Consider the following 72089-nt stretch of genomic DNA (forward strand, 5'->3'; position numbering starts at 1 on the left):
AAAAACTAAGTTTGTGAGGTTTTCACAATAAAATTTTAAAATATTCCATTTGTGCAATGTAGATTTATTATTTTAACCAAGTTGAATTTCTGAGTAGCGTAAAGGTATTTGACTCCTATTTGCAAAACTAAAATAACATGCTAAAAAACACTTTTAAAATTATTTAAATGTAAGCTGTATTTTAAGTACACTGTAAAAAGAAAACAGTTGATCCAACTTAATTGAATTGCTTCAATTGGTAACAAGTAATTCAATTAAGTTTATCCAACTTAATTGTTTAAGTTTAACCTTAAAAAAATAAATTGAAAAAACTTAATTGAATTACTTGTTACCAATTGAAGCAATTTTCTTTTTACACTGTATAGTGTGAGTGATAATGTAATGCTCAGTGTCACTTCGTCAGCAGTCATGGGGGTCCAGGTGTATGGAATGGCGTTGGTCTCTTATAGAACAGCGTTGGGCTCTAAACGTGTGAACACATGCTCGTTAACACGTTATTAAAAATTTGCGTGTTGACACGTAAAATTTTGTCGTGATAACGTGACCAAAATTGACACGTTTACACGCTTCTTAAGGTTTTCGCCAATGGGAGGCCTCAAATCCGGGCGTACTTACATATTCATGATAGGATTTACATCACACCCTGTAGCTGACACGAAACATAAATCCTTTGTGAACGTAGTCCCTACGTTTCATCTGAATTATTCATAACATAGTGAGCTAAGCACTGACCTGTGGCTACGTTGAGCCCTACATGAGCAGTGTGAAGACAGCAATACTAGTAAGCTGTTTATGTTTCACAATAAAAAAAACTGTTGTTTAGTACCTTAAAATTTGTAAACATGCATATTATTATATAACTTCATTCATAACATGCTCTAAAGCTTTTCATAATTTTATAAGAAACAAACATCACTATTCACTCACACTGTGTGTGACACATACTGAGGCGTAATTCATTCACATTGATAAATTATGTGCATTCTTTTAATAGCATACTGCTAAACAATACAGTGTCAATACAAACCCATAGTGAAATTAACTTTCCAGATCCTCCTCTTTCTGTAAACATGTATACTATGTGTAAAGATACATTAATTTACTCATGTGTTATTTAATTATGTGTATGTACTTATATATGTTAAGAGAGGATAAATCTCCTTCAAAATTAAATTGAACAAAAAAATCTGAATTAAAAAAGGGCTTTTTTCAGCAGTAAATTCAGTGGTGGTTGAAGTGAGGGGTATATATATATATATGTGTGTGTGCGCTTTTAAACGTATTTATGTTTATATAAATATTATGTTTGTATAATGTTTATACAAAATCTCATAAACATTGTTCAGAACATTAAACACTGGAATTGTTTCCGTTATTTGGTAAGTTAAGGCTTTATGTTGTTTCAGCAATAACGCCATACACCAGTAGGTGGCAGTAAAGCATCATGATTCACGAAATACACAAACTTAACGTGTTAACACGAAATTATACGCTGCGTGTTAACACGGAGAATCCAACACATTTAGAGCATAATTTAAAACAGATGAAAGAAAAAAAAACAGGAATTCAAGTTTATAAAATGTATTGGACTAAAAACAATAAGCTCGTAGCCTACTTAGTGTATACTCAAATACCTACATGCAACATTGAGCCATGCTTTGGTACTGCGTTCTTATAATGTTTTTTGTGAATTGACTACACTCGGCTCAGAGTCACAGTCAGAAAACAGCGTTGGCCCACAGCAGGCTCAGTGTCACTTTTCTGAGTGTTCTTCGTCAGTAGTCATGGGGGTCCAGGTGTATGGAATGTCGTTGGTCTCTAAACGTGTTGGATTTGACCATGTTTTTTTTTTTATGAGATTTTGTATAAACATTATACATATATAAATACGTTTTAAAGCACGCACACACACACACACACACGCACACACACACATATATATATATATATATATATATATATATATAAACCCCTCACTTCAACCACCACTGAACTGCTGAAAAAACCCTTTTTTAATTTAGAATTTTTTGTTCAATTTCATTTTGAAGGAGATTTATCCTCTCTTAATTTATATATAGAAGTAGATACACATAATTAAATAAAACATAAGTAATTTAATGTATCTTTTAACATATACATGTTTACAGAAAGAGGAGGATCTGGAAAGTTAATTTCACCATGGGTTTGTATTGACACTGTATTGTTTAGCAGTATGCTATTAAAAGAATGCACATAATTTATCAATGTCAAATCTCAGTATGTGTCACACACAGTGTGAGAGAATAGTGATGTTTGTTTGATATAAAATTATGAAAAGCTTTAGAGCATGTTATGAATGAAGTTATATAATAATATGCATGTTTACAAATTTTAAGGTACTAAACACCAGAGGTTTTTTATTGTGAAAAATTAACTTCCAGTTGCTATGGGGATCAGCTTACTAATATTGCTGTCTTCACACTGCTCACGTAGGGCTCAACGTAGCCATAGGTCAGTGCTTCGCTCACTATGTTATGAATAATTCAGATGAAACGTAGGGACTATGTTCACAAAGGATTTATGTTTCGTGTCAGCTACAGTGTGTGATGTAAATCCTATCATGAATATGTAAGGATTAGTTAAATGCTGTTTTAACTACAGTAACTGAAAAATATCACTGGTGAACAAGACAAAATACATATTCAATTATAACTGATATCACAACAAAAATATAGAATTAGAAACCGTACATAAAAACCCAACCAAAGTGTAGTGTAGCGAAACTGGTGGACTCTCTCTTTGTCTGTGTGTGGATGGATATAATCTCGGTGTGGGGACTAAAACTTGTTTACAGACTCACATTTTTAGTTATACAAATACACGCATTTTTGTGTGTGTACGATTGTTTACATGTGTAAGGAAGAGACGTTATAAAAAAATAACTAAATACTCTATAAAGGACTTAAATCCAGGATAATAAGTCTGAATTAATGAAGACATGGCCCCTGTGCATAACTCGTGCGGGAGCTGGCAACGCCAGCCATGGAGCTTTCCCATTGAAGCCAGTTTGCTACGGTCTCTTTTAAATATCATTTGATTAGAATACAACATTTTACATGTGCTTAATGAATATATTTTTTGTTAAATATTGGTTTTAATCATAACATAAATGTGTCGCTTTGTCAGTTACCAAAGTTACATGAGCCAGTAATGTTAAGCTACAACCCGGTCTCACACCTACTCGTGATATAGTAGTCTGCAATTCGTGACATATCGCATATTTTCAGCATGAATTGCAGTCTCCTATATATGTGACTATACCACGAGTAGGTGTGAGACCGGGTTGTAAGCTATCACTACCTCAGGATGTAAAGGTCTTCCATGTGTCTTAGCAAATTGCAAATAATTTAAATAAATGTTTTACAGTTACTGAAAGACATCTACGAAGAAATGTACTGCTTAAATTTTAATTGTTATTTTATTTTATTTTATTTTTTTTACAGAATATTTGTATGTTAGCATCTGCTAATGTTAGCTAGCATCCAGTTAAAAGTTCTCCTGTTCCACCTTAAACAGAGTGACAGTTATTTTCTGATGAAACAAGAACAAAAAGTAACTGCTTCAGCATTTAAAAAAGAACAGAAAACTCCAGTATTGTGCTTGTAAATAGGGATTAACATTTAGTGCTAGTTTTGCTATGCTGTGTGTGTTTTGAAAATAACATTGTGTTTGGTATTTAATATGCAGACTTTTAACTTTGGGAATTGTGTCAGTATAACAATTAATTTATGTTTTGTATTCTTTATTCCAGATTGCAAACATATGTTCCTGCACTTTTTTAGACTTCTGTTTTTTTTTTAAACTTCCTGCTATATATATTGTGTTGAAAAAAAAGCGTATTTGACAATACAAGAAATTGTATAAAACTTTATCTAGACAGTATAATAATTACATTAAGCAAGACCATACATATTTTTGCACAAATCACTAATATAAGCCTTTTAAAATTCTAGTCAACTGAATGGAGAAAAAACACATAGGGAAGAAATATGAGCATCTGCAATATCTTCAGACCATTCAGCTATTTATTATAATGTTTGTAACAGCTATTTAATACTAAAATTTAATTCAAATCAAATCAAATTGTATTTATATAGCGCTTTTCACAACAAAAAGTCGTCACAAAGCAGCTTTACAGAGATCCGGGTCCAAGCCTCCTATGAGCAAGCCAGGGGCAACAGTGGCAAGGGAAAACTCCCTCAGCACATGAGGAAGAAACCTTGGAAAGAACCAAGACTCATACGGGGAACCCATCCTCCTCGGGTCCACACCGGAGACACAACAGAGAACAGAACAGAAGTAAAAGTGAAATGATGACAGATGAAGGGGTTATAGTAATGTAAATGTAGTATATTAGTGATGTATGAGTCTGAGGAAGGAGAAGGTGATCAGGGATTCTGTGTGAATTAAAAGTAGGTGCAGAGTTAATCTGAGGTAAAACAGCATGGCCAAGCATGATAGTGTAGATGAGACAAGGCCAGGATCTTGTACAGGATACACAGGGGCTGGATCAGGGCAACACCTGGAGAGCAGCAGGACATCTCAAAGCATGAGAGAGAGACAGGAGAAAGAAAACCAGACAAAGGGAACAAAAAAATACAGAGATTAGTAGGGTCATGGTAAAGAACAGGCAAATTTGTCCTGCGAAAAAAGCTTCCACGGGTCAGGCAAGAGAACCCAGTGACAGACAGCGTGTTGGCGGTTACTAGAAAGCTAACTAAAAAAGCTGTAGCTATGGTAGTATGACAGGGTTAATACAGAACAGTGATAATTAACCTGATGCTGTGTATGGGGAAAAAAGCTTGTTCCATTTAGGGGTGGGGTGGGCGTGGCTAGGTCCCAGAGGAGGTTTCAGAGCACCTGTAAGTCCAAAATCGATGACGAAAGGAGATTCACGGTGAACGTAGTCTTCTAAGACCCACCCACCCTTGAAACTTCTGTCAAAACTCAAGCAAACCACGAAGCAGACTCTGGAGAGATTCCAGAAGCAAAAGACCTTATCAGCAAAATCCAAAAAACAATAATGAAAGCAAAGACTGGCAAAATTCAAATGAAATAATGTCAAATAACTGCAAAGAGTATCTTATAAAAATAAACTTAGCACAAAAAGTAAGGAAATTTGTGTTTGGTAGATTATTTTTTTTTGTTGTAACAATGCTTCTTGGCAGTTTATCTCATACCGTTGGAAAGCCTGTTAATTTCCCCTTTAAACGGTGCCACATTTGTAAGGAACATGCATTTGTGGGATGAGCAGTAGAGCTGAGAATGTGGGTTGCGCCTCTTTAAAAGGTAAATGTGGCATCATTTAACAGGCTTTCCAACTGTATAAGATTTATTGCCCAGAAGCATTGTTACAACCAGGAAATAATCTACCAAACACAAATAACACAATTTTAAGAAATTTGTTTATTGTTTTTTGTAGAAATTTTTAAACAGAATTATATTTCTTAAAAAGTTTAGCTTTTTCAAAGTTTCTGTAAATACAAGGGTGTGTTTAGTGTTGAGTGATATTTTTTTTAGAACTGGTCTAAACTACCTCCATGATAAAGTTTTTATAGCAAAGTTGTATAATTAGTGTTCATTGTAAGTTGAACCAGAAAATTTGCACTGAAATATTTTTAATATGTTTACTGTATCATCTTTCAATAAGAATATAATTAATTAATATAATGTGTGTGTGTGTGTATTTATTTATTTTTTTTCCACATAAGATATCAACACAGAGGTGTCTTACACGAGGGGAAAAAAATTGTTGAACTGATGGAAGATGAATGCTGATGCAGCACCACAGACACTTGTGATAATGGGCATTGCAGCAGTGGTAATGGGCAGTCTTTGAATTTACCACAGCCTTCATGAAGCATTTTAGACAGCTGAAATTCGGTGTGGCTTTTTTGAATTTGTTCTGAAAAACGTGAGTTGGTGTTGTGGGCTGTGTGACAAGAAGTTTGTGCAGTCAACTAATACGTTGTGATTAGCAGCTATCGGATTCTGGAGTTTTCAAGCCCCAAAGAGCAGAGGAGCGCGCGCCATGTCAGGTTGGTAACAGTCATTTTGTTTGAAGTTTGTGTTTTTTTCTTTAGCCATCTCAAGTGAACAAAGTCATCAAAACTTTTTATTGCATTAGGCTTACTTTTCTAATGTTTGCTGCAGCTAGCCAACGTGTCATTATGATGAATAGCAAGTGTTCTACTTAGCTTTTAACCCACATTATGTAATGTCTGAGCTAATAGCCAGGTTGTTAAATTTTGAAATTTGAATAATTACTTACAGTCTACTTGAGGTTGAGAAGTAAAATGTTTCTATCATTGTTTCTCAATATGACAACTTTAGAATGTGATCATATACTTTGATATATGAATCACGCTATATTATAGGGTAAGTGTACTTTTAAGGCCACCAAAATCAGGTTTTCAGGTATGTTTAATAGATATTCTTCTGATTTCTATTTGATATCTGTGGGGAAAAGGCAAGGTCATTTGAAAATGTATGCATTTGTTTATGTACATGTTTAGAATATTAAATGGTGATATTTTATGAAATATGTCAGAAGTGTGGTATGGACCTTATTGACAAAATAAAAATGTTGTTGATTAAGGAGGCCTTGACTTACATAGGGGTGTGATTATTTTCGTAACTGGGATTTTCTCTCAATAGAGTTAATGGTGTTGAATATAGATTCTTATAAACTAGGTGCACTGGGATAGACACTTGACTCCCACAATACACACTCCAGCCACTGGGGGGGGGTCTTACTTTTCTTGAGATCTTGAAGTGGAGCCTTTAAAGGGGAGGACCTCTGGTTTTGGAGGCCAGATACCGGAGCGTCGTTTTGGATATATATAAGATGGTGGAAGTTTTGGCGCTGATTTTTCTCTAGCACTCTGGAAACTGTTGCACCTCCAGATTACTACCTACCCTTTTGAATAATCTCTACATGCTTGGGCTGGTCGACCATGGAGTCAGCGCTTGGGTTCTTCGAGGATCTTTAGGTAAGAAGAGTGAACCCTCCCAAGTTCTCATTTCATCACAATAGATTTCAACACCTTATTTTCGTGATCTAATTGTTGGCTGTGTGATTGTAACTTGATAGTTTTGTGCTCTGTTGAGGTTAGCTGTTTGCTAAGGTGGGTATTGGATTGCAGAGTTGCTTGATTGTATACAGTCTAGACCTTTGGTAATTGGGTATGTTTGGTTGAGTTCTCAGGAAATCTGATTTGGTGGTGTTGATTTGACTCAAAAATACCTGTTGGAAATTGTGGCCTACTTGGGGCTTCTTGAGTTGTATGTGTTCTTTCAGAAGTCCTATGAGAGGACTTGAGGTAAGGTGGCCAAAATTGTCAAGTACTTTTAGTTTTGTAGTCATACTTTGGTGGTACTTAGGGATTTTAGGCCAATAGGGGAATATAGGTTACCTCTTGGTGTTTGAATTTTAGTAGCCTTAGAGTTAGGGGTCTCTGGTCTGTCCTCATTTCGGCTGGGGGGCTTTTGGTATTTTTTTAATTTTTTCCCAAAAATGTCTCAGTTTGATCCGGAAAGTTTTATCCAAGCCCATCTGCAGACAACGGACTGGATAAAATTAAAGAAGCCTCAGTTGCTCCAGCTTGCTGAATATTATGAGATTGAGGTAGATTCAGAGTTGAATAAAATTAAGATAGTAGATCCTTGCTCAGTCCCTAGGTTTGAGTGACTCCATCATTGAGGCAAGATTGGCTAGGGAACAAGCAGAGAAGGGTAGGCGAGAGAAGGAGAAGGATAGTTTGCGGGAGCTGGAGTTAGCTAAGATTGAGTTGGAGAAGGTTAAACTCTCGCAGATGGAGAGTCAACAACAGCGCAGACATGAGACTCGGTTTGATGTATCCAAATGTCTACATCTAATGCCAAAATTTCAGGAAGACGAGGTAGATGTGTTTTTTGATGCCTTTGAGAATATAGCCACGGAATTAGCTTGGCTGGAGAATTGTTGGACCGTTTTGGTTCAGAGTGTCCTGTAGGGGAAAGCTCGGGAGGCTTATGCAGCTTTGAATTCTGCACACTCCATGGAGTATGACACGGTGAAAACGGCAGTGAAGAATGCCTATGAAGTTGTGCCAGAAACTTACAGGCACAAATTCCGTTCTCTTAGACGTAAGCTAGCGGAAACCTATTTGGATGTAGCTAGGCAGCAGGAGGCAGTGTTTGAACGAAAGCATGTGAAGTTTATACTTTTGCAGATTTAAAACAGCTTGTTCTTATGGAACAGTTTAAAAATAGTCTACCTGTTCTTTAGGAAGTGTACATTCAGGAGCATGGGGCGACTGAAGTTAAAAAGGCTGCTATGATGGCAGATACTTACGAATTTACCCATAAGGAGTCGAGAGTGAAAGAGAGATCAGTGGTTGGAGAAAGGCTAATACAGAGGTTAAATCAGCAGAGACTAAAAGTCATAGGGAAGGGCCATCTGGCTCTAAACCTCATAGTCAACTTCAAAAACCTGTAAATTCTACTCCCTCGGGAGAAATAATCTGCCATTATTGTAGAAAACCTGGCCATATAAAATCAGGTTGTCCAGTTCTGCAGAAGTGCAGACGTGGGTCTTATACTGACTCTTCAAAATCTGTGGCATTGGTAGTTGGTTCAGAGAGGACTATTAGTTGTGTGGATCCTGAGTCTGAAATAACCCCCTCTCTGTATGATGGGTTTGTCTCCTGCTGTACAGTGTCCATTGGTTCTGGGGAGCCAGAAACCAAAATTAAAATTTTCAGGGACACTGGTGCAGTTCAGTCCTTGTTGTTACAAGGGGTTCGTGATTAGCCAGTTTCAATGACTCTTCAGTGTTGCTTCAGGGTGTGGGAAGTTTGTTTGGTGCCATGCCATTGCATAAAGTGTACCTAACCTCTAACTTGGTAAATGGCTATGTTAATGTAGCAGTAGTGCCATCATTACCAGTCCCTGGAGTTTCTATGCTATTGGGGAATGATCTTGCTGGGGTTCAAGTTTCGGTAACCCCTTTAATTAGTCACATGCCATGTGAGGTACCAGAAACAGAGGCTTTGGCCAGGGAGTATCCTGAGGTGTTTTCAACCTGTGTCGTTACCCGTGCCCAGTCTCGCCCCAAGGGGGTGGTTCCACAGAGAGGGCTGGAGGAGGCAGCATTTGAGCTTGGAGATACCTTCTTTGGAAAACTAGGTTAATCAGATGCAGCTCAGTTTTATAGGGAAACCTTAATCAAGGAGCTCAAGGAGGACCCTGAGTTGGCCTCATTGTGTAAGGGGGCTGGTACACGGGAGGAGACAGAGGAGTCGGCAGAGGTCTTCTATATGCATCAGGGAGTGCTTATGCGGAAGTGGAGGCCTCCTTATCATCCTGCTGTTGAAGATTGGAGTGTTGTGGAGCAGATTGTGTTGCTGAAGAGTTTTAGGTTGAAAGTGTTGCGCTTGGCACATGAAGCACCCATGGCAGGGCATGTGGGTATTCGTAAAGCCCAAGAGAGAGTCTTGCGTTATTTTTATTGGCCGAAGATGCATCGAGATGTAATCTCCTACTGTCGGACATGTCATGCTTGTCAGCTAGCCGGTAAGCCAAATCAGAAAGTGCCTTGTGCACCATTGTGTACTCTCCATTTTTGCGAGTGACGATAGATTGTGTTGGACCTTTGCACAAGACAAAAAAGGGTTATAAGTATCTGTTCACAATATTGGATGTGTGTAATAGATTTCCGGAGGCTGTACCCTCGAGAAACATTAAGGCAAGAACTATAATTGAGTGTTTGTTTCAGTTCTTTTCTCGGTGTGGGCTGCCTCGTGAGATTCAATCAGATTGTGGTTCAAACTTTACATCTGGTGTTTTCCAGGAAGTAATGTGTGAGCTAGATATTAAGCAAATTTGTATTCATTAAAGGAGCAGGAACACTCTTGTCTGTGATGTTTCTCTTTTCTCTGAGACCTCCTGTAACAAAATGCACATATGCCATTTGTTCAAAACTGTGATCTTCAAAATAAAATTTGGGCATTTAAACCATCTAACAGTGATTATGGAAAAGCGAAGAACCACTATGTTAGTACACAATAGGTTTCTGAACAGGGGCTCAAGCACTCATGAATAATAATTTACAAATAAACAAATAAGTGCTCATTTATTCTGGTTCATCCTGAGTAAACAGACCTCGGTGTGCATTTACCTCAGATCAGTATCTGGTAATGAGGGACAAACAGGTTTGTACTCACAGTAAAATCTTTAATGCTTTGTTTTAGACAGAACATTACCTCAATATCTGCATTGATTGTCGAAGTTTGCAGGTATTTCATCGTTTTAAAACAGTAAAGTACAAAGAGAATTTGTGTGTGTAAAGTTGTTCACTCTTTAATGTTAAAATCTTTCCTGTCTCTCCGCTGCTGAGCTGCAAGTAGGTGTACGCATGTGTAGTCCAAAATGCCTTGGGCACTGAGTTGTCACTCAAAAACTCATTAGCCAATGGGAAGGTACCCCTGAGAAAACCCGCCCACACGAGAGCTTTTTGCCAAAACTGCTTGCAAAACTCAAGGATCCAGTGTACAAAACTCAGAGAGCTCGTGCACAGAACTCGTGCTGCTTGTGCACAAAACTCAGAGAGCACACGCAGAACTCAGAACTCACACACTAAAGCCATGGAGCGTTTCATATTTGGCACAAATCTGATTCCATAATCCTTGGAATCCTGAAGGTTCCAAAAAGCTGTGCAAGCCTATTCTATACTTCACTCAGCACATGGAGCATTTACAAAAGAGGCGTGAGCCTAATCTTTATTTTTTTTAGCACATCTGTAACATTCCAAAATGCTGCGAGAGCCAATTCTTAATTCTCGTAGCAACCGGAGCGTTAAAAAGGGTGGCGTGAGCCTACTGTTTATTTTTAGCGCATCCTGAAGATTCCAAAAAGCTGCAAAACCTGTTCTTAATTCTTGTAGAAACCGGAGCGTTCCAAATGATGACGTGAGCATGCTGTTTATTTTTAGCATGTGCTGAAGGTTCCAAAAAGCTGCACGAGACTATTCTCAATTCTCGTAGCAACCGGAGCGATCCAAGTGGTGACGCAAGCTTGTTTATTTTTAGCGAATCCTGTATGGAACCTGATTGGTGCCAAAAAGAATCGCACAAAAAAAAATTAACATCAAACGTAAAACTTAAAGGTTACCCTCTACTCATGTGTTTACCTAGCTTGACTGGAAATAGGAATCCCATCTTGATATATACAGTTATACATTTTATGGACTAGAAGAGGTCTCCATATCTCAGCTTTGGGATATGGTAGAGCGAAAATAACCACACCACTGTCTTTGTCAGGACTTCCCTGACACACGGTGTGGGTTTGGAGAAGATCTGAGGAGGTCACAGTTTTCACCCCAAAAAAAAAATAATAAAGGGTACCCCTTTGTGTTTTTTTTTTTATACTAAATTTTTGACCGTCTCAGACTTCTACCTCTACCTCTACCTTGCTAGATGTTTTTTTTTTTTTTTAGCGCATCCGGAATCTTTCAAAATGTTGCGCAAGCCTATTCTTAATTCTCAAAGCATCCGCAGCATTCCAAATGGTGACGCAAACTTGTTGATTATTTTTAGTGAATCCTGTATGGAATCTGATTTGTGCCAAAAAGAATGCACAAAAAAAATTCATCTCAAATGTAAAACTTATAACTTGCAAACAAAAAATCCAGCTCTGACATTTGTGCTCCATGACTTTGTGCGTGAGCGCTGAGTTCAGCGCATGCTCTCTGAGTTTTGTGCGCCAGCTGCACGAGTTCTGTGCGTGCTCTTTGAGTTTTGTACGCCTTGTTCCTGAGTAACTGTAAACTGCTTATGCATGCAAATTCATTAACTACAGAACTTCAAATGTAAAAGATTATGAGGTTATAGTACAAACGATTATGCTACAACTGATGCTAAAGATCTCATCTAAATAACTTAAATTAACCTCCTATTTGCTTTTCTCCCTGCCCACCATTTTTCACTGCCCTACTCATTTTTTTTTACTACAGTCCATCTTTACATAATTACATAAAGAAAATGAATTAGTTCATGTTCATAGTTAATTTTGAAAAAAATGTACTAACTTCACAGCTCCAAAAATAAACTACTTCACGTGCTTTTGTTTATTTTTTTCTCTCAGTAAATAAGCTTCTATAGCTTTCATATAACCTTCTGCAACCCATTAATCACCAGCCAAAACTCACTGCTACTCACTAACAAAAAATGAGTGTATGTGAAATTATATATTCAAAATATTACTTTACACCAAAAAACCAGCACTGAGATTGAGAATGTATTTTAACCCACGTAGCTACTACTTTATGTCTTCTTAATGTGTTTAAGCAGTTTTATTTCTTATTTTATTTCTTATACTGAGGGAAGCGGTTCTGTGACATAAAAAATGCTCACATCGTCTTGTAAAATTCGCCATCAAACCACATAATTACTCAAATTAAAATACTCATGTATGAGCGATTGTCATGTCATTTAAATGTTTTCTATGTCAGAGGGGAAAAAAGAGCTAGCTAGAGTTAAACAGGTTAGCTAAAGTTTGTCATTTGGAAAAAAAACAAACAAACAAAAAAAAAAAACGGTTCAATATTACGTATGTACCATATAGCAGTTGATAGAATAACGTACATAACATTAACGATGTTGACTACATTTGGGCGATACCAAAATACATATGTATCCAAAAATAGAAGGTTAAATTGACATATTTATGGGATGAAGCTGTTCCCTGAGGCTGGTGAGAGCTGCTCGCGTGCCGCGGTCACTGAAAAGAGTGCGTAGCTTCATCGTCTTCTTCTTCTGTGTTTTTACATCAGTTCTCTTCTGCCACCTTCCGGTTTCTCACTCAGAGTTCATTCATTTTAGAGCTGTCGTTCCAGTCCAGTCGTCTTCACTTAAACTTAAATAACAATCTCCTCCCTTCAGCATGACACTGAATGTTTCCATATGTGTTTAATAAAATGCTCTGATCAGTGTAGTGTGCTAACTGCAATCCCAGTAAACATTTAGCCGTTGATTCAATGTTGAAATAATGTACTTGACTGTGGTCTAATCAACGTTTTTTTAAGGTTGAAAATGAAAATGAAACACTGACGTTGAAAAGACGACTAACTAAGTCACATTAAAGACGTCCTTTTAAAGCCGTTATTTCAATGTGGAAATCACGTACATAAATGTCATCCAATAAACTCTGGATTAAAGTTGAAAAGACATCCAAACATCAACTTTATTTGTATAGCGCCTTTTACAACTGACGTTGTCACAAAGCAGCTTCACAGTTTCAGAACAGAACATTTAAAACAAAGCCCAATGCGAGCAAGCGGAAGGCGACACTGCCAAGGAAAAACTCCCTCAAGGCTGGAGGAAGAAACCTTGGGAGGAACCAAGACTCACAAAGGAGACCCATCCTCCTCTGATCAAACTATAGATTGAATTTTAAATGATCACCAATGAATTGTCATTATGCTACATAATAATAATAATAATGATAATAATCATAATAGTGACATCAATCTTGGGGCATAATAATAGTGCATCAGATTTGGAAGAATCAGTCAATGTTGCTAATCTGAGTCCATTTCTACTTCAGTGTAGTTGATCATGGTGAGTGGTCAGAGGCTGGCAGCAGTAGATGGAGGTGAGCAGCTGGTCTGGTCTGGTCTGGGCCGCAGGAGAATCCAGCAAACAATCTTCCATCAGTGGGCCACCATTTTCTCAGAAAACAGTAAAGGGAAGCGGTTAGTTTAGTTGAGTGCAGCAGAGAAAAAGAGCATGTGACGGATCTGACTGTAACAGACTGGGAGGAGGGAAACCAGAAGGAGCTCAGGCAAGGACGTCTTTCAGCTCCAAAAAAGAGAAATTGTGAGAACATCATCCGCGTTTACCCTGATTCCCCATGTCCATGAGTTCCTGAAATGACAACCTTAAACTAGACAGAGGTTAGTTGCCAAAGGCTAAACTGAACAAGTGTGTTTTGAGCCTAGACTTAAACATAGTGACTGTGTCTGCGTCCCGGACACTAGCTGGAAGATTGTTCCAGAGCCGAGGGGCTTTGTAGGAGAAAGAGTTTACTCAAGTTTCTGCTGGAGCATTCTGATAAAAGTGCATTGCAATAATCTAATCTTGATGTAATAAAAGCGTGAACAAATTTTTCTGCATCTGGGTGGGATAAGGAATTTCTTAACTTAGCGAGGTTCCGAAGATGTAGGAAAGCTGTTTTTGTAATTTTACCTATATGCTGATCATGATGATAGATCTGAATCAATTATGGCACCCAGATTTTTAGCTGATGAGCTAGGGAGAACAGGGAAGTCAAAATTATGTATTAAGTCTGATACCTTATTTATAACAGGTTTTGGACCTAGAAGGAGAACCTCGGTTTTGTCGCTGTTTAGCAGAAGGAAATTGTATGACATCCAATGCTTCACTTCTTTAACACAGTCCTCCATTTTCTTTAGTGTAGGTTTGTCATCTGGTTTGGCTGATATGTATAACTGTGTGTCATCTGTGTAACTGTGGAAGGTAATGCCATGCCTGCTAATAACTCTGCCCAGTGGCAGCATTTATAATATGAATAGTAAAGGTCCTAGAATGGAGCCTTGGGAAATTCCAGATCTCATTTTTTTCTTACAAAGAAGAAACATTATTTACTTTTACAAACTGGTAGCGATCCTTGAGATAAGACTTAAACCATGATAGGGCCGTTCCTGTTATTCCAACCATGTTTTTTAATCTTTCTAGCAGAATAGTATGATCACTTGTATCAAAAGCTGCACTGAGGTCGAGTAGAACTAGCATGGATACGCAGCCTCGATCAGAGGTGAGAAGAAGGTTGTTTGCTATCTTAACTAAAGCCGTTTCGGTGCTATGGTGTGGCCTAAAACCAGATTGAAATTTTTTATATATGTTATTCTTATGCAAGTATGAGGGAAGTTGTTGGACCACAACTTTTTCTAAGATCTTAAATATGAAGAGAAGGTCTGTAATTGGATAGTACACTAGGATCAAGATTCGGTTTCTTGATCAGGGGTTTAATAACTGCTAGTTTAAATGCTTTGTGTACGTGATCACATACAGTATAAGGGACGAATTTATGATTGTTAAAAGGGGATTGATTATGACTGGTAATACTTCTTTAAATAGTTTTGTTGGTATTGCATCAAGTGTGCAGGTCATACAAACAGGTCAATCCAATTCTAGCTGTGGTAGTGGGTCAAAGTCCTCTAGTCGTCCTTCTCTGTTTTGTTCTATATCATCCACACCAGATGACAGACAGGCTGGATTTAGTATATTGTTTGTCTAATATGTTCAATCTTATTGTTAAAAAAGTCCATAAAAGCATTGCTGGTGTGAACAGCTGGGATCTGTGTATCAGTAGCTGCCCGATTGTTTGTAAGTTTAGAGATTACATTAAAGAGTGCTCTAGGATTGTCTTTATTATTTTCAATCAGTGAGGCCAGATGTGCTGAACGTGCATTGACGAGCGCCCTTCTAAATTCGATAAGGCTGTTTTTCCAGGCACAGTGAAATACTTCCAGTTTAGTCGACCGCCATTTCCGCTCTAATTTCCTTACGGTTTGTTTTAAGGTGAGTGTTTCTTCATTATACCAGGGAGCGAGTTTTTTCTGTCGTAGCTTTTTACGCTTAAGTGGTGCTACACTATCTAAAGTTGATCAAAGTGTGTTATCTAAGTAGTCCATTAGTCTGTCCAGCTCCAGTGGGTCCGCTGGACTACTGACTGAGGTCAATAAATCAGTGATGTTTTCAGTAAATTTAGGGGAAGTAGATGGGGTTAGTGAGCGCTTTATATAGTAATGTGGGCATGTACATTTTTTTTTATATCTAAACTATTCATACGAAATTATGTAGTGGTCTGAGACTGTGGAAGACTGCGGGAGAATATTTAAGTTTTTTATGTTCGTGCCCAGGGTCAAAACCAAGTCTAGTGTGTGATTACAATAATGAGTAGGACCTGATACATTTTGTGTGAAACCAACAGTATCTATGATTTATGTGAATGTTCTTTTTTAGGGGATCATCACTTTTCTCAAAATGAATGTTAAGGTCTCCTACAATTATTAACGTATCACAGGACACTGCTAAATTAGCAGCTAGTTCACCAAATTCTTTTATAAATTCTGAATATGGCCCTGGTGGTCTATAAATGTTTAATAAGGAGATTGTGTTCTTATTTGTGGCGGGGTTAATTATGTTAATGTACATAATTTCAAAGGAAGTAAAGTTGTAACCATGTTTTTGGTTAATAATTAAATTATTTTTGTAAATTATACATAATCCACCCCCTTTGCCCGTCAGTCTGGGGCTGTGTACATATTTATAGCCTGTAGGAGTGGCTTGATTTAGTGCTAAATATTCATCATTTCAGACTGACAGACAGTCTTGATACTGTAACAAATGTTTATATTCCTTAGAGCAAGCTTTGTACATACACCCTTACTATGGGCAAACAAATGGCCATTATCTGTAAGTGTATCCTTAAAATCACTTACCTGTTCGCTGTGTAATCTACTTGCCTGGTTTGTGCTGGTGGGTGGGGTTAGTCAAGTCTGGCGCAGACGTCGGACATCCCATTCCCAATGTATTTTAATTGAATGCAATAGATTGGAAGTGGGACGTCGGACACGGAACTGACTGATCCCATTCCCAATGTATTTGAATTGAATGCAATAGATTGGAAGTGGGACGTCGGACCCGGAAGTGACCGATCCCACTCCCAATGTATTTGAATTGAATGCAATAGATTGGAAGTGGGACGGCAGACTCGGAAGTGACCGATCCCACTCCCAATGTATTTGAATTGAATGCAATAGATTGGAAGTGGGACGTCGGACTCGGAACTGACCGATCCGACTCCCAATGTATTTTAATTGAATGCAATAGATTGGAAGTGGGACGTCAGACTCGGAACTGACCGATCCCACTCCCAATATATTTGACTTGAAGTTAGGCTTACACAACTTCACAGGCTGTCTCGTGGGGTGTGCACAATAAACATATTAACATTTGGGGTCATTCGGACCCTTTTAAGGGGTGTCCAAAACCCATGAATGAAATTTGAATGGGAATAAATTGGGAGTGGGATGTCCAGAAACTGAGCTTGGGGGGGTCTACCGACTTCACGGCGTCGAGTACTGAATCATCTGAGTCCCCCAAACAACATATCAGAAGATGGGGTCACTGGGATCTTGCGTAGTATGTTATGTTCAGCAAATTTATTCATGAAAAATGTTTTCCTTTGTTTGCCCACTTCCAATCTATTCTAACCAAGTCAAATAAATTGCAAGTGGGATCTTACTTCCAATCTATTCCAGTCAAATCAAATAAACTGGAAGTGGGATCCCACTTCCAATTTATTTTACTATTTGGAATTTGGAAATCTTTGATTTTGGGGCCAGAACTGAGGCCTATATTGACAAATTGGGACCCTATCTCACTTCCAATTTATTCCAGTCAAATCAAATAGAATGGAAGTGGGATCCCACTTCCAATCTATTCTAACCAAGTCAAATTGGGGTCAATTTTGACAAATTGGGACCAATTTTGGACCCAATCTCACTATCCCATTTCCAATTGATTTCATTCAAGTCAAATAAATTGGAAGTGGGATCCCATGGAACATGTACATGACTTGGCTGAAATAAATTGGAAGTGGGATCCCATGAAACACGTACATGACTTGGCTGAAATGAATTGGAAGTGGGATCCCAATTCCAGTCTATTTCAGCCAAGTCAAATAAACTGGAAATGGGATACCACTTCCAATATATTCCAATATAGTAAAATAAATTGGAAGTGGGATCCAATTTCGAAAACTTTGACTTTGAGTATTTTGTGCCTGCTGCGAGATCTCTGAGGCTTTTCTTGCGAGCTTTGCGATCTCTTTGAGTGTTTTGTGTGCGCTGCGCGATCTCTCTGAGGTTTTTCTTGCGAGCTTTGCGATCTCTCTGAGGTTTTTTTGTGAGCTTTGCGATCTCTCTGAGGCTTTTCTTGCGAGCTTTGCGATCTCTCTGAGTGTTTTGTGCATGCTGCGCGCTCTCTCTGAGGTTTTTTTGTGAGCTTTGCCATCTCTCTGAGGCTTTTCTTGCGAGCTTTGCGATCTCTGTGTGTTTTGTGCGTGCTACGCGATCTGTCTGAGGTTTTTTTTGTGAGCTTTGCGATCTCTCTGAGTATCTTGTGCATGCTGCGCGCTCTCTCTGAGTGTTTTGTGCATGCTGCGCGCTCTCTCTGAGGTTTTTTTGTGAGCTTTGCCATCTCTCTGAGGCTTTTCTTGCTAGCTTTGCGATCTCTCTGTGTTTTGTGCGTGCTGCGCGATCTCTCTGAGGCTTTTCTTGCGAGCTTTGCGATCTCTCTGTGTGTTTTGTGCGTGCTGCGCGATCTGTCTGAGGTTTTTTTTGTGAGCTTTGCGATCTCTCTGTGTGTTTTGTGCGTGCTGCGCGATCTGTCTGAGTTTTTTTTTGTGAGCTTTGCGATCTCTCTGAATGTATTGTGCATGCTGCGTGATCTGTCTGAGGTTTTTTTTTGTGAGCTTTGCGATCTCTGTGTGTTTTGTGCATGCTGCGCCATCTCTCTGATGTTTTTTTTGTGAGCTTTGCGATCTCTCTGTGTGTTTTGTGCATGCTGCGCGATCTGTCTGAGGTTTTTTTTGTGAGCTTTGCGATCTCTCTGAGGGTTTTGTGCATGCTGCGCGATCTGTCTGAGGTTTTTTTGCGAGCTTTGCGATCTCTCTGAATGTTTTGTGCGTGCTGCGCGATCTGTCTGAGGTTTTTTTTGCGAGCTTTGCGATCTCTCTGAGTGTTTTGTGCGTGCTGCGCGATCTGTCTGAGGTTTTTTTTGTGAGCTTTGCGATCTCTGAGTATCTTGTGCGTGCTGCGCTCTCTCTCTCAGTTTTTTTTGTGAGCTTTGCGATCTCTCTGTGGGTTTTGTGCATGCTGCGCGATCTCTCTGAGGTTTTTCTTGTGAGCTTTGCGATCTCTCTGAGGTTTTTTTGTGAGCTTTGCGATCTTTCTGAGGCTTTTCTTGTGAGCTTTGCGATCTCTCTGTGTGTTTTGTGCATGCTGCGCGATCTGTCTGAGGTTTTTCTTGCGAGCTTTGCGATCTGTCTGAGGTTTTTCTTGCGAGCTTTGCGATCTCTCTGAGGTTTTTTTGTGAGCTTTGCGATCTCTCTGAGTGTTTTGTGCGGGCTGCTCGCTCTCTCTGAGGTTTTTTTGTGAGCTTTGCGATCTCTCTGAGGCTTTTCTTGTGAGCTTTGCAATCTCTCTGTGTGTTTTGTGCGTGCTGTTCGATCTCTCTGAGGCTTTTCTTGTGAGCTTTGCGATCTCTCTGAGTGTTTTGTGCGTGCTGCGCCATCTCTCTGATGTTTTTTTGTGAGCTTTGCGATCTCTGTTTTTTTGCGAGCTTTGCGATCTCTCTGTGTGTTTTGTGTGTGCTGCGCGATCTCTCTGAGGCGTTTCTTGCGAGCTTTGCGATCTCTCTGAGGTTCTTTTGCGAGCTTTGCGATCTCTCTGTGTGTTTTGTGCGGGCTGCGCGATCTCTCTGAGGCTTTTCTTGCGAGCTTTGCGATCTCTCTGTGTGTTTTGTGCATGCTGCGTGATCTGTCTGAGTTTTTTTTTGTGAGCTTTGCGATCTCTCTGAATGTATTGTGCATGCTGCGTGATCTGTCTGAGGTTTTTTTTTGTGAGCTTTGCGATCTCTGTGTGTTTTGTGCATGCTGCGCCATCTCTCTGATTTTTTTTTTGTGAGATTTGCGACCTCTCTGTGTGTTTTGTGCGTGCTGCGCGATCTGTCTGAGGTTTTTTTTGTGAGCTTTGCGATCTCTCTGTGTGTTTTGTGCATGCTGCTCGATCTGTCTGAGTTTTTTTTTGTGAGCTTTGCAATCTCTCTGAGGGTTTTGTGCATGCTGCGCGATTTGTCTGAGGTTTTTCTTGCGAGCTTTGCGATCTCTCTGAGGTTTTTTTGTGAGCTTTGCGATCTCTCTGAGGCTTTTCTTGTGAGCTTTGCGATCTCTCTGTGTGTTTTGTGCATGCTGCGCGATCTGTCTGAGGTTTTTCTTGCGAGCTTTGCGATCTCTCTGAGGTTTTTCTTGCGAGCTTTGCGATCTCTCTGAGGTTTTTTTGTGAGCTTTGCGATCTCTCTGAGTGTTTTGTGCGGGCTGCGCGCTCTCTCTGAGGTTTTTTTGTGAGCTTTGCGATCTCTCTGAGGCTTTTCTTGTGAGCTTTGCGATCTCTCTGTGTGTTTTGTGCGTGCTGCGCGATCTGTCTGAGGTTTTTTTTTGTGAGCTTTGCGATCTCTGAGTATCTTGTGCGTGCTGCGCGGTCTCTCTGAGTTTTTTTTGTGAGCTTTGCGATCTCTCTGTGGGTTTTGTGCATGCTGCGCGATCTCTCTGAGGTTTTTCTTGCGAGCTTTGCGATCTCTCTGAGGTTTTTTTGTGAGCTTTGCGATCTCTCTGAGTGTTTTGTGCGGGCTGCGCGCTCTCTCTGAGGTTTTCTTGTGAGCTTTGCGATCTCTCTGTGTGTTTTGTGCATGCTGCGCCATCTCTCTGATGTTTTTTTTTTGTGAGCTTTGTGATCTCTCTGTGTGTTTTGTGCATGCTGCGCGATCTCTCTGAGGTTTTTTTTATGAGATTTGCGATCTCTCTGAGTGTTTTGTGCGTGCTGCGCGATCTATCTGAGTTTTTTTTTGTGAGCTTTGCGATCTCTCTGTGTGTTTTGTGCGTGCTGCGCGATCTGTCTGAGGTTTTTTTTTGTGAGCTTTGCGATCTCTCTGTGTGTTTTGTGCATGCTGCTCGATCTGTCTGAGTTTTTTTTTGTGAGCTTTGCGATCTTTCTGAGGCTTTTCTTGTGAGCTTTGCGATCTCTCTGTGTGTTTTGTGCATGCTGCGCGATCTGTCTGAGGTTTTTCTTGCGAGCTTTGCGATCTCTCTGAGGTTTTTCTTGCGAGCTTTGCGATCTCTCTGAGGTTTTTTTGTGAGCTTTGCGATCTCTCTGAGTGTTTTGTGCGGGCTGCGCGCTCTCTCTGAGGTTTTTTTTTGAGCTTGTGTACTCTCTGAGGCTTTTTTTGCGAGATTTGCGATCTCTCTGTGTGTTTTGTGCATGCTGCTCGATCTGTCTGAGTTTTTTTTGTGAGCTTTGCGATCTCTCTGAGGGTTTTGTGCATGCTGCGCGATTTGTCTGAGGTTTTTTTTGCGAGCTTTGCGATCTCTCTGAATGTATTGTGCGTGCTGCGCGATCTGTCTGAGTTTTTTTTGCGAGCTTTGCGATCTCTCTGAGTGTTTTGTGCGTGCTGCGCGATCTGTCTGAGGTTTTTTTATTGTGAGCTTTGCGATCTCTGAGTATCTTGTGTGTGCTGCGCGCTCTCTCTGAGTTTTTTTTGTGAGCTTTGCGATCTCTCTGTGGGTTTTGTGCATGCTGCGCGATCTCTCTGAGGTTTTTCTTGCGAGCTTTGCGATCTCTCTGAGGTTTTTTTGTGAGCTTTGCGATCTCTCTGAGGCTTTTCTTGTGAGCTTTGCGATCTCTCTGTGTGTTTTGTGCATGCTGCGCGATCTGTCTGAGGTTTTTTTTTGTAAGCTTTGCGATCTCTGTGTGTTTTGTGCATGCTGCGCCATCTCTCTGATGTTTTTTTTGTGAGATTTGCGACCTCTCTGTGTGTTTTGTGCGTGCTGCGCGATCTGTCTGAGGTTTTTTTTGTGAGCTTTGCGATCTCTCTGTGTGTTTTGTGCATGCTGCTCGATCTGTCTGAGTTTTTTTTTGTGAGCTTTGCGATCTCTCTGAGGGTTTTGTGCATGCTGCGCGATTTGTCTGAGGTATTTCTTGCGAGCTTTGCGATCTCTCTGAGGTTTTTTTGTGAGCTTTGCGATCTCTCTGAGGCTTTTCTTGTGAGCTTTGCGATCTCTCTGTGTGTTTTGTGCATGCTGCGCGATCTGTCTGAGGTTTTTCTTGCGAGCTTTGCGATCTCTCTGAGGTTTTTCTTGCGAGCTTTGCGATCTCTCTGAGGTTTTTTTGTGAGCTTTGCGATCTCTCTGAGTGTTTTGTGCGGGCTGAGCGCTCTCTCTGAGGTTTTTTTGTGAGCTTTGCGATCTCTCTGAGGCTTTTCTTGTGAGCTTTGCGATCTCTCTGTGTGTTTTGTGCGTGCTGCGCGATCTGTCTGAGGTTTTTTTTTGTGAGCTTTGCGATCTCTGAGTATCTTGTGCGTGCTGCGCGCTCTCTCTGAGTTTTTTTTGTGAGCTTTGCGATCTCTCTGTGGGTTTTGTGCATGCTGCGCGATCTCTCTGAGGTTTTTCTTGCGACCTTTGCGATCTCTCTGAGGCGTTTCTTGCGAGCTTTGCGATCTCTCTGAGGTTCTTTTGCGAGCTTTGCGATCTCTCTGAGGTTCTTTTGCGAGCTTTGCGATCTCTCTGTGTGTTTTGTGCGTGCTGCGCGATCTCTCTGAGGCTTTTCTTGCGAGCTTTGCGATCTCTCTGTGTGTTTTGTGCATGCTGCGTGATCTGTCTGAGTTTTTTTTTGTGAGCTTTGCGATCTCTCTGAATGTATTGTGCATGCTGCGTGATCTGTCTGAGGTTTTTTTTTGTGAGCTTTGCGATCTCTGTGTGTTTTGTGCATGCTGCGCCATCTCTCTGATGTTTTTTTTGTGAGCTTTGCGATCTCTCTGTGTGTTTTGTGCATGCTGCGAGATCTCTCTGAGGCTTTTCTTGCGAGATTTGCGATCTCTCTGTGTGTTTTGTGCATGCTGGGCGATCTGTCTGAGGTTTTTTTTGTGAGCTTTGCGATCTCTCTGTGTGTTTTGTGCGTGCTGCGAGATCTCTCTGAGGCTTTTCTTGCGAGCTTTGCGATCTCTCTGTGGGTTTTGTGCATGCTGCGCGATCTCTCTGAGTTTTTTTTTGTGAGCTTTGCGATCTCTCTGAGGGTTTTGTGCATGCTGCGCGATTTGTCTGAGGCTTTTCTTGTGAGCTTTGCGATCTCTCTGTGTGTTTTGTGCATGCTGCGCGATCTGTCTGAGGTTTTTCTTGCGAGCTTTGCGATCTCTCTGAGGTTTTTCTTGCGAGCTTTGCGATCTCTCTGAGGTTTTTTTGTGAGCTTTGCGATCTCTCTGAGTGTTTTGTGCGGGCTGCGCGCTCTCTCTGAGGTTTTTTTGTGAGCTTTGCGATCTCTCTGAGGCTTTTCTTGTGAGCTTTGCGATCTCTCTGTGTGTTTTGTGCGTGCTGCGCGATCTGTCTGAGGTTTTTTTTTGTGAGCTTTGCGATCTCTGAGTATCTTGTGCGTGCTGCGCGCTCTCTCTGAGTTTTTTTTGTGAGCTTTGCGATCTCTCTGTGGGTTTTGTGCATGCTGCGCGATCTCTCTGAGGTTTTTCTTGCGAGCTTTGCGATCTCTCTGAGGTTTTTTTGTGAGCTTTGCGATCTCTCTGAGGCTTTTCTTGTGAGCTTTGCGATCTTTCTGTGTGTTTTGTGCATGCTGCGCGATCTGTCTGAGGTTTTTCTTGCGAGCTTTGCGATCTCTCTGAGGTTTTTCTTGCGAGCTTTGCGATCTCTCTGAGGTTTTTTTGTGAGCTTTGCGATCTCTCTATCTCTCTGATGTTTTTTTTTTGTGAGCTTTGTGATCTCTCTGTGTGTTTTGTGCGGGCTGCGCGCTCTCTCTGAGGTTTTCTTGTGAGCTTTGCGATCTCTCTATCTCTCTGATGTTTTTTTTTGTGAGCTTTGTGATCTCTCTGTGTGTTTTGTGCATGCTGCGCGATCTGTCTGAGGCGTTTCTTGCGAGCTTTGCGATCTTTCTGAGGTTTTTTTGTGAGCTTTGCGATCTCTGTGTGTTTTGTGCATGCTGCGCCATCTCTCTGATGTTTTTTTTGTGAGATTTGCGACCTCTCTGTGTGTTTTGTGCGTGCTGCGCGATCTGTCTGAGGTTTTTTTTGTGAGCTTTGCGATCTCTCTGTGTGTTTTGTGCATGCTGCTCGATCTGTCTGAGTTTTTTTTTGTGAGCTTTGCGATCTCTCTGAGGGTTTTGTGCATGCTGCGCGATTTGTCTGAGGTATTTCTTGCGAGCTTTGCGATCTCTCTGAGGTTTTTTTGTGAGCTTTGCGATCTCTCTGAGGCTTTTCTTGTGAGCTTTGCGATCTCTCTGTGTGTTTTGTGCATGCTGCGCGATCTGTCTGAGGTTTTTCTTGCGAGCTTTGCGATCTCTCTGAGGTTTTTCTTGCGAGCTTTGCGATCTCTCTGAGGTTTTTTTGTGAGCTTTGCGATCTCTCTGAGTGTTTTGTGCGGGCTGCGCGCTCTCTCTGAGGTTTTTTTGTGAGCTTTGCGATCTCTCTGATGCTTTTCTTGTGAGCTTTGCGATCTCTCTGAGTGTTTTGTGCGGGCTGCGCGCTCTCTCTGAGGTTTTCTTGTGAGCTTTGCGATCTCTCTGTGTGTTTTGTGCATGCTGCGCCATCTCTCTGATGTTTTTTTTTTGTGAGCTTTGTGATCTCTCTGTGTGTTTTGTGCATGCTGCGCGATCTCTCTGAGGTTTTTTTTATGAGATTTGCGATCTCTCTGAGTGTTTTGTGGGTGCTGCTCGATCTCTCTGAGGCTTTTCTTGCGAGCTTTGCGATCTCTCTGAGTGTTTTGTGGGTGCTGCGCGATCTGTCTGAGGTTTTTTTGTGAGCTTTGCGATCTCTCTGAGTGTTTTGTGGGTGCTGCGCGATCTGTCTGAGGCGTTTCTTGCGAGCTTTGCGATCTCTCTGAGGTTTTTTTGCGAGCTTTGCGATCTCTGTGTGTTTTGTGCGTGCTGCGCGATCTATCTGAGTTTTTTTTTGTGAGCTTTGCGATCTCTCTGTGTGTTTTGTGCGTGCTGCGCGATCTGTCTGAGGTTTTTTTTGTGAGCTTTGCAATCTCTCTGTGTGTTTTGTGCATGCTGCTCGATCTGTCTGAGTTTTTTTTTGTGAGCTTTGCGATCTTTCTGAGGCTTTTCTTGTGAGCTTTGCGATCTCTCTGTGTGTTTTGTGCATGCTGCGCGCTCTCTCTGAGGTTTTTTTGTGAGCTTTGCGTACTCTCTGAGGCTTTTCTTGTGAGCTTTGCAATCTCTCTGTGTGTTTTGTGCGTGCTGTTCGATCTCTCTGAGGCTTTTCTTGTGAGCTTTGCGATCTCTCTGAGTGTTTTGTGCGTGCTGCGCCATCTCTCTGATGTTTTTTTGTGAGCTTTGCGATCTCTGTGTTTTTTTGCGAGCTTTGCGATCTCTCTGTGTGTTTTGTGCGTGCTGCGCGATCTCTCTGAGGCTTTTCTTGCGAGCTTTGCGATCTCTCTGTGTGTTTTGTGCATGCTGCGTGATCTGTCTGAGTTTTTTTTTGTGAGCTTTGCGATCTCTCTGAATGTATTGTGCATGCTGCGTGATCTGTCTGAGGTTTTTTTTTGTGAGCTTTGCGATCTCTGTGTGTTTTGTGCATGCTGCGCCATCTCTCTGATGTTTTTTTTGTGAGCTTTGCGATCTCTCTGAATGTATTGTGCATGCTGCGTGATCTGTCTGAGGTTTTTTTTTGTGAGCTTTGCGATCTCTGTGTGTTTTGTGCATGCTGCGCCATCTCTCTGATGTTTTTTTTGTGAGCTTTGTGATCTCTCTGTGTGTTTTGTGCGTGCTGCGCGATCTGTCTGAGGTTTTTTTTGTGAGCTTTGCGATCTCTCTGTGTGTTTTGTGCGTGCTGCGCGATTTGTCTGAGGTTTTTTTTGCGAGCTTTGCGATCTCTCTGAGTGTTTTGTGCGTGCTGCGCGATCTGTCTGAGGTTTTTTTTTGTGAGCTTTGCGATCTCTGAGTATCTTGTGTGTGCTGCGCGCTCTCTCTGAGTTTTTTTTGTGAGCTTTGCGATCTCTCTGTGGGTTTTGTGCATGCTGCGCGATCTCTCTGAGGTTTTTCTTGCGAGCTGCGCGATCTCTCTGAGGTTTTTCTTGCGAGCTTTGCGATCTCTCTGAGGTTTTTTTGTGAGCTTTGCGATCTCTCTGAGGCTTTTCTTGTGAGCTTTGCGATCTCTCTGTGTGTTTTGTGCATGCTGCGCGATCTGTCTGAGGTTTTTCTTGCGAGCTTTGCGATCTCTCTGAGGTTTTTTTGTGAGCTTTGCGATCTCTCTGAGTGTTTTGTGCGGGCTGCGCGCTCTCTCTGAGGTTTTTTTGTGAGCTTTGCGATCTCTCTGAGGCTTTTCTTGTGAGCTTTGCGATCTCTCTGTGTGTTTTGTGCGTGCTGCGCGATCTGTCTGAGGTTTTTTTTTGTGAGCTTTGCGATCTCTGAGTATCTTGTGCGTGCTGCACGCTCTCTCTGAGTTTTTTTTGTGAGCTTTGCGATCTCTCTGTGGGTTTTGTGCATGCTGCGCGATCTCTCTGAGGTTTTTCTTGCGAGCTTTGCGATCTCTCTGAGGTTTTTTTGTGAGCTTTGCGATCTCTCTGAGGCTTTTCTTGTGAGCTTTGCGATCTTTCTGTGTGTTTTGTGCATGCTGCGCGATCTGTCTGAGGTTTTTCTTGCGAGCTTTGCGATCTCTCTGAGGTTTTTCTTGCGAGCTTTGCGATCTCTCTGAGGTTTTTTTGTGAGCTTTGCGATCTCTCTATCTCTCTGATGTTTTTTTTTGTGAGCTTTGTGATCTCTATGTGTGTTTTGTGCGGGCTGCGCGCTCTCTCTGAGGTTTTCTTGTGAGCTTTGCGATTTCTCTATCTCTCTGATGTTTTTTTTTGTGAGCTTTGTGATCTCTCTGTGTGTTTTGTGCATGCTGCGCGATCTGTCTGAGGCGTTTCTTGCGAGCTTTGCGATCTTTCTGAGGTTTTTTTGTGAGCTTTGCGATCTCTCTGTGTGTTTTGTGCGTGCTGCGCGATCTCTCTGTGTGTTTTGTGCAAACTGTGTGCTCTCTCTGAGGTTTTTTTTGCTTTGCGATCTCTCTGAGTATCTTGTGCGTGCTGCGCGCTCTCTCTGTGTGTTTTGTGCATGCTGCGCCATCTCTCTGATGTTTTTTTTGTGAGCTTTGAGATCTCTCTGTGTGTTTTGTGCGTGCTGCGCGATCTGTCTGAGGTTTTTTTTGTGAGCTTTGCGAGCTTTGCGATTTCTCTGTGTGTTTGTGCGTGCTGCGCGATCTGTCTGAGGTTTTTTTTGTGAGCTTTGCGATCTCTCTGTGTGTTTTGTGCGTGCTGCGTTATCTGTCTGAGGTTTTTTTGCTTTGCGATCTCTGAGTGTCTTGTGCGCACTGCGCCATCTATCTGAGGTTTTATTGTGAGCTTTGCGATCTCTCTGTCTTTTTTTGCGTGCTTTGCGATCTCTCTGAGGTTTTTTTTTTTTCTTGCGAGCTTTGCGATCTCTCTAGGTGTTTTGTTCGCCCTGCGCGATCTCTCTGACATATTTCTTGGGAGCTTTGCGATCTCTCTGAGTGTCTTGTGCATGCTGCGCCATCTCTCTGAGGTTTTTTTTGTGAGGTTTGCGATCTCTGTGTTTTTTTGTGAGCTTTGCGATCTCTCTGTGTGTTTTGTGCGTGCTGCGCGATCTGTCTGAGGCTTTTCTTGCGAGCTTTGCGATCTCTCTGAGTGTTTTGTGCGTCCTGCGCGATCTGTCTGAGGTTTTTTTTTGTGAGCTTTGCGATCTCTCTGTGGGTTTTGTGCATGCTGCGCCATCTCTCTGATGTTTTTTTTGTGAGCTTTGCGATCTCTCTGTGTGTTTTGTGCATGCTGCGCGATCTGTCTGAGGTTTTTTTTGTGAGCTTTGCGATCTCTCTGAGGGTTTTGTGCATGCTGCGCGATCTGTCTGAGGTTTTTTTTGCGAGCTTTGCGATCTCTCTGAATGTATTGTGCGTGCTGCGCGATCTGTCTGAGGTTTTTTTTGCGAGCTTTGCGATCTCTCTGAGTGTTTTGTGCGTGCTGCGCGCTCTCTCTGAGTTTTTTTTGTGAGCTTTGCGATCTCTCTGTGGGTTTTGTGCATGCTGCGCGATCTCTCTGAGGTTTTTTTGTGAGCTTTGCGATCTCTCTGAGGCTTTTCTTGTGAGCTTTGCGATCTCTCTGTGTGTTTTGTGCATGCTGCGCGATCTGTCTGAGGTTTTTGTTGCGAGCTTTGCGATCTCTCTGAGGTTTTTTTGTGAGCTTTGCGATCTCTCTGAGGCTTTTCTTGTGAGCTTTGCAATCTCTCTGTGTGTTTTGTGCGTGCTGCGCCATCTCTCTGATGTTTTTTTTTTTGTGAGCTTTGCGATCTCTCTGAGTGTTTTGTGCGTGCTGCGCCATCTCTCTGATGTTTCTTTTTTTTTGTGAGCTTTGCAATCTCTCTGTGTGTTTTGTGCATGCTGCGCCATCTCTCTGATGTTTTTTTTGTGAGCTTTGTGATCTCTCTGTGTGTTTTGTGCGTGCTGCGCGATCTGTCTGAGGTTTTTTTTGTGAGCTTTGCGATCTCTCTGTGTGTTTTGTGCGTGCTGCGAGATCTCTCTGAGGTTTTCTTGTGAGCTTTGCGATCTCTCTGAGTGTTTTGTGCGTGCTGCGCCATCTCTCTGATGTTTTTTTTTTGTGAGCTTTGCGATCTCTCTGAGTGTTTTTTGCGTGATGTTCGATCTCTCTGAGGCTTTTCTTGCGATCTCTCTGAGTGTTTTGTGGGTGCTGCGCGATCTGTCTGAGGTTTTTTTGTGAGCTTTGCGATCTCTCTGAGTGTTTTTTTGCGAGCTTTGCGATCTCTCTGTGTCTTTTGTGCGTGCTGCGCGATCTCTCTGAGGTTTTTCTTGCGAGCTTTGCGATCTCTCTGAGGTTTTTTTGTGAGCTTTGCGATCTCTCTGAGTGTTTTGTGCGGGCTGCGCGATCTCTCTGAGGTTTTTTTGTGAGCTTTGCGATCTCTCTGAGGCTTTTCTTGTGAGCTTTGCGATCTCTCTGTGTGTTTTGTGCATGCTGCGCGATCTGTCTGAGGTTTTTCTTGCGAGCTTTGCGATCTCTCTGAGGTTTTTCTTGCGAGCTTTGCGATCTCTCTGAGGTTTTTTTGTGAGCTTTGCGATCTCTCTGTGTGTTTTGTGCGTGCTGCGCCATCTCTCTGATATTTTTTTTTTTGTGAGCTTTGCGATCTCTCTGAGTGTTTTGTGCGTGCTGCGCCATCTCTCTGATGTTTTTTTCTTTGTGAGCTTTGCAATCTCTCTGTGTGTTTTGTGCATGCTGCGCCATCTCTCTGATGTTTTTTTTGTGAGCTTTGTGATCTCTCTGTGTGTTTTGTGCGTGCTGCGCGATCTGTCTGAGGTTTTTTTTGTGAGCTTTGCGATCTCTCTGTGTGTTTTTTGCGTGATGTTCGATCTCTCTGAGGCTTTTCTTGCGAGCTTTGCGATCTCTCTGAGTGTTTTGTGGGTGCTGCGCGATCTGTCTGAGGTTTTTTTGTGAGCTTTGCGATCTCTCTGAGTGTTTTTTTGCGTGCTTTGCGATCTCTCTGTGTGTTTTGTGCGTGCTGCGCGATCTGTCTGAGGTTTTTTTTGTGAGCTTTGCGATCTCTCTGTGTGTTTTGTGCGTGCTGCGAGATCTCTCTGAGGTTTTCTTGTGAGCTTTGCGATCTCTCTGAGTGTTTTTTTGCGAGCTTTGCAATCTCTCTGTGTGTTTTGTGCGTGCTGCGCGATCTCTCTGAGGCGTTTCTTGCGAGCTTTGCGATCTCTCTGAGGTTCTTTTGCGAGCTTTGCGATCTCTCTGTGTTTTGTGCATGCTGCGCGATCTGTCTGAGGTTTTTTTTGTGAGCTTTGCGATCTCTCTGTGTGTTTTGTGCATGCTGCTCGATCTGTCTGAGGTTTTTTTTGCGAGCTTTGCGATCTCTCTGAGTATCTTGTGCGTGCTGCGCGCTCTCTCTGAGTTTTTTTTGTGAGCTTTGCGATCTCTCTGTGGGTTTTGTGCATGCTGCGCGATCTCTCTGAGGTTTTTCTTGCGAGCTTTGCGATCTCTCTGAGGTTTTTTTGTGAGCTTTGCGATCTCTCTGAGGCTTTTCTTGTGAGCTTTGCGATCTCTCTGTGTGTTTTGTGCATGCTGCGCGATCTGTCTGAGGTTTTTCTTGCGAGCTTTGCGATCTCTCTGAGTGTTTTGTGGGTGCTGCGCGATCTGTCTGAGGTTTTTTTTGTGAGCTTTGCGATCTCTCTGTGTGTTTTGTGCATGCTGCGCGATCTCTCTGAGGTTTTTTTTATGAGATTTGCGATCTCTCTGAGTGTTTTGTGGGTGCTGCTCGATCTCTCTTAGGCTTTTCTTGCGAGCTTTGCGATCTCTCTGAGTGTTTTGTGGGTGCTGCGCGATCTGTCTGAGTTTTTTTTTGTGAGCTTTGCGATCTCTCTGTGTGTTTTGTGCGTGCTGCGCGATCTGTCTGAGGTTTTTTTTGTGAGCTTTGCGAATCTGTTTGAGGTTTTTCTTTGTGAGCTTTGCGATCTCTGAGTATCTTGTGCGTGCTGCGCGCTCTCTCTGATTTTTTTTTTGTGAGCTTTGCGATCTCTCTGTGGGTTTTGTGCATGCTGCGCGATCTGTCTGAGGTTTTTTTGTGAGCTTTGCGATCTCTCTGAGGCTTTTCTTATGAGCTTTGCGATCTCTCTGTGTGTTTTGTGCATGCTGCGCGATCTGTCTGAGATTTTTCTTGCGAGCTTTGCGATCTCTCTGAGGTTTTTCTTGCGAGCTTTGCGATCTCTCTGAGGTTTTTTTGTGAGCTTTGCGATCTCTCTGAGTGTTTTGTGTGGGCTGCGCGCTCTCTCTGAGGTTTTTTTGTGAGCTTTGCGATCTCTCTGAGGCTTTTCTTGTGAGCTTTGCGATCTCTCTGTGTGTTTTGTGCATGCTGCGCGATCTGTCTGAGGTTTTTTTTGTGAGCTTTGCGATCTCTCTGTGTGTTTTGTGCATGCTGCTCGATCTGTCTGAGGTTTTTTTTGCGAGCTTTGCGATCTCTCTGAGTATCTTGTGCGTGCTGCGCGCTCTCTCTGAGTTTTTTTTGTGAGCTTTGCGATCTCTCTGTGGGTTTTGTGCATGCTGCGCGATCTCTCTGAGGTTTTTCTTGCGAGCTTTGCGATCTCTCTGAGGTTTTTTTGTGAGCTTTGCGATCTCTCTGAGGCTTTTCTTGTGAGCTTTGCGATCTCTCTGTGTGTTTTGTGCATGCTGCGCGATCTGTCTGAGGTTTTTCTTGCGAGCTTTGCGATCTCTCTGAGTGTTTTGTGGGTGCTGCGCGATCTGTCTGAGGTTTTTTTTGTGAGCTTTGCGATCTCTCTGTGTGTTTTGTGCATGCTGCGCGATCTCTCTGAGGTTTTTTTTATGAGATTTGCGATCTCTCTGAGTGTTTTGTGGGTGCTGCTCGATCTCTCTGAGGCTTTTCTTGCGAGCTTTGCGATCTCTCTGAGTGTTTTGTGGGTGCTGCGCGATCTGTCTGAGTTTTTTTTTGTGAGCTTTGCGATCTCTCTGTGTGTTTTGTGCGTGCTGCGCGATCTCTCTGAGGTTTTTTTGTGAGCTTTGCGATCTCTCTGAGGCTTTTCTTGTGAGCTTTGCGATCTCTCTGTGTGTTTTGTGCGTGCTGCGCGATCTGTCTGAGGTTTTTTTTTGTGAGCTTTGCGATCTCTGAGTATCTTGTGCGTGCTGCGCGCTCTCTCTGAGTTTTTTTTGTGAGCTTTGCGATCTCTCTGTGGGTTTTGTGCATGCTGCGCAATCTCTCTGAGGTTTTTCTTGCGAGCTTTGCGATCTCTCTGAGGTTTTTTTGTGAGCTTTGCGATCTCTCTGAGGCTTTTCTTGTGAGCTTTGCGATCTCTCTGTGTGTTTTGTGCATGCTGCGCGATCTGTCTGAGGTTTTTCTTTCGAGCTTTGCGATCTCTCTGAGGTTTTTCTTGCGAGCTTTGCGATCTCTCTGAGGTTTTTTTGTGAGCTTTGCGATCTCTCTGTGTGTTTTGTGCGGGCTGCGCGCTCTCTCTGAGGTTTTCTTGTGAGCTTTGCGATCTCTCTGTGTGTTTTGTGCGTGCTGCGCCATCTCTCTGATGTTTTTTTTTTTTGTGAGCTTTGTGATCTCTCTGTGTGTTTTGTGCATGCTGCGCGATCTCTCTGAGGTTTTTTTTATGAGCTTTGCGATCTCTCTGAGTGTTTTTTGCGTGCTGCTCGATCTCTCTGAGGCTTTTCTTGCGAGCTTTGCGATCTCTCTGAGGTTTTTTTGCGAGCTTTGCGATCTCTGTGTGTTTTGTGCGTGCTGCGCGATCTGTCTGAGGTTTTTCTTGCGAGCTTTGCGATCTCTCTGAGGTTTTTTTGTGAGCTTTGCGATCTCTCTGAGGCTTTTCTTATGAGCTTTGCGATCTCTCTGTGTGTTTTGTGCATGCTGCGCGATCTGTCTGAGATTTTTCTTGCGAGCTTTGCGATCTCTCTGAGGTTTTTCTTGCGAGCTTTGCGATCTCTCTGAGGTTTTTTTGTGAGCTTTGCGATCTCTCTGAGTGTTTTGTGCGGGCTGCGCGCTCTCTCTGAGGTTTTTTTGTGAGCTTTGCAATCTCTCTGAGGCTTTTCTTGTGAGCTTTGCGATCTCTCTGTGTGTTTTGTGCGTGCTGCGCGATCTGTCTGAGGTTTTTTTTTGTGAGCTTTGCGATCTCTGAGTATCTTGTGCGTGCTGCGCGCTCTCTCTGAGTTTTTTTTGTGAGCTTTGCGATCTCTCTGTGGGTTTTGTGCATGCTGCGCAATCTCTCTGAGGTTTTTCTTGCGAGCTTTGCGATCTCTCTGAGGTTTTTTTGTGAGCTTTGCGATCTCTCTGAGGTTTTTTTGTGAGCTTTGCGATCTCTCTGAGTGTTTTGTGCGGGCTGCGCGCTCTCTCTGAGGTTTTCTTGTGAGCTTTGCGATCTCTCTGTGTGTTTTGTGCGTGCTGCGCCATCTCTCTGATGTTTTTTTTTTGTGAGCTTTGTGATCTCTCTGTGTGTTTTGTGCATGCTGCGCGATCTCTCTGAGGTTTTTTTTATGAGCTTTGCGATCTCTCTGAGTGTTTTTTGCGTGCTGCTCGATCTCTCTGAGGCTTTTCTTGCGAGCTTTGTGATCTCTCTGAGTGTTTTGTGGGTGCTGCGCGATCTGTCTGAGGCGTTTCTTGCGAGCTTTGCGATCTCTCTGAGGTTTTTTTGCGAGCTTTGCGATCTCTGTGTGTTTTGTGCGTGCTGCTCGATCTCTCTGAGGCTTTTCTTGCGAGCTTTGTGATCTCTCTGAGTGTTTTGTGGGTGCTGCGCGATCTGTCTGAGGTTTTTTTGTGAGCTTTGCGATCTCTCTGAGTGTTTTGTGGGTGCTGCGCGATCTCTCTGAGGTTTTTTTGTGAGCTTTGCGATCTCTGTGTTTGTTTGCGAGCTTTGCGATCTCTCTGTGTGTTTTGTGCAAACTGTGCGCTCTCTCTGAGGTTTTTTTTGCTTTGCGATCTCTCTGAGTATCTTGTGCGTGCTGTGCGATCTGTCTGAGGTTTTTCTTGCGAGCTTTGCGATCTGAGTGTTTTGTGCAAACTGCTGGCTCTCGCTGAGTGTTTTGTGCGGACTGCGCTATCTCTCTTAGGTTTTTTTTGCGAGCTTTGCGGTCTCTCTGAGTATTTTGTGCAAACTGCGCTCTCTCTCTGTGTGTTTTGTGCGTGCTGCGCGCTCTCGCTGAGGGTTTTGTGCGTGCTGCACCCTCTCGCTGAGTGTTTTGTACGTCCTGCGGGCTCTCGCTGAGGTTTTTCTTTGCACTGTAAAATGTGATAAGTTGATCTTACTTAAAGGAATTTAGGAATCCGGTTGCCTTGAAATAGTTAAGTAAATATAACTATTATTTTGAAGTTATGTTAACTTAACGTCTATCATTTAAGTGTACTTAAAACGCAACTGTATTTACTTAATTGATATGAGTTGTTCTGACATTAAGTAGTACATAGATGTAAGTTGCCATTTTTAAGTACTGCCAACTTATGTTACCCAAGTTAACATAATTCCACAAGAGTCCTGTTTACTTAATAGAATTTAGGAAACCGATTGCCTTAGAAAAATAAAGTAAGCACAACAAAGAACTATTATTCAGTAGTACTTCTGGTTTATTTTAATCAAATTCCATTACATCACAGAGCACATCAGCCTATCTAAATACATAAAGTTACCCAAAAATAAAATTAATTCCACATTTAAGTCAATTAAAAATATTTTTTAAAAGAAAACCTCCAGTAATCTTTATTCTTGAATGACTCAAATGGCACAGTCTGTGTAATAAACAAAAATGTACAATAATGTTTAATGCACTTAACCAAGCTAAAGTTTTGCACAATAAATTTAAGTGCTTTGACACATTATGAACAACACAAGAACATTTTGCAAGTGCAAACCATATAAATGAGAGCCTAACATCAATAAGAGGGTAAAGCTGGGTCCATCGAAACTTAGAAATCCCTTAAATTATTTTGGGCTCAGATTGCCTACTCCCAGGTTTAGCAAGTCAAATGTGTTCTCCAGTCTTTTGGGATAGTCCAAATGAAGGTTTTATAGTAGTTCAAATGTCAGGCAAATAGCTTGAGCATGGTTTTCAATGTTCTCCATAACGTTACCTTCCAGTATGATATTAATGCTAGATGGCTCAAAGTGTATGGCATTTGGACCTGGTTGCTGGCTGTCTTCAGGTATAACAGTCAATAACCCATCAGGAACCTGAATGAAATCTGTGATGGTATCTGAATCCTGCAGACAAAAGGTAAATATAATGAAAAAATATATTATTGCAAAACCTTCATGTCTTCACTAAGTAAATTTTAATTATACAATTTGATGTAATACTTACAAAACAGACCTTGAAGTACTCACTGCCTAATCTCCAAGATAAACCTGGAAGACAACGAAGGACAGCAGTCCACATTGCTGTAATATCCTGGATCTACAAGTTAAGAAAAAACAAACCAAAATATCTAAAAATAAACATGAGACAAATGTGTGATAAATTATAAGTTAAAACACATAGGTGTCTGTGTTCTATAATATATGTTACCATCCCATTAAAACAGGATTCATCTGCTAAAAAAAATATTATTGGGTGTTTGTGCTGTTTTGTTTAACTTGTCTGTCTTTGGGCTCCATGGTTTTAGAAAGAACCATTAAAAATGAAAGAAACATTACACAGCACAAAAATAACTGATTTGTCTTTAATAGTTTTCGGGAAATAGTGCAGCTCCATGGCAAATAAATGTTGGTTCTCATGTTTGGAATTAGTTGATGATGACAAGTCTACAGGAAAACTAACCAACCTTAAAGGAACACTAGCTAAGATCAGTGGAGCATCACAATGATTTTTAAGCTGTAATTAAGCTAAAAAATTAAGGTAAAAAATATTATCTAGTGTTCCATTAAGGAGGTGACTGGATCACTCTTATAAAAGTAACATTCCAAATTGTAATAAAAAGATTCCTTACCTTAATTTCAACTTGGGCAACAATGTCTGCAAGTGTACTGCCAATAATTCCTTTCCTGGATTTAAAGATCTCAAGGAATCGTGGGGTGTGACTGTCCAAGGCCTCAAAAAAGTCTTGTTCAAGATCTTTACTTGCCACCCTTGTGAACTCAGCAAAAACCTTTAGGAAAAACACAGCACACATAGAGCCATAATTCGATTTGTACCACATTAACAGATTACACAAATTAAAATACATTTACTCTTGTAGAAGTAATATGTTCATGTTAATATGATTGTATGTTTTATTTTACATAAATTACATATTTGTTACCATACCTGCTGCTTTCTGAAAAGGGCTGGCCAGCGCTCCAACATGCGTTTCACTGGTGGCTGTAACCACCATGTTTCTGTATCTGTAATGTCTAAGCAGTTGCCCTTTCTTTCATACACAAATTTGCAAAATTTACATGCCCACTGCATCTGATTTAGTTGTGTTCAAGCTGCAAAAAAGAAGAACCTTTTTTAAAAATGGATTCAAACATTGTAGATATAGTGCTCACACAAGGTAAAGTGTGTTTCATAAAATGTCAGCCCTGTGCTTACAAAAAAAAGGCTAACCCGTGTCTTCTATATTATTTATAAAACGTGCTCTGTTAACGTCGACTTGGTATGTGTTGTAAATAATTGTTTTATCCATGTTATACGGAGCGCTGTTGGAGTATTTTTCCGGTGAACACATTCACACAAGACTTGAAGTTATGTAAGACACTTCAGACAAAAGGTTAACCCCAACAAAGTTATGCCTTAACCAGCTTTGCATTTGCCGTTACAAATATGGAGCTTTGCCTGGGTCACGGTTTTTTTAAAAAAAAGTAACCTCTGCCGCTTTTGACTCACCATTGAGTTATGCTATGGCTTCAACAGAAATTTTGTGAGTGCTGCGCGCTCTCTCTGAGTGTTTTGTGCAAACTGCGCGCTCTCTATGAGTGTTTTGTGCGAACTGCGCGCTCTCTCTGAGTTTTTTTTTGCGAGCTTTGCGCTCTCTCTGTGTGTTTTGTGCAAACTGCGCGCTCTCGCTGAGGGTTTTGTGCGTGCTGCGCGCTTTCGCTGAGTGTTTTGTGCAATCTGCGCGCTCTCTGAGTGTTTTGTGCAAACTGCGCGCTCTCTCTGAGTGTTTTGTGCATGCTGCCCGCTCTCTCTGAGTGATTTGTGCGAGCTTGTACTTTCCACTTCGGACGTCAGTCGCATGCTGAGCAGAGTGAATGCATGGAAGGTAGCTGGCCCTGATGGTGTACCTGGCCGGGTGCTAAGAGCTTGTGATGTGGAACTTGCGGGTGTCTTCACTCACATCTTTAATGTTTCGCTTGCCCAGGTAGCTGTACCATCTATCTTTAAGTCAGCCATCGTTGTGCTTGTGCCTCACTCACCCCAATAATTTCCAAGTGCTTTAAAAGACTAGTTCTTTCTCACTTGAAATCCTGCCTGCCTGCTACGCTGGACCCACACCAGTTTGCTTATCGTAGCAACAGATCCACCGAGGACGCTATCTCAACAGCACTACACACTGCACTAACCCACCTCGCTTGGAGGCATAAGGAAGCATAAAGTAATCTAAATCTCCCTGGTAGGCGGCTGCGTTGACCTTGGACCTCAGAAAATACAGTGGACCCACACCATCAGATGACATGGGACCCCAAACTGCCACTGACTGTGGAAACTTTGCAGGGTACCTCGAGCAACGTGGATTCTGTGCCTCTCCTCTCTTCCTCCAGATTCTGGGACCTTGATTTCCATAGGAAATGGTCCTTGGTCTCCCAGGACCAAGATGGCATCGCGATCACACTGCGAGGCTCAGCGTCTTACCGGTTTTAGTGATGTTATACTTCTGTACTTAGCTATCTCCAGTTTTCTTGCGCAAATAACTCTTGCGAACTACAGTTACGACAGACAGACACTTTTGGAAATTAACATTCACCGCACAAACACCGGATTCAGCATCGGTTTGACTTTAACCAGCTTCAAAACAACACCCCTCCCCCATCTTGGACTGTCCGATTATCTTTCTTTGTTCCTGCTTCCCAAATACACTGCAGTCATGCATAGGATTAAGCCTTCAACCAGAACTGTAAAGATCTGGATGGATGGGGCTGACTCCTTCCTTCAGCAACAGTTCCAGCACACCGACTGGAGTGAGTATGCTGCCCGAGCCACCACAGTCTCACACATCCACTTGGACACCTACACTAACTCTGTCCTGAAACAAATCAACAAGCGCTCAGGGTACAAGAGTCCTCTGTACCGCCCACTGGGGTTGCTGGCAATATGAAGAGACTAATAGCTATAGCCAAGCACTGCTACAAACGCCGGATTGAGGAGCACTTTACCTCCTCTGACCCTCGGCGTATGTGGCAGGGAATACACGCCCTGACTGACTATAAACCAACTAGCTTTGTTCCATCTACCAACAGTGCTTCAGTCCCTGATGAGCTGAACAACTTCTACGCTCGTTTCGACCAGATGATATTGATATCTTCAATAAATCTTCCACCGACGACAACCCACTTGTACTTTCCACTTCGGATGTCAGTCGCATGCTGAGCAGAGTGAATGCACGGAAGGCAGCTGGCCCTGATGGTGTACCTGGCCGTGTGCTAAGAGCTTGTGCTGTGGAACTTGCGGGTGTCTTCGCTCACATCTTTAATGTTTCGCTTGCCCAGGCAGCTGTACCATCTATCTTTAAGTCAGCCATCATTGTGCCTGTGCCTAGGCATTCTACTGCTTCAGACTTTAATGACTTTCGACCTGTAGCACTCACCCCAATAATTTCCAAGTGCTTTAAAAGACTAGTTCTTTCTCACTTGAAATCCTGCCTGCCTGCTACGCTGGACCCACACCAGTTTGCTTATCGTAGCAACAGATCCACCGAGGACGCTATCTCAACAGCACTACACACGGCACTAACCCAACTGGACTGTCAAAACTCATAGGTGAGTATGCTGTTCATCGATTTTAGTTCTGCATTCAACACAGTGATTCCGTCTATGCTGATATCCAAACTCAACCATCTGGGTATCAGCACATCACTCTGCCACTGGATTTTAGACTTCCTGTCTAACAGACCCCAATCTGTTAGATTAGGCAACCTTCATTCATCAACCATCACCTTGAACACTGGCGTTCCACAAGGTTGTGTTCTTAGCCCGATTCTGTACTCTCTCTTCACCCATGACTGTGTACCTGCCTATGGTTCAAACACCATAGTCAAATTCGCAGATGACACCATGGTGATAGGCTTGATTACAGACAATAATGAAACGCCCTACCGGGATGAAGTACAGCATCTGTCCTTGTGGTGCCAAAACAATAACCTAGTACTAAACATGCTCAAAACAAAGGCGATCATCATGGACTTCAGACGGACTAGGAATCAAGCTCACGCCCCCATTTACATCAACGGAACTGCAGTGGATCAGGTGTCCAGTTTCAAGTTCCTTCGAGGACATCTACCATAAACGCTGCCTGGGCAGGGCACGAAAATCACTATAATATCACTACTGCACTTTATGTAAATAATGTAATATATTGCACTTCTGGTTAGATGCTAACTACATTTCATTGGCCCTGTACTTGTACTCTGCACAATGACAATAAAGTCGAATCTAATCTAATCTAATTTACTTTAATCAGGGAACATAACTTTGGACCACTCAGGAGCAGTCCAGTCCTTTTTCCTGACGCTGTCTCTTGTTCAAGAGTGGCTTGGCATAAGGAACATGACAGCTGAAACCCATGTCTTGCATACATTCAAATTTTATGACCAGCACCTGTATGTGCTTGTATAATTTTAAACTACTGATTCTTAACATTGAAGTTGCCCAGAAGCTCTATTGCAACTCTTCGCTTCCACATTAAATTACCTGACGCTGGATTATAACTTACTTCTGAACGTCATCGTTCCATTATCTTGGGCATGATTTTAATGTGTGAGCAATCTTTTTGTGCTGACTATATGCAGGTGTATTGTTTAACATTCGGATTCTGACTGGTGTTCGCTCAGAAGCTTTTACATTTTTCGCTTCCACCTTAAGTAATGCAGCAGTAACGTTAGGTAACTTGAAAATTTGAAAGTAAGGCGTTCGGACAAGAGTTTCAGAAGGGCAGGCTGGCTCACTGTGGTTACGTGTTTGTCGGTTTACTGGCATTATAAATATATCAAAGATAGTTGGAAACTTTGTGAAAGGACGTTTGTGTTGCCTTATCAAAGTAGCCAACACTTTAAAATGTTAATGTCTATGGATGTTGGGCATGTTAAAAGTATTAAAAACATTACAAAACACTTCAACGAATGATAAATATATACGCCATCCCAATCCCAATATATTTGCCTGTAATGGAATATATTGGAATCGAGACGTTCCGGGAGCCACCTGGTGGATTGATGCAGAATTGCGGGTAAAAGGCCCAAACTTTGAGGATTTTTAGCTCCCACCACGTGTGCCCAGGACCCGACCCCGGGCTCTGCAAAAAAAATCGTCTAGGGTGCGCCGCGCGCTAGGCCGATAAGGTCCACCAAGCGGCGTATCATATATGTGGATTGGGATGGTGTGGTACTACGAAGAGGTAAGCAACTGCTATTTTCTCGACTAAATGGCCTTTCGGACCTAAGACCCCACCACCACCTGTTAGGTCTAAATGGAATTGTGGACACATACTCCCATTTGTGGCCAGATGGTAGTATGTCAGTGTAGTTTTTATTTATTTTTTATTAAGTTAATGCAACATATGATTGGTCATTTGAAAATGGTACTCAGGCAGCTAGTACTTAACCTTTTCCATGTTACATATTTCAGATTATTCCAATTTTGGACATTTCAATTCCAACATTACTGATTATACACAGAGTCTTGTACAAAAAAGAAGGCATGGGTTTGAAAACGTTCAACGTACACATGTATCATTGTCACAAGCATTTTAAAATGTGCACTGTGTACACATTTGAATTTGATATGTATTTTTGAAATTGTGATGGAGAAAATAAGGACAAGTATTAAGAATTGAAATCTAACAGAGCATTTGGAATCAGAAAGTAGTTTATTTAACCTTAAGGTGGTCAACATACAATAGCAGAGAGTACTATGTGAATGTGGACAAAGGAGATGTTTTCACAGAGATATTTATATAGGTAGTTTATACGTCATAACCATAAGATAATCACTCGATGTTTCTGCAAGCTTAGTTTCCTTAGAGACATCTCAGTTTGATATACAAGATGTGGTTTGTTCTAATAAAGCATTGACCTCGAGCTGACCTGACATACACTTAGTTTTTGAGCTCTGTTGACGATTAGAAATGAATATACTGACAAACAAGCAGACAAGTTCTTTCAACAGAGACATATAAAAATTACCATTACAGAAATATCTGAGTTTGGATATCCCTATCTTACTAAGAAAAGTCGACAAGAAATGTTGTAGAGCAAATCAAAAGCTGTTCAGCAACATATAGCAAGTTTTGGTCCCTTGTGTACAACCAAAAATACAACCGCAAAGTTGCTTCAGAATATAGTGCACCTTGTCTGCCCACTGCAACGGGCTTATCCGCGCTATATTTTACCAGCCGTAACTACGAAACCTCATGTAATTCTACACACTTAGAGCAGGCCAAGCCATTTAAAATGAAAATAACCTGTTTCCAAATTGAATTATACAAGAACAAGTATAAAAACAACAATAAAGTAATTTTCACTATTAGAATTAACTCACACATCCATTCCCCTCATTTTCCTTCAGAAAAGGGTACTTAAATATCAGAGCTTTACACACTTGCACATACTCATTTGTACACTCTAAAAAGTGTATTTGGGCAGTAGTTCCTATTATAGACTTATTTACATTAACCTCAATTAATTCTTTTGCCTTAGTTCCTACAACTTACTTTCATGAGTTCAATTAACTTAAAAGTCACACATTTTATCTCAAAATAACTTTTTACTTTGAGACTACGTGAAACAATTAAGTTTAAAGCAGCTTTACGTCTGACGTCATTACGTAAGCTTTGCGCGAGGCAGATCTCTGGTACCGACAACAGGTGCGCCCCGCTTTTTCTTCCGAACATCGACGGTCGACGTGACTCGGATAAAACAGTAAGTATGCTACCCACCATAACCAAACATTTAATAAACCTTAAAAAAAAAAACAGACTGCACTGTAAAAAATCTAACTTCAAATTTAGTTGATTATACATTGAAATAGTGAGTTGGGAATAGAACTCAATTGTGTGATAGTTCATCTAACACGAAATGTATTGTTCTGATCAACCTGTAGGCACAACATAAAAAATGTGTTGAGAAGATTTGTTTGGAAAAGTTGCTGATTAAGATAAACCTGCGCATGCTCTGTTCTAGTCATGCGCATGCTCAGTGGGAGGTTCGGGAATACGCGCGAAGGACGGTTGATTCCTCTTTGTTGTGGCTCGAAGTTTGGAGAAATTCAAGATTGAGGTAAATAACTAGTGATAGTTCACAAAGCATTTTAAAGTTACGTTTCTAGTTTTAACACTATCTTAAAGCCGTGAATATGTGAGGGAAATTGCCGTGGCATTGTTATATTAGCTAACTTTGCCAACTCGACTGAGCCATGGAAAGTTTGAATATGAGCCGTTTGTTTCATTTAATCAAATGCCCAACGTAACAGACTCAAGCAGGCTGTAACAAGCCTGAGCGCTTTCTTTATGTTCTATTTTGAAAATGTTATGTATCTTGTTGGCTGGCTTTTTTCCATTCCACCTTAAATACCGGAATAGGTAACGCTATATTGAGCCTCCTCGGTGTTTGTTGAGCTGTTTAAGGTAGAACGGAAAATTCAGGATGCTGACTACAACAACGCTCCTTTAGTCTGATATCATTTATATGAAAGCAGCAGGGTGTTATTACAAGATTAAGCCGTCAAAGATACAAAAATATCCGTATTGTCTGAATCAGACCTACTATTTGTTTTTTGTTTTGCTTTTGAGAAGTTCGTAGGTGTCTAACAGCACTAGCACTATACCTAACATCGTCTGTTTCTCAAAACATTTAGCTAAATGTAATATATGTGTGTGTGTGTGTAAATAAATTACAAAAACATTAAATAACGTTACATAGAGTTTGTGGTTCTGTAATTGCATTTACAAACTATAATTGTGTACAATGACAATACTAACACTAATATTGTTTTCATTTTCAAGGAAAAAAGGGATACATTAGATGAAGTGCAAAATCTGCTCTTTCACAAGCCAAGACACAGACGTTGGGTTGAAGCACCACAGAGTACGCCATGGATTTCATGGTACACGCTGGCCCTGTTTTCACTCCAATTGTGTGTGTTCCTTGATATGTCGTTTTTCAAAATGTCACAGTAAATTATCTACATGTCACCAAAGTTCTACCTTCAAATGTGATCTTTGTGATTATAAAGATGTTTGCGATATAGCCCTGCAGGGCTGAGTGAGGATTCCTTGGAAGAAGAGAGAAAGGCAACGAGGGCTGAGATAGATAAAAAGGGTCCAAACATTTTCTTTACGGTGGAAGGAGGTTGTTGAGCAGGAACCTCTGGTTGGTCTGGTTCGAGAATGATGGCCAGCACTGTTCTTGGAGAGTCAGGTGAGTAGTGTTTGTTTGCTGTACTTGTGACTCTGGCCCATTTCAGCATATTTTTCTTTTTATAGTTTTTGTAGGATTGTTTCACACTTCAAAACCTAGTGTGAACCAATCTAGTTTACTTGTCTAAAATGATACTTAACTTTTTTTCCCCAGAACAGTTCCAAAACTGTTATAATGCGAAGTCATCAGCTGTTTGGATTATTTACTTATTTTTTTAGTTATTTACTTATTAACCAAGAAGCGTACAGCATTGTCCAACCACAGTAATGTTATTTAAAGGCAACAAGTTTTATCGCGCACAACATTTGTCACGAAAGCGTCCCAAAAGAGCAATTTTCCTGTGGGCTATTTTTTTGGCCTTGGGATGACGGGATGGTTTTTGTCTGGATCCCTGCATAACTGTTATCAACTGAATCAGTGTTTGTCTAGAAATGTTCAGGCTCTGTACGTAATGACTGATAATCTGTATTCTCTATTGTTTACTCCTCTCTCTCTCTAGATATGCAGTGAGTTTCGTAGAATAACTGCCATCAACCTGAAGAGTCAGTTTCATGATGCACTGGACACATGTGCCAAAACTCCTTAAACTGTACAGGAGTAGAAGGGCAGCCTTTGGAGGAGATGGGATGCATCTGTAGTATGTTTAATGCACAAGTTTTTGTGAAAAACTAAGTTTGTGAGGTTTTCACAATAAAATTTTAAAATATTCCATTTGTGCAATGTAGATTTATTATTTTAACCAAGTTGAATTTCTGAGTAGCGTAAAGGTATTTGACTCCTATTTGCAAAACTAAAATAACATGCTAAAAAACACTTTTAAAATTATTTAAATGTAAGCTGTATTTTAAGTACACTGTAAAAAGAAAACAGTTGATCCAACTTAATTGAATTGCTTCAATTGGTAACAAGTAATTCAATTAAGTTTATCCAACTTAATTGTTTAAGTTTAACCTTAAAAAAATAAATTGAAAAAACTTAATTGAATTACTTGTTACCAATTGAAGCAATTTTCTTTTTACACTGTATAGTGTGAGTGATAATGTAATGCTCAGTGTCACTTCGTCAGCAGTCATGGGGGTCCAGGTGTATGGAATGGCGTTGGTCTCTTATAGAACAGCGTTGGGCTCTAAACGTGTGAACACATGCTCGTTAACACGTTATTAAAAATTTGCGTGTTGACACGTAAAATTTTGTCGTGATAACGTGACCAAAATTGACACGTTTACACGCTTCTTAAGGTTTTCGCCAATGGGAGGCCTCAAATCCGGGCGTACTTACATATTCATGATAGGATTTACATCACACCCTGTAGCTGACACGAAACATAAATCCTTTGTGAACGTAGTCCCTACGTTTCATCTGAATTATTCATAACATAGTGAGCTAAGCACTGACCTGTGGCTACGTTGAGCCCTACATGAGCAGTGTGAAGACAGCAATACTAGTAAGCTGTTTATGTTTCACAATAAAAAAAAACTGTTGTTTAGTACCTTAAAATTTGTAAACATGCATATTATTATATAACTTCATTCATAACATGCTCTAAAGCTTTTCATAATTTTATAAGAAACAAACATCACTATTCACTCACACTGTGTGTGACACATACTGAGGCGTAATTCATTCACATTGATAAATTATGTGCATTCTTTTAATAGCATACTGGTAAACAATACAGTGTCAATACAAACCCATAGTGAAATTAACTTTCCAGATCCTCCTCTTTCTGTAAACATGTATACTATGTGTAAAGATACATTAATTTACTCATGTGTTATTTAATTATGTGTATGTACTTATATATGTTAAGAGAGGATAAATCTCCTTCAAAATTAAATTGAACAAAAAAATCTGAATTAAAGGGCTTTTTTCAGCAGTAAATTCAGTGGTGGTTGAAGTGAGGGGTATATATATATATATGTGTGTGTGCGCTTTTAAACGTATTTATGTTTATATAAATATTATGTTTGTACAATGTTTATACAAAATCTCATAAACATTGTTCAGAACATTAAACACTGGAATTGTTTCCGTTATTTGGTAAGTTAAGGCTTTATGTTGTTTCAGCAATAACGCCATACACCAGTAGGTGGCAGTAAAGCATCATGATTCACGAAATACACAAACTTAACGTGTTAACACGAAATTATACGCTGCGTGTTAACACGGAGAATCCAACACGTTTAGAGCATAATTTAAAACAGATGAAAGAAAAAAAAACAGGAATTCAAGTTTATAAAATGTATTGGACTAAAAACAATAAGCTCGTAGCCTACTTAGTGTATACTCAAATACCTACATGCAACATTGAGCCATGCTTTGGTACTGCGTTCTTATAATGTTTTTTGTGAATTGACTACACTCGGCTCAGAGTCACAGTCAGAAAACAGCGTTGGCCCACAGCAGGCTCAGTGTCACTTTTCTGAGTGTTCTTCGTCAGTAGTCATGGGGGTCCAGGTGTATGGAATGTCGTTGGTCTCTAAACGTGTTGGATTTGACCATGTTTTTTTTTTTATGAGATTTTGTATAAACATTATACATATATAAATACGTTTTAAAGCACACGCACACACACACACACATATATATATATATATATATATATATATAAACCCCTCACTTCAACCACCACTGAACTGCTGAAAAAACCCTTTTTTAATTTAGAATTTTTTGTTCAATTTCATTTTGAAGGAGATTTATCCTCTCTTAATTTATATATAGAAGTAGATACACATAATTAAATAAAACATAAGTAATTTAATGTATCTTTTAACATATACATGTTTACAGAAAGAGGAGGATCTGGAAAGTTAATTTCACCATGGGTTTGTATTGACACTGTATTGTTTAGCAGTATGCTATTAAAAGAATGCACATAATTTATCAATGTCAAATCTCAGTATGTGTCACACACAGTGTGAGAGAATAGTGATGTTTGTTTGATATAAAATTATGAAAAGCTTTAGAGCATGTTATGAATGAAGTTATATAATAATATGCATGTTTACAAATTTTAAGGTACTAAACACCAGAGGTTTTTTATTGTGAAAAATTAACTTCCAGTTGCTATGGGGATCAGCTTACTAATATTGCTGTCTTCACACTGCTCACGTAGGGCTCAACGTAGCCATAGGTCAGTGCTTCGCTCACTATGTTATGAATAATTCAGATGAAACGTAGGGACTATGTTCACAAAGGATTTATGTTTCGTGTCAGCTACAGTGTGTGATGTAAATCCTATCATGAATATGTAAGGATTAGTTAAATGCTGTTTTAACTACAGTAACTGAAAAATATCACTGGTGAACAAGACAAAATACATATTCAATTATAACTGATATCACAACAAAAATATAGAATTAGAAACCGTACATAAAAACCCAACCAAAGTGTAGTGTAGCGAAACTGGTGGACTCTCTCTTTGTCTGTGTGTGGATGGATATAATCTTGGTGTGGGGACTAAAACTTGTTTACAGACTCACATTTTTAGTTATACAAATACATGCATTTTTGTGTGTGTACGATTGTTTACATGTGTAAGGAAGAGACGTTATAAAAAAATAACTAAATACTCTATAAAGGACTTAAATCCAGGATAATAAGTCTGAATTAATGAAGACATGGCCCCTGTGCATAACTCGTGCGGGAGCTGGCAACGCCAGCCATGGAGCTTTCCCATTGAAGCCAGTTTGCTACGGTCTCTTTTAAATATCATTTGATTAGAATACAACATTTTACATGTGCTTAATGAATATATTTTTTGTTAAATATTGGTTTTAATCATAACATAAATGTGTCGCTTTGTCAGTTACCAAAGTTACATCAGCCAGTAATGTTAAGCTACAACCCGGTCTCACACCTACTCTACACCCGTTTGGAAGCTGTTTTGATCGCTCGGGTTTTCCTGTTTAATCGTTTCCATTGTTATTTTTATATTTATATCTGTTTTTATAACCTACTAACCATCCATAGATCTATCTTTTAGATTGTCTCCGCAGGAATATTCATTACAGAGGCACTAAAACTGCCACCGGACCCTGGAGTAACGTTCTTGGTGTAAGTTACTAAAATTCACTAAAAGCGGTAAGTACCTGCAATTCCATGGCTACTACTGGCTGTTTTGCCTGTTCAGAGTGTGGCATGTTTAGTTTAACGCCCTTTTCCACCTCTAGCGATAAATATAGTGGTTGTATTTGTAGTAAGTGTCAGCTAGTTAGCTCTCTGGTGGATAAAGTGGACCAGCTAGAAGTGCGCATCCGGAGCTTATTATTGTTGAGGGATAAACAGCGAGATTCAGTGTTAGCAACTCCGGGTGCTTTAGGGAGAGTTAGCACCCCCACGACTCCGGCGTTAGAGCCCTCACAGCGGGGTGAATGGGTGACGTCTCGGCGTCATAGCCGGAAAGCTAAGGCTGATGCTAACGCTGAGGCCAAAGCTAGCCCACCGGGACACCACGCTCCTCCGATTCGCGTGTCAAACAGGTTTGCCCCGCTCAGCGAAGCACCCGCTGAGGAGCCTGTTAAGAGTGCTCTGGTTATAGGAGACTCTATTGTTCGGCACGTGAAACTAGCTACTCCTTTAGGGGCGCCGGCAGTAACAGTTAGCTGTTTATCGGGAGCCAGAGCGCCGGATATTAGTGGCAACCTTAGACTGTTAGCTAATAGGAGATATTCGAGGGTAGTCATTCATGTAGGGGCCAATGATATTCGTCTGCGGCAGTCTGAGGTAACTAAGGGTAATATTACAGAGGTGATTAAACTGGCCCAGACGATGTCCGATGCCGTAATCTGCTCTGGTCCCATACCAATGCGGCGTGGCGACGAAGCTTACAGCAGACTTTCGGCGTTAAACTGCTGGATGTCCAAGTGGTGTTCCGAAAATCAAGTGGGCTTTATAGACAATTGGTTACGTTTTGAGGGCAAGCCTGGTCTTATAGGTAGGGATGGTATCCACCCCACGCGGGAGGGTGCTGCCTTACTTTCTTGCAGTATAGCACATAGTCTTTTAGTTAGTCGGCAGAGTAGTGTAGATAGCTGCTGACAATCCAGAGCCGGGACCAGGCCGCAGACAGACAGGCTAAACCGACCGTCTGCGAACTGTCTTGAGGCGTCACCCAGGTTCAACTGTATTGAGACTGTGTCTTTCCCCCGAACTAAATGTAAAAGTAGAAAAACAAAATCAGCCTGTTTCAGCAACCTAATCAATATTAAATCATACACAACACCTAGCAGCAACACCTCAGAACTAAAATTTGGGTTACTCAACATAAGATCGCTAAACTCAAAAGCACTCATCGTAAATGATATTATAAGTGATCATAAATTCAATGTTTTCTGTCTCACGGAAACGTGGGTTAAACCAAATGAATATTTAGCACTAAATGAAGCCACCCCCCTAGGCTATAATTATGCACATAGCCCAAGAATATCAGGCAAAGGAGGTGGAGTATGTGTAATTTACCAAAATACCCTAGAAATTAGTCTTAAACAATGTGACACCTTTTCTTCTTTTGAGGTTCTCTCCACTATTATTACAAATCCGGTCACAAAAAAGGACGCATTTTTATTATGCAACATTTACAGACCACCAGGGCCTTACTTAGAATTTCTGAAAGAATTCAGCGATTTTGCTACAAACCTAGCGGTGTGCAATCATAAAGTTATAATTGTAGGAGATTTCAATATCCATTTCGAGAAGGAAAGTGACCCACTAAAAAAGGCATTTACCTCAATCTTAGACTCTATTGGTATTACTCAAAATGTAACAGGGCCTACACACTACTGCAGCCACACTTTAGACTTAGTTCTGACACTAGGTCTTAACATTGACAAAATTAATATCTTACCGCAATCCTCAGCAATCTCCGATCATTACTTAATTTCATATGAGCTACGTTTTATCCATAATCTATGTAAGAACCCTCGCTATTCTACAAGGCGTATAATAAAACCATCTACCGCCCTACAATTTATAGAAAACCTACCAGAACTATCGACCCCAGTTCCAACTCCATCAGACCCAATGGACCTAGATGTACTAACTGACTACCTAGAAAATACCTGTCGATCTACTTTAGAAAAGGTAGCACCACTTAAACATAAAAGTATAAGACAGAAAAAGCTCGCACCATGGTATAACGATAAGACCCGTACTTTAAAACAAACATTACGAAAACTAGAGCGGAAATGGCGATCAACCAAGCTTGAAGTGTTTCATTCTGCCTGGAAGGACAGCCTTATAGAGTATAGAAATGCCCTCACTAAAGCTCGCTCAGCATATCTGGCCTCGCTGATCTCCAATAATAAAAATAATCCGAGAGCACTGTTTAGTGTGTTTTCTAGAATTACAAAAAATCAAGCAGGTTCTGAACAACTAATTCCAGCAACTCTCACCAGTAAAGATTTTATGGACTTTTTTAATAATAAAATTGAGAATATTAGACAACAAACTCTAGCCACAGGATCAAATCCATCCTGGCTGCCACCTGATGTGAATGAAATAAAACATAATATAACTGTAAAAGAAAGACTTGAAACCTTTTACCCACTCCCACAATTAGAACTAGAGAAGATTATCACCTCCGCAAACTGTACAACTTGCACACTTTACGCAATTCCCACAAAGTTGCTCAAAGAAGTACTACCAGCTATTATTGATCCTCTTTTAACTATAGTAAACTCATCGCTTAGTCTGGGCCATGTACCCAAAGCTTTTAAACTAGCAGTTATTAAACCTATGATCAAGAAACCAAATCTTGATGCTAGTACACTGTCTAATTACAGGCCTATTTCTAATTTGCCATTTCTGTCTAAGATCTTAGAAAGAGCTGTGGCCCAACAACTTAGTTCATATCTACATAAGAATCATATATATGAAAAATTCCAATCTGGATTCAGGCAACATCATAGTACAGAGACAGCTCTAGTCAAGATAACAAATGATCTTCTTCTTGCCTCTGATCAAGGCCACGTATCCCTGTTGGTGCTTCTTGACCTAAGCGCAGCCTTCGATACAATAGACCACAATATTCTCATAGAAAGGTTAGAAAACATGGTTGGAATCACAGGGACAGCCCTATTATGGTTCAAATCTTACTTAACGGAACGTTATCAATTCGTAAAAGTAAACAATCTAAATTCAAATTATTCTAAAGTAAGATTTGGAATTCCACAAGGCTCTATTTTAGGACCATTATTATTTACATTATACATGTTACCGCTAGGCACAGTTATAAGAAACCATGACATTAACTTTCACTGTTACGCAGACGACACACAATTGTATATTTCAGCCAAGCCCGATGACAAACACAGATTAAAGAAAATAGAGGACTGTGTAAAAGACGTGAAAGGCTGGATGTTGCGTAACTTCCTCCTTCTAAACAGCAACAAAACAGAGGTCCTGCTTTTGGGTCCAAAAGTGACAAGAAATAAATTATCAGATTTAATTTTAGATCTAGCTAACTTTCCAGTTAAACCTGGTTCAGCAGCAAAAAATCTTGGTGTCATAATTGACCCGGATTTATCATTTGATCAACACATAGGTAGTATCACTAGGACAGCTTTTTTACATCTTCGCAATATTGCTAAGATTAGAAATGCCTTATCCCTCCAGGACGCAGAAACATTAGTACATGCCTTTATTACTTCAAGGCTTGACTACTGTAACGCACTACTGTCAGGATGCACCAGCAGCAATTTAAGAAAACTTCAACTAGTTCAAAATGCTGCAGCTAGGGTCCTCACTAAAACTAGAAAATTTGAACATATCAGCCCAGTTTTATCATCACTTCATTGGCTGCCTGTTAAATTCCGCATTGACTACAAAATTTTGTTATTAACATATAAAGCTCTACATGGGCTTGCTCCTGAATATCTTCAAGATACAATTTCCTATTATGAGCCTCCACGTTCACTCAGATCACAGAATACTGGATTTTTAAATGTTCCCAGAATTCAGAAGGCCTCAGCTGGGGGAAGAGCCTTTTCTTATAAAGCCCCCCAACTCTGGAATGATCTTCCAAAAAATGTTCGGGACTCAGACACAGTCGCAATCTTCAAATGTAGGCTAAAAACTCATTTGTTTAGTTTATCATTTGATAGCTAATGCTCCCCCATAGATAAAGGCGGCAGATCCGGGGGGTCCATGGACACAGGGAATTATAGTATACTGAGACGCTGGTGCTGTCGTCCCGCCGCTTCTCGCGATCACTCAGGTTTGTTGACGGTGGAGCGGAGGGATGCCAGTGTTTCAGGATGCTCCCGTGTCTGTGTGTCCTTCTGGTTCTCTCCTTTTAGTTAATGCTGTCATAGTCAGATCTGCCGGAGTCATTAGCCACACTCTGGAAATTTTCATATTTTCTACTTTACAAACACAAAACAGTTCAAAACTAATTCCATCCCTTTACATCTTTCCGAGTAAACGACTGCCCACCTGTCTGTCTGGACACTGATGGATGACTGTCGAGATCCTCCTCCACGCTTCAGACCAGCTGCCCACGCTCCAGCAACCACCAAGTGCCTTGAAGCTGTCCCTACACTGAAGTTCTCATGGACTACTAACTATCATCACCAGTAGATTGACCAGAGGAGGATGGGTCACCCCTTGTGAGCCTTGGTTCCTCCCAAGGTTTCTTCCTCAGCTGGGGGAGTTTTTCCTTGCCACTGTCGCCCCTGGCTTGCTCACTTGAGGGTTTTACATTTGTCTTTACATTTCATGTCAAATCTTGTCTTACTGGAATTCTGTGAAGCTGCTTTGTGACAACATCAGTTGTGAAAAGCGCTATATAAATAAATTTGATTTGATTTGATATAGTAGTCTGCAATTCGTGACATATCGCATATTTTCAGCATGAATTGCAGTCTCCTATATATGTGACTATACCACGAGTAGGTGTGAGACCGGGTTGTAAGCTATCACTACCTCAGGATGTAAAGGTCTTCCATGTGTCTTAGCAAATTGCAAATAATTTAAATAAATGTTTTACAGTTACTGAAAGACATCTACGAAGAAATGTACTGCTTAAATTTTAATTGTTATTTTATTTTATTTTATTTTTTTTACAGAATATTTGTATGTTAGCATCTGCTAATGTTAGCTAGCATCCAGTTAAAAGTTCTCCTGTTCCACCTTAAACAGAGTGACAGTTATTTTCTGATGAAACAAGAACAAAAAGTAACTGCTTCAGCATTTAAAAAAGAACAGAAAACTCCAGTATTGTGCTTGTAAATAGGGATTAACATTTAGTGCTAGTTTTGCTATGCTGTGTGTGTTTTGAAAATAACATTGTGTTTGGTATTTAATATGCAGACTTTTAACTTTGGGAATTGTGTCAGTATAACAATTAATTTATGTTTTGTATTCTTTATTCCAGATTGCAAACATATGTTCCTGCACTTTTTTAGACTTCTGTTTTTTTTTTAAACTTCCTGCTATATATATTGTGTTGAAAAAAAAGCGTATTTGACAATACAAGAAATTGTATAAAACTTTATCTAGACAGTATAATAATTACATTAAGCAAGACCATACATATTTTTGCACAAATCACTAATATAAGCCTTTTAAAATTCTAGTCAACTGAATGGAGAAAAAACACATAGGGAAGAAATATGAGCATCTGCAATATCTTCAGACCATTCAGCTATTTATTATAATGTTTGTAACAGCTATTTAATACTAAAATTTAATTCAAATCAAATCAAATTGTATTTATATAGCGCTTTTCACAACAAAAAGTCGTCACAAAGCAGCTTTACAGAGATCCGGGTCCAAGCCTCCTATGAGCAAGCCAGGGGCAACAGTGGCAAGGGAAAACTCCCTCAGCACATGAGGAAGAAACCTTGGAAAGAACCAAGACTCATACGGGGAACCCATCCTCCTCGGGTCCACACCGGAGACACAACAGAGAACAGAACAGAAGTAAAAGTGAAATGATGACAGATGAAGGGGTTATAGTAATGTAAATGTAGTATATTAGTGATGTATGAGTCTGAGGAAGGAGAAGGTGATCAGGGATTCTGTGTGAATTAAAAGTAGGTGCAGAGTTAATCTGAGGTAAAACAGCATGGCCAAGCATGATAGTGTAGATGAGACAAGGCCAGGATCTTGTACAGGATACACAGGGGCTGGATCAGGGCAACACCTGGAGAGCAGCAGGACATCTCAAAGCATGAGAGAGAGACAGGAGAAAGAAAACCAGACAAAGGGAACAAAAAAATACAGAGATTAGTAGGGTCATGGTAAAGAACAGGCAAATTTGTCCTGCGAAAAAAGCTTCCACGGGTCAGGCAAGAGAACCCAGTGACAGACAGCGTGTTGGCGGTTACTAGAAAGCTAACTAAAAAAGCTGTAGCTATGGTAGTATGACAGGGTTAATACAGAACAGTGATAATTAACCTGATGCTGTGTATGGGGAAAAAAGTTTGTTCCATTTAGGGGTGGGGTGGGCGTGGCTAGGTCCCAGAGGAGGTTTCAGAGCACCTGTAAGTCCAAAATCGATGACGAAAGGAGATTCACGGTGAACGTAGTCTTCTAAGACCCACCCACCCTTGAAACTTCTGTCAAAACTCAAGCAAACCACGAAGCAGACTCTGGAGAGATTCCAGAAGCAAAAGACCTTATCAGCAAAATCCAAAAAACAATAATGAAAGCAAAGACTGGCAAAATTCAAATGAAATAATGTCAAATAACTGCAAAGAGTATCTTATAAAAATAAACTTAGCACAAAAAGTAAGGAAATTTGTGTTTGGTAGATTATTTTTTTTGTTGTAACAATGCTTCTTGGCAGTTTATCTCATACCGTTGGAAAGCCTGTTAATTTCCCCTTTAAACGGTGCCACATTTGTAAGGAACATGCATTTGTGGGATGAGCAGTAGAGCTGAGAATGTGGGTTGCGCCTCTTTAAAAGGTAAATGTGGCATCATTTAACAGTCTTTCCAACTGTATAAGTTTTTATAGCAAAGTTGTATAATTAGTGTTCATTGTAAGTTGAACCAGAAAACTATCTTGCACTGAAAAATTTTTAATATGTTTACTGTATCATCTTTCAATAAGAATATAATTAATTAATATAATGTGTGTGTGTATTTATTCATTTTTTTTTCCACATAAGATATCAATCCAGAGGTGTCTTACACGAGGAGAAAAAAAATGTTGAACTGATGGAGGATGAATGCTGATGCAGCACCACAGACACTTGTGATAATGGGCATTGCAGCAGTGGTAATGGGCAGTCTTTGAATTTACCACAGCCTTCATGAAGCATTTTAGACAGCTGAAATTCGGTGTGGCTTTTTTGAATTTGTTCTGAAAAACGTGAGTTGGTGTTGTGGGCTGTGTGACAAGAAGTTTGTGCAGTCAACTAATACGTTGTGATTAGCAGCTATTGGATTCTGGATTTTTCAAGCCCCAAAGAGCAGAGGAGCGCGCGCCATGTCAGGTTGGTAACAGTCATTTTGTTTGAAGTTTGTGTTTTTTTTCTTTAGCCATCTCAAGTGAACAAAGTCATCAAAACTTTTTATTGCATTAGGCTTACTTTTCTAATGTTTGCTGCAGCTAGCCAACGTGTCATTATGATGAATAGCAAGTGTTCTAGTTAGCCTTTAACCCACATTATGTAATGTCTGAGCTAATAGCCAGGTCGTTAAATTTTGAAATTTGAATAATTACTTACAGTCTACTTGAGGTTGAGAAGTAAAATGTTTCTATCATTGTTTCTCAATATGACAACTTTAGAATGTGATCATATACATTGATATATGAATCACGCTATATTATAGGGTAAGTGTACTTTTTAAGGCCATGTTTAAGGTATGTTTAATAGATATTCTTCTGATTTCTATTTGATATCTGTGGGGAAAAGGCAAGGTCATTTGAAAATGTATGCATTTGTTTATGTACATGTTTAGAATATTAAATGGTGATATTTTATGAAATATGTCAGAAGTGTGGTATGGACCTTATTGACAAAATAAAAATGTTGTTGATTAAGGAGGCCTTGACTTACATAGGGGTGTGATTATTTTCGTAACTGGGATTTTCTCTCAATAGAGTTAATGGTGTTGAATATAGATTCTTATAAACTAGGTGCACTGGGATAGACACTTGACTCCCACAATACACACTCCAGCCACTGGGGGGGGGTCTTACTTTTCTTGAGATCTTGAAGTGGAGCCTTTAAAGGGGAGGACCTCTGGTTTTGGAGGCCAGATACCGGAGCGTCGTTTTGGATATATATAAGATGGTGGAAGTTTTGGCGCTGATTTTTCTCTAGCACTCTGGAAACTGTTGCACCTCCAGATTACTACCTACCCTTTTGAATAATCTCTACATGCTTGGGCTGGTCGACCATGGAGTCAGCGCTTGGGTTCTTCGAGGATCTTTAGGTAAGAAGAGTGAACCCTCCCAAGTTCTCATTTCATCACAATAGATTTCAACACCTTATTTTCGTGATCTAATTGTTGGCTGTGTGATTGTAACTTGATAGTTTTGTGCTCTGTTGAGGTTAGCTGTTTGCTAAGGTGGGTATTGGATTGCAGAGTTGCTTGATTGTATACAGTCTAGACCTTTGGTAATTGGGTATGTTTGGTTGAGTTCTCAGGAAATCTGATTTGGTGGTGTTGATTTGACTCAAAAATACCTGTTGGAAATTGTGGCCTACTTGGGGCTTCTTGAGTTGTATGTGTTCTTTCAGAAGTCCTATGAGAGGACTTGAGGTAAGGTGGCCAAAATTGTCAAGTACTTTTAGTTTTGTAGTCATACTTTGGTGGTACTTAGGGATTTTAGGCCAATAGGGGAATATAGGTTACCTCTTGGTGTTTGAATTTTAGTAGCCTTAGAGTTAGGGGTCTCTGGTCTGTCCTCATTTCGGCTGGGGGGCTTTTGGTATTTTTTTAATTTTTTCCCAAAAATGTCTCAGTTTGATCCGGAAAGTTTTATCCAAGCCCATCTGCAGACAACGGACTGGATAAAATTAAAGAAGCCTCAGTTGCTCCAGCTTGCTGAATATTATGAGATTGAGGTAGATTCAGAGTTGAATAAAATTAAGATAGTAGATCCTTGCTCAGTCCCTAGGTTTGAGTGACTCCATCATTGAGGCAAGATTGGCTAGGGAACAAGCAGAGAAGGGTAGGCGAGAGAAGGAGAAGGATAGTTTGCGGGAGCTGGAGTTAGCTAAGATTGAGTTGGAGAAGGTTAAACTCTCGCAGATGGAGAGTCAACAACAGCGCAGACATGAGACTCGGTTTGATGTATCCAAATGTCTACATCTAATGCCAAAATTTCAGGAAGACGAGGTAGATGTGTTTTTTGATGCCTTTGAGAATATAGCCACGGAATTAGCTTGGCTGGAGAATTGTTGGACCATTTTGGTTCAGAGTGTCATGTAGGGGAAAGCTTGGGAGGCAGAAACTTACAGGCACAAATTCCGTTTTCTTAGACGTAAGTTAGCGGAAACCTATTTGGATGTAGCTAGGCAGCAGGAGGCAGTGTTTGAATGAAAGCATGTGAAGTTTATACTTTTGCAGATTTAAAACAGCTTGTTCTTATGGAACAGTTCAAAAATAGTCTACCTGTTCTTTAGGAAGTGTACATTCAGGAGCATGGGGCGACTGAAGTTAAAAAGGCTGCTATGATGGCAGATACTTACGAATTTACCCATAAGGAGTCGAGAGTGAAAGAGAGATCAGTGGTTGGTGGTTGGAGAAAGGCTAATATAGAGGTTAAATCAGCAGAGACTACTAAAAGTCATAGGGAAGGGCCATCTGGCTCTAAACCTCATAGTCAACTTCAAAAACCTGTAAATTCTACTCCCTCGGGAGAAATAATCTGCCATTATTGTAGAAAACCTGGCCATAGAAAAATCAGGTTGTCCAGTTCTGCAGAAGCGCAGTCGTGGGTCTTATACTGATTCTTCAAAATCTGTGGCATTGGTAGTTGGTTCAGAGAGGACTATTAGTTGTGTGGATCCTGAGTCTGAAATAACCCCCTCTCTGTATGATGGGTTTGTCTCCTGGGGTACAGTGTCCATTGGTTCTGGGGAGCCAGAAACCAAAATTAAAATTTTGAGGGACACTGGTGCAGTTCAGTCCTTGTTGTTACAAAGGGTTCGTGATTAGCCAGTTTCAATGACTCTTCAGTGTTGATTCAGGGTGTGGGAAGTTTGTTTGGGGCCATGCCATTGCATAAAGTGTACCTACCCTCTAACTTGGTAAATGGCTATGTTAATGTAGCAGTAGTGCCATCATTACCAGTCCCTGGAGTTTCTATGCTATTGGGGAATGATCTTGCTGGGGTTCAAGTGTCGGTAACCCCATTAATTAGTCACATGCCATGTGAGGTACCAGAAACAGGAGGCTTTGGCCAGGGAGTATCCTGAGGTGTTTTCAGCCTGTGTCGTTACCCGTGCCCAGTCTTGCCCCAAGGGGGTGGTTCCACAGAGAGGGCTGGAGGAGGCAGCATTTGAGCTTGGAGATACCTTCTTTGGAAAACTAGGTTAATCGGATGCAGCTCAGTTTAATAGGGAAACCTTAATCAAGGAGCTCAAGGAAGGACCCTGAGTTGGCCTCATTGTGTAAGGGGGCTGGTACACGGGAGGAGACAGAGGAGTCAGCAGAGGTCTTCTATATACATCAGGGAGTGCTTATGCGGAAGTGGAGGCCTCCTTATCATCCTGCTGTTGAAGATTGGAGTGTTGTGGAGCAGATTGTGTTGCTGAAGAGTTTTAGGTTGAAAGTGTTGCGCTTGGCACATGAAGCACCCATGGCAGGGCATGTGGGTATTCGTAAAGCCCAAGAGAGAGTCTTGCGTTATTTTTATTGGCCGAAGATGCATCGAGATGTAATCTCCTACTGTCGGACATGTCATGCTTGTCAGCTAGCCGGAAAGCCAAATCAGAAAGTGCCTTGTGCACCATTGTGTACTCTTCCTGTGGTGGAAGAGCCATTTTTGCGAGTGACGATAGATTGTGTTGGATCTTTGCACAAAACAAAAAAGGGTTATGAGTATCTGTTCACTATATTGGATGTGTGTACTAGATTTCCGAAGGCTGTACCCTTGAGAAACATTAAGGCAAGAACTATAATTGAGTGTTTGTTTCAGTTCTTTTCTCGGTTTGGGCTGCCTCGTGAGATTCAATCAGATCGTGGTTCAAACTTTACATCTGGTGTTTTCCAGGAAGTAATGTGTGAGCTAGATATTAAGCAAATTTGTATTCATTAAAGGAGCAGGAACACTCTTGTCTGTGATGTTTCTCTGTTCTCTGAGACCTCCTGTAACAAAATGCACATATGGCATTTGTTCAAAACTGTGATCTTCAAAATAAAATTTGGGCATTTAAATAATCTAACAGCGATTATGGAAAAGCGAAGAACCACTATGTTAGTACACGATAGGTTTCTGAACAGGGGCTCAAGCACTCATGAATAATAATTTACAAATAAACAAATAAGCGCTCATTTATTCTGTTTCATCCTGAGTAAACAGACATCGGTGTGCATTTACCTCAGATCAGTATCTGGTAATGAGGGACAAACAGGTTTGTACTCACAGTAAAATCTTTAATGCTTTGTTTTAGACAGAACATTACCTCAATATCTGCATTGATTGCATTGATACAAGGAGGTGTACGCATGTGCAGTCCAAAATGCCTTGGGCACTGAGTTGTCACTCAAAAACTCATTAGCCAATGGGAAGGCACCCCTGAGAAAACCCGTCCACACGAGAGCTTTTTGCCAAAACTGCTTGCAAAACTCAAGGATCCAGTGTACAAAACTCAGAGAGCTCGTGCACAGAACTCGTGCTGCTGGTGCACAAAACTCAGAGAGCACACGCAGAACTCAGAACTCACGCACTAAAGCCATGGAGCGATTCATTTTTGGCACAAATCTGATTCCATAATCCTTGGAATCCTGAAGGCTCCAAAAAGCTGCGCGAGCCTATTCTATACTTCACTCAGCACATGGAGCATTTACAAAAGAGGCGCGAGCCTAATCTTTATTTTTTTTTTAGCGCATCTGTAACATTCCAAAATGTTGCGCGAGCAAATTCTTAATTCTCGTAGCAACCGGAGCGTTAAAAAGGGTGGCGTGAGCCTGCTGTTTATTTTTAGCGCATCCTTAAGATTCCAAAAAGCTGCAAAAGCCTGTTCTTAATTCTTGTAGAAACCGGAGCGTTCCAAATGATGACGTGAGCATGCTGTTTATTTTTAGCATGTGCTGAAGGTTCCAAAAAGCTGCACGAGACTATTCTCAATTCTCGTAGCAACCAGAGCGATCCAAGTAGTGACGCAAGCTTGTTGTTTATTTTTAGCGAATCCTGTATGGAACCTGATGGGTGCCAAAAAGAATCGCACAAAAAAAAATTAATATCAAACGTAAAACTTAAAGGTTACCCTCTACTCATGTGTTTACCTAGCTTGACTGGAAATAGGAATCCCATCTTGATATATACAGTTATACATTTTATGGACTAGAAGAGGTCTCCATATCTCAGCTTTGGGATATGGTAGAGCGAAAATAACCACACCACTGTCTTTGTCAGGACTTCCCTGACACACGGTGTGGGTTTGGAGAAGATCTGAGGAGGTCACAGTTTTCACCCAAAAAAAAATAAAATAAAGGGTACCCCATTGTGTTTATTTATTTTTTTATTTTTTATTTTATTTTTTTTTTTTGTACTAAATTTTTGACCGTCTCAGACTTCCTCTAAACTCACGTTGTTGATTTAGGAGACCCTGACTTACACAGGGGTGTGATTATTTTCATCCCAAAGCTGAGATATGAGGGCTAACGTAACTGGGATTTTCTCTCAATAGAGTTAATAGTGTTGAATATATTGGAATTAAACATATGGGCTTGTTATACGTCCAATAAACTTTACAGGTTTTGCGACACAACAGAGGTGTTTCTGCACTTTCTGGCCTATTTCAAGCTAAAGTCTTCCATTTCCTTTGTTGCTTTAGGATGTCTTCATGCTGTTTATAGAAAAATCCATAGTCAGGATTTAAAAAAACAATTCAAACAAGAAGTTCAGCGCATGCTCTTTGAGTTTTGTGCGTCAGCTGCACGAGTTCTGTGCGTGCTCTTTGAGTTTTGTACGCCTCGTTCCTGTAACTGTAAACTGCTTATGCATGCAAATTCATTAACTACAGAACTTCAAATGTAAAAGATTATGAGGTTATAGTACAAACGAGTATGCTACAACTGATGCTAAAGATCTCATCTAAATAACTTAAATTAACCTCCTATTTGCTTTTCTCCCTGCCCACCATTTTTCACTGCCCTACTCCCAAACTACTTTTTTTTTTTTTACTACAGTCCATCTTTACATAATTACATAAAGAAAATGAATTAGTTCATGTTCATAGTTAATTTTGAAAAAAATGTACTAACTTCACAGCTCCAAAAATAAACTACTTCACATGCTTTTGTTTATTTTTTTTCTCTCAGTAAATAAGCTTCTATTGCTTTCATATAACCTTCTGCAACCCATTAATCACCAGCCAAAACTCACTGCTACTCACTAACAAAAAATTAGTGTATGTGAAATTATATATTCAAAATATTACATTACACCAAAAAACAAGCATTGAGATTGAGAATGTATTTTAACCTATGTAGCTACTACTTTGTCTTCTTAATGTGTTTAAGCAGTTTTATTTCTTATACTGAGGGAAGCGGTTCTGTGACATAAAAAATGCTCACATCATCTTGTAAAATACACCATCAAACCACATAATTACTCAAATTAAAATACTCATGTATGAGCGTTTGTCATGTCATTTAAATGTTTTCTATATCAGAGGAGGAAAAAAGAGCTAGCTAGAGTTAAACAGGCTAGCTAAAGTTTGTCATTTGAAAAAAAAAAAAAAACATATTTATGGGATGAAGCTGTTCCCTGAGGCTGGGGAGAGCTGCTCACGCGCCGCGGTCACTGAAAAGAGTGCGTATCTTCATCGTCTTCTTCTTCTGTGTTTTTACATCGGTTCTCTTCTGCCACCTTCCGGTTTCTCACTCAGAGTTCATTCATTTTAGAGCTGTCGTTCCAGTCCAGTCATCTTCACTTAAACTTAAATAACAATCTCCTCCCTTCAGCATGACACTGCATGTTTCCATATGTGTTTAATAAAATGCTCTGATCAGTGTAGTGTGCTAACTGCAATCCCAGTAAACATTTAGCCGTTGATTCAATGTTGAAATAACGTACTTGACTGTGGTCTAATCAACGTTTTTTTAAGGTTGAAAGTGAAAATGAAACAGAAGTTGAAAAGACGACTAAAAAAGTCACATTAAAGACGTCCTTTTAAAGCCGTTATTTCAACGTTGAAATCACGTACCTAAATGTCGTTCAATCAGCATTTTTTTAAGGTTGAAAATGAAAGTTGAAAAGACGTCCAAACACTGACGTTGAAAAGAAGACTAAAAAAGTCACATTAAAGACGTCCTTTTAAAGCCGTTATTTCAATGTGGAAATCACGTACATAAATGTCATCCAATAAACACTGGATTAAAGTTGAAAAGACATCCAAACATAAACTTTGAAAAGACGTGTACAGTAGGTTCCTTTAAGAATTTAATGCTTCAGACTGGTTTTTAATCAAATCAACTTTATTTGTATAGCGCCTTTTACAACTGACGTTGTCGCAAAGCAGCAGTTTCAGAACAGAACATTTAAAACAAAGCCCAATGCGAGCAAGCGGAAGGCGACAGTGGCAAGGAAAAACTCCCTCAAGGCTGGAGGAAGAAACCTTGGGAGGAACCAAGACTCACAAAGGAGACCCATCCTCCTCTGATCAAACTATAGATTGAATTTTAAATTATCACCAATGAAGTGTCATTATGCTACATAATAATAATAATGATAATAATCATAATAGTGACATCAATCTTGGGGCATAATAATAGTGCATCAGATTGGAAGAATCAGTCAGTGTTGCTTTTCAGTCAGAGTCCATTTCTACTTCAGTGTAGTTGATCATGGTGAGTGGTCAGAGGCTGGCAGCAGTAGATGGAGGTGAGCAGCTGGTCTGGTCTGGTCTGGGCCGCAGGAGAATCCAGCAAACAATCTTCCATCAGTGGGCCACCATTTTCTCAGAAAACGGTAAAGGGAAGCAGTTAGTTTAGTTGAGTGCAGCAGAGAAAAAGAGCATGTGACGGATCTGACTGTAACAGACTGGGAGGAGGGAAACCAGAAGGAGCTCAGGCAAGGACATCCTTCAGCTCCAAACAAGAGAAATTGTGAGCACATCATCCGCGTTTACCCTGATTCCCCATGTCCATGAGTTCCTGAAACGACAACCTTAAACTAGACAGGTTAGTTGCCAAAGGCTAAACTGAACAAGTGTGTTTTGAGCCTAGACTTAAACATAGTGACTGTGTCTGCGTCCCGAACACTAGCTGGAAGATTGTTCCAGAGCTGAGGGGCTTTGTAGGAGAAAGCTCCCCCCCCCCGCTGAAGTCTTATGAATTCTGGGTAATAGTAAGAGGCCGGCGCCCTGATATCTGAGTAATCTTGGTGGTTCATTGTGCGTGATGAGGTCTCGCAAGTATTCAGGGGCGAGACCATGTAGGGATTTATACGTGAGTAAAAAAATGTTGTAATCAATACGGAATTTAACTGGGAGCCAGTGAAGGGCTGATAAGACTGGGCTGATATGATCAAATTTTCTAGTTTTAGTGAGGACCCTGGCTGCAGCATTTTGAATTAGCTGGAGTTCACTCAAGTTTCTGCTGGAGCATTCTGATAAAAGTGCATTGCAATAATCTAATCTCTAAAAGCGTGAACAAATTTTTCTGCATCTGGGAGGGATAAGGAATTTCTTAACTTAGCGAGGTTCCGAAGATGTAGGAAAACTGTTTTTCTAATTTTACCTATATGCTGATCAAATGATAGATCTGAATCAATTATGACACCCAGATTTTTAGCTGATGAGCTAGGGAGAACAGGGAAGTCAAAATTATGTATTAAGTCTGATACTTTATTTATAGCAGGTTTTGGACCTAGAAGGAGAACCTCGGTTTTGTCGCTGTTTAGCAGAAGGAAAGTGTATGACATCCAATGCTTCACTTCTTTAACACAGTCCTCCATTTTCTTTAGTGTAGGTTTGTCATCTGGTTTGGCTGATATGTATAACTGTGTGTCATCTGCATAACTGTGGAAGGTAATGCCATGCCTGCTAATAACTCTGCCCAGTGGCAGCATGTATAATATGAATAGTAAAGGTCCTAGGATGGAGCCTTGGGGAATTCCAGATCTAATTTTTTTTGCATAGAAGAAACATTATTTACTTTTACAAACTGGTAACGATCTGTGAGATAAGACTTAAACCATGATAGGGCCGTTCCTGTTATTCCAACCATGTTTTTTAATCTTTCTAGCAGAATAGTATGATCACTTGTATAAAAAGCTGCACTGAGGTCGAGTAGAACTAGCATGGATACGCAGCCTCGATCAGAGGTGAGAAGAAGGTTGTTTGCTACCTTAACTAAAGCCGTTTCGGTGCTATGGTGTGGCCTAAAACCAGATTGAATTTTTTTTTTTATATGTTATTCTTATGCAAGTATGAGGGAAGTTGTTGGGCCACAACTTTTTCTAAGATCTTAAATATGAAGAGAAGGTCTGTAATTGGATAGTACACTAGGATCAAGATTCGGTTTCTTGATCAGGGGTTTAATAACTGCTAGTTTAAATGCTTTGTGTACGTGATCCAGTATAAGGGACGAATTTATGATTGTTAAAAGGGGATTGATTATGACTGGTAATACTCCTTTAAATAGTTTTGTTGGTATTGCATCAAGTGTGCAGGTCATACAATTTGACGAGTAGATCATTTTCTCCAGTTCTAGCTGTGGTAGTGGGTCAAAGTCCTCTAGTCGTTCTTCTATGTTTTGTTCTATATCATCCACACCAGATGACAGACAGGCTGGATTTAGTAATATGGTATTTATTGTTTGTCTAATATGTTCAATGTTAAAAAAGTCCATAAAAGCATTGCTGGTGTGAACAGCTGGGATCTGTGGATCAGTAGCTGCCCGATTGTTTGTAAGTTTAGAGATTACATTAAAGAGTGCTCTAGGATTGTTTTTATTATTTTCAATCAGTGAGGACAGATGCGCTGAACGTGCATTGACGAGCGCCCTTCTAAATTCGATAAGGCTGTAGATGGAGTTAGTGAGCGATTTATATAGTAATGTGGGCATGTACATTTTTTTAAATATCTAAACTCAATTCATATGAAATTAGGTAGTGGTCTGAGACTGTGGAAGACTGAGGGAGAATATTTAGGTTTTTTCACCAAGTCTAGTGTGTGATTACAATAATGAGTAGGACCTGATACATTTTGTGTGAAACCAACAGAATCTATGATTGATGTGAATGTTCTTTTTTAGGGAATCATCACTTTTCTCAAAATGAATGTTAAAGTCTCCTACAATTATTAACGTATCACAGGACACTGCCAAATTAGCAGCTAGTTCACCAAATTCTTTTATAAATTCTGAATAGGGCCCTTGTGGTCTATAAATGATTAATAAGGAGATTGTGTTCTTATTTGTGGCGGGGTTAATTATGTTAATGTACATAATTTCAAAGGAAGTAAAGTTGTAACCATGTTTTTGGTTAATAATTAATTATTTTTGTAAATTATACATAATCCACCCCCTTTGCCTGTCAGTCTGGGGCTGTGTACATATTTATAGCCTGAGAGTGTGCTTTTTGTTCCAAGGGCCCTTGTAAGCGGTTGGGACGGCACCCTCCCACGGGAAAATCCCTCTTCGAATTTATTTTAATGGACAAAATAAATTGGAAGTGGGACACATGGTGATTTGGCTTCTTCTGAGCAAAAACAGGTATATTATGTAAAAAATATAAAAAATGGAGACTGACCAATCCCATTCCCAATGTACTTGAATGAAATGCAATAGATTGGAAATGGGACGTCGGACATCCCATTCCCAATGTATTTGAATTGAATGCAATAGATTGGAAGTGGGACGTCGGACACGGAACTGACTGATCCCATTCCCAATGTATTTGAATTGAATGCAATAGATTGGAAGTGGGACGTCGGACCCGGAAGTGACCGATCCCACCTCCCAATGTATTTGAATTGAATGCAATAGATTGGAAATGGGACGTCGGACTCGGAACTGACCGATCCCACCTCCCAATGTATTTGAATTGAATGCAATAGATTGGAAATGGGACGTCGGACTCGGAACTGACCGATCCGACTCCCAATGTATTTGAATTGAATGCAATAGATTGGAAGTGGGACGGCAGACTCGGAAGTGACCGATCCGACTCCCAATGTATTTGAATTGAATGCAATAGATTGGAAGTGGGACGTCGGACTCGGAACTGACCGATCCGACTCCCAATGTATTTGAATTGAATGCAATAGATTGGAAGTGGGACGTCAGACTCAGAACTGACCGATCCGACTCCCAATGTATTTGAATTGAATGCAATAGATTGGAAGTGGGACGTTGAACTCGGAACTGACTGATCCCACTCCCATAGTATTTGACTTGAAGTTAGGCTTACGCAACTTCACAGGCTGTCTCGTGGAGTGTGCACAATAAACATATTAACATTTGGGGCCATTCGGACCCTTTTAAGGGGTGTCCAAAACCCATGTATGAAATTTGAATGGGAATAAATTGGGAGTGGGATGTCCAGAAACTGTGCTTGGGGAGGTCTACCGACTTCACGGCGTCGAGTACTGAATCGTCTGGGTCCCCCAAACAACATATCAGAAGATGGGGTCACTGGGATCTTGCTTATGCAATGTATTCATGAAAAATGTTTTCCTTTGTTTGCCCACTTCCAATTTATTTCATTCAAGTCAAATAAATTGGAAGTGGGATATCTCACTATCCCACTTCCAATCTATTCTAACCAAGTCAAATAAATTGCAAGTGGGACCTGGATCCCACTTCCAATTTATTCCAGTCAAATCAAATAAATTGGAAGTGGGACACACGTATTTTGCCCACTGGGAGACCTGGATCCCACTTCCAATTTATTTAATTGAAGTAAAATAAATTGGAAGTGGGATCCCACTTCCAATCTATTCTAACCAAGTCAAATTGGGGTCAATTTTGACAAATTGGGACCAATTTTGGACGCAATCTCACTATCCCATTTCCAATTGATTTCATTCAAGTGAAATAAATTGGAAGTGGGATCCCATGAAACATGTACATGACTTGGCTGAAATGAATTGGAAGTGGGATCCCAATTCCAGTCTATTTCAGCCAAGTCAAATAAACAGGAAATGGAATACCACTTCCAATATATTCCAATATAGTAAAATAAATTGGAAGTGGGATCCAATTTCGAAAACTTTGACTTTGGGGCCAAAATTGGGGCCTATATTGACAAATTGGGACCCAATCTCACTATCCCACTTCCAATTTATTCCTGTCATCAAATAGAATGAGAATCTCTGAGCGTTTTGTGGGTGCTGCGAGCTCTCTCTGAGTGTTTTGTGCGCGCTGCGCTCTCTCTGAGTGTTTTGTATATGCTGCGTGCTCTCGCTGAGTGTTTTGTACATGCTGCGCGCTCTCGCTGAGTGTTTTGTGCGTGCTGCGCTCTCTCTCTGAGTGTTTTGTACATGCTGCCCGCTCTCTCTGAGTGTTTTGTGTGAACTGCGCTCTCTCTCTGAGTGTTTTGTACATGCTGCCCGCTCTCTCTGAGTGTTTTGTGTGAACTGCGCTCTCTCTCTGAGTGTTTCGTGCGAACTGCGCTCTCTCTCTGAGTGTTTTGTGCAAACTGCGCTCTCTCTGAGTGTTTTGTGCAAACTGCGCTCTCTCTCTGAGTGTTTTGTGCAAACTGCGCGCTCTCACTGAGTGTTTTGTGCAAACTGCGCGCTCTCTGAGTGTTTTGTATATGCTGCGCGCACTCGCTGAGTGTTTTGTGCGCGCTGCGCGCTCTGTGTTTTCTGCGTGCTGCGTGCTCTCTCTGAGAGTTTTGTGCAAACTGCGCGCTCTCTCTGAGTGTTCTGTGCAGGCTATGTGATCTGGCTGAGTGTTTTGTGCAGGCTGCGCGATCTCTCTGAGGTTTCTTTTGCGATTTTTGCCCTATCACATCCCAAAGCTGAGATATAGGGACATGTTTTGCTGCATAAAATGTATAACTGTAAATTTCATGATGGGATTCCTACTTCCAGTGAAGCTAGGTAAACCCATGAGTAGAAGGGTGAGATAAGAAAAGCCTAGTCAGGCTATATTCAAGACCAATAAACCAATTGAGAGAAAATCCCAGTTACGTAAGTCCTCATATCTCAGCTTTGGGATGAGATAGGCTGAAAATAATCACACCCCTGTGTAAGTCAGGACCTGCTTAATCAACATCATGAGTTTGGAAGAAATCTGAGACGGTCAAAAATTTAGTCTAAAAAAACACAAACAGGTACCCCTTAGTGTTTTTTTGGGTGAAAAAAGTGATCTCCTCAGATCTTCTTCAAACTCACACCGTGTGTCAGGGAGGTCCTGACGACGAGAGTAGTGTGGTAATTTTTGCCCTACCACATCCCAAAGCTGAGATATAGGGACATGTTGTGCTGCATAAAATGTATAACTGTAAATTTCATGATGGGATTCCTACTTCCAGTGAAGCTAGGTAAACCCATGAGTAGAAGGGTGAGATAAGAAAAGCCTAGTCAGTCCAATATACTCTACACCGCATCTATATTTTGCTTTATTGGACGTATAACAAGTTCATAAATTTAATTCCAATATATTCAACACCAATAAACCAATTGAGAGAAAATCCCAGTTACGTAAGTCCTCAATTCTCAGCTTTAGGATTAGATAGGCTGAAAATAATCACACCCCTGTGTAAGTCAGGACCTGCTTAATCAACATCGTGAGTTTGGAAGAAATCTGAGACGGTCAAAAATTTAGTCTAAAAAAACACAAACAGGTACCCCTTAGTGTTTTTTTGGGTGAAAAAAAGTATCCTCCTCAGATCTTCTTCAAACTCACACCGTGTGTCAGGGAGGTCCTGACGAAGAGAGTGGTGTGGTAATTTTTGCCCAAGTTCATAAATTCAATTCCAATATATTCAACACCAATAAACCAATTGAGAGAAAATCCCAGTTACGTAAGTCCTCAATTCTCAGCTTTGGGATTAGATAGGCTGAAAATAATCACACCCCTGTGTAAGTCAGGACCTGCTTAATCAACATCGTGAGTTTGGAAGAAATCTGAGACGGTCAAAATTTTAGTCAAAAAAAAAAAAACACAAAGGGGTACCCCTTAGTGTTTTTTGGGTGAAAAAAGTGATCTCCTCAGATCTTCTTCAAACTCACACCGTGTGTCAGGGAGGTCCTGACGACGAGAGTGGTGTGGTAATTTTTGCCCTACCACATCCCAAAGCTGAGATTTAGGGACATGTTGTGCTGCATAAAATGTATAACTGTAAATTTCATGATGGGATTCCTACTTCCAGTGAAGCTAGGTAAACCCATGAGTAGAAGGGTGAGATAAGAAAAGCCTAGTCAGTCCAATATACTCTACACCGCATCTGTATTTTGCTTTATTGGACGTATAACAAGTTCATAAATTTAATTCCAATATATTCAACACCAATAAACCAATTGAGAGAAAATCCCAGTTACGTAAGTCCTCAATTCTCAGCTTTAGGATTAGATAGGCTGAAAATAATCACACCCCTGTGTAAGTCAGGACCTGCTTAATCAACATCGTGAGTTTGGAAGAAATCTGAGACGGTCAAAAATTTTGTCTAAAAAAACACAAACAGGTACCCCTTAGTGTTTTTTTGGGTGAAAAAAAGTGACCTCCTCAGATCTTCTTCAAACTCACACCGTGTGTCAGGGAGGTCCTGACGACGAGAGTGGTGTGGTAATTTTTGCCCTACCACATCCCAAAGCTGAGATATAGGGACATGTTGTGCTGCATAAAATGTATAACTGTAAATTTCATGATGGGATTCCTACTTCCAGTGAAGCTAGGTAAACCCATGAGTAGAAGGGTGAGATAAGAAAAGCCTAGTCAGTCCAATATACTCTACACCGCATCTGTATTTTGCTTTATTGGATGTATAACAAGTTCATAAATTTAATTCCAATATATTCAACACCAATAAACCTATTGAGAGAAAATCCCAGTTACGTAAGTCCTCAATTCTCAGCTTTGGGATGAGATAGGCTGAAAATAATCACACCCCTGTGTAAGTCAGGACCTGCTTAATCAACATCGTGAGTTTGGAAGAAATCTGAGACGGTCAAAAATTTAGTCTAAAAAAACACAAACAGATACCCCTTAGTGTTTTTTTGGGTGAAAAAAGTGATCTCCTCAGATCTTCTTCAAACTCACACCGTGTGTCAGGGAGGTCCTTACGACGAGAGTAGTGCGGTAATTTTTGCCCAAGTTCATAAATTCAATTCCAATATATTCAACACCAATAAACCAATTGAGAGAAAATCCCAGTTACGTAAGTCCTCAATTCTCAGCTTTGGGATTAGATAGGCTGAAAATAATCACACCCCTGTGTAAGTCAGGACCTGCTTAATCAACATCGTGAGTTTGGAAGAAATCTGAGACGGTCAAAAATTTAGTCTAAAAAAACACAAACAGATACCCCTTTGTGTTTTTTTGGGTGAAAAAAAGTGACCTCCTCAGATCTTCTTCAAACTCACACCGTGTGTCAGGGAGGTCCTGACGACGAGAGTAGTGTGGTAATTTTTGCCCTACCACATCCCAAAGCTGAGATATAGGGACATGTTGTGCTGCATAGAATGTATAACTGTAAATTTCATGATGGGATTCCTACTTCCAGTGAAGCTAGGTAAACCCATGAGTAGAAGGGTGAGATAAGAAAAGCCTAGTCAGTCCAATATACTCTACACTGCATCTGTATTTTGCTTTATTGGATGTATAACAAGTTCATAAATTTAATTCCAATATATTCAACACCAATAAACCTATTGAGAGAAAATCCCAGTTACGTAAGTCCTCATATCTCAGCTTTGGGATGAGATAGGCTGAAAATAATCACACCCCTGTGTAAGTCAGGACCTGCTTAATCAACATCGTGAGTTTGGAAGAAATCTGAGACGGTCAAAAACTTAGTCTAAAAAAACACAAACAGGTACCCCTTAGTGTTTTTTTGGGTGAAAAAAGTGATCTCCTCAGATCTTCTTCAAACTCACACCGTGTGTCAGGGAGGTCCTGACGACGAGAGTAGTGTGGTAAATTTTGCCCTACCACATCCCAAAGCTGAGATATAGGGACATGTTGTGCTGCATAAAATGTATAACTGTAAATTTCATGATGGGATTCCTACTTCCAGTGAAGCTAGGTAAACCCATGAGTAGAAGGGTGAGATAAGAAAAGCCTAGTCAGTCCAATATACTGCATCTGTATTTTGCTTTATTGGACGTATAACAAGTTCATAAATTTAATTCCAATATATTCAACAACAATAAACCAATTGAGAGAAAATCCCAGTTACGTAAGTCCTCAATTCTCAGCTTCGGGATTAGATAGGCTGAAAATAATCACACCCCTGTGTAAGTCAGGACCTGCTTAATCAACATCGTGAGTTTGGAAGAAATCTGAGACGGTCAAAAATTTAGTCTAAAAAACACAAAGGGGTACCCCTTTGTGTTTTTTTGGGTGAAAAAAAGTGACCTCCTCAGATCTTCTTCAAACTCACACCGTGTGTCAGGGAGGTCCTGACGACGAGAGTGGTGTGGTAATTTTTGCCCTACCACATCCCAAAGCTGAGATATAGGGACATGTTGTGCTGCATAAAATGTATAACCGTAAATTTCATGATAGGATTCCTACTTCCAGTGAAGCTAGGTAAACCCATGAGTAGAAGGGTGAGATAAGAAAAGCCTAGTCAGTCCAATATACTCTACACCGCATCTGTATTTTGCTTTATTGGATGTATAACAAGTTCATAAATTTAATTCCAATATATTCAACACCAATAAACCTATTGAGAGAAAATCCCAGTTACGTAAGTCCTCAATTCTCAGCTTTGGGATGAGATAGGCTGAAAATAATCACACCCCTGTGTAAGTCAGGACCTGCTTAATCAACATCGTGAGTTTGGAAGAAATCTGAGACGGTCAAAATTTTAGTCAAAAAAAAAAAACACAAAGGGGTACCCCTTAGTGTTTTTTTGGGTGAAAAAAAGTATCCTCCTCAGATCTTCTTCAAACTCACACCGTGTGTCAAGGAGGTCCTGACGACGAGAGTGGTGCGGTAATTTTTGCCCTACCACATCCCAAAGCTGAGATATAGGGACATGTTGTGCTGCATAAAATGTATAACTGTAAATTTCATGATGGGATTCCTACTTCCAGTGAAGCTAGGTAAACCCATGAGTAGAAGGGTGAGATAAGAAAAGCCTAGTCAGTCCAATATACCGCATCTGTATTTTGCTTTATTGGACGTATAACAAGTTCATAAATTTAATTCCAATATATTCAACACCAATAAACCAATTGAGAGAAAATCCCAGTTACGTAAGTCCTCAATTCTCAGCTTTAGGATTAGATAGGCTGAAAATAATCACACCCCTGTGTAAGTCAGGACCTGCTTAATCAACATCGTGAGTTTGGAAGAAATCTGAGACGGTCAAAAATTTAGTCTAAAAAAACACAAACAGGTACCCCTTAGTGTTTTTTGGGTGAAAAAAGTATCCTCCTCAGATCTTCTTCAAACTCACACCGTGTGTCAGGGAGGTCCTGACGACGAGAGTGGTGTGGTAATTTTTGCCCAAGTTCATAAATTCAATTCCAATATATTCAACACCAATAAACCAATTGAGAGAAAATCCCAGTTACGTAAGTCCTCAATTCTCAGCTTTGGGATTAGATAGGCTGAAAATAATCACACCCCTGTGTAAGTCAGGACCTGCTTAATCAACATCGTGAGTTTGGAAGAAATCTGAGACGGTTAAAAATTTAGTCTAAAAAAACACAAAGGGGTACCCCTTTGTGTTTTTTTGGGTGAAAAAAAGTGACCTCCTCAGATCTTCTTCAAACTCACACCGTGTGTCAGGGAGGTCCTGACGACGAGAGTGGTGTGGTAATTTTTGCCCTACCACATTCCAAAGCTGAGATAT

At 40.6% G+C, this 72089-nt stretch overlaps 1 long non-coding RNA gene across 1 annotated transcript; it reads left to right on the top strand.

The window, feature by feature from the left end:
* Positions 1 to 6902: 6902 nt before the first annotated feature.
* On the top strand, positions 6903 to 42678 carry LOC136664569 (uncharacterized). Its single transcript, XR_010795157.1, has 3 exons — positions 6903 to 7031; positions 41750 to 41845; positions 42571 to 42678. It is a non-coding gene; the product is annotated as an uncharacterized lncRNA (long non-coding RNA).
* Positions 42679 to 72089: the final 29411 nt, after the last annotated feature.

This window comes from Hoplias malabaricus, chromosome 13 (genome assembly GCF_029633855.1).
Source record: "Hoplias malabaricus isolate fHopMal1 chromosome 13, fHopMal1.hap1, whole genome shotgun sequence".
Lineage (NCBI taxonomy): Eukaryota > Metazoa > Chordata > Actinopteri > Characiformes > Erythrinidae > Hoplias > Hoplias malabaricus.